General features: G+C 41.7%; 2 protein-coding genes across 2 annotated transcripts; one reads left to right on the top strand and one right to left on the bottom strand.

The window, feature by feature from the left end:
- Window positions 1-226: 226 nt before the first annotated feature.
- On the bottom strand, window positions 227-4,051 carry DPPA3 (developmental pluripotency associated 3). The gene is made up of 4 exons (XM_030834457.1): window positions 3,970-4,051; window positions 1,648-1,883; window positions 1,227-1,265; window positions 227-364 (listed from the first exon to the last, which is right to left on the bottom strand). Exons 1-4 carry the CDS (start codon window positions 4,049-4,051, stop codon window positions 227-229), a joined length of 495 nt encoding a protein of 164 aa, XP_030690317.1.
- A 27,024-nt stretch (window positions 4,052-31,075) lies between these two features.
- GDF3 (growth differentiation factor 3) lies at window positions 31,076-37,057 on the top strand. Its single transcript, XM_030834439.2, has 2 exons — window positions 31,076-31,411; window positions 36,231-37,057. Exons 1-2 carry the CDS (start codon window positions 31,144-31,146, stop codon window positions 37,055-37,057), a joined length of 1,095 nt encoding a protein of 364 aa, XP_030690299.1. The 5' UTR covers window positions 31,076-31,143.
- The last annotated feature ends 23,891 nt before the right edge of the window (window positions 37,058-60,948 follow it).

The following is a 60,948-nucleotide window of genomic DNA, read 5'->3' as shown; positions in this document are numbered from 1 at the left end:
CACACAAGTTAATTTGTTTCACAAAGTGGAACTAAAATATATTCAAGTCATTCAAATGCAAGCTACATAGATTCCTTATAAGTTACTGTATTAAGGTAGAAAAGAGATGCAAGAAAAAAAGACAACACAGAACTTATAGGTTATCAAAATATTGGTACACAATCTTTCCCAAGCTTCATAATGATCCTAAAATTACCAGGACGAAAAAATAGTACAAGAATAAGGTTTATGGTTCCTTCGACTCCGTGTCATAATTACTGTAATACTTATTGTTGTAATGATTCTCGTAATTATCCTCAGAAGGATCTCTATGAAACCGGCAAAAACGACAGCTACATCTAAATCTTTGCCCTCTTGATTGAGTCTGGAAAAAAGAATGAATTGGATTAATTGGTTAATAATTTAAAATAATAAAGTACTTGTACACCAAAGAGACGTTAACAACCCTCAAATCTAATGTTGGTTATTAGAAGAGACTTTGGAATATGGAACACTAAAAAAAAGGTCAAAACCAAAAAACTTTGGGAATCGAAATGTATGGCTGCCAAAGAATACCAGATTGCCCTTTTGTAATGCTAACAGCTACTGACTGTCAGTCAATAATATATTCCTGTACAACTATAAATGGAGTATAACCTTTAAAAACGGAATCACTGTCATACACCTGTAATTTATAATACTATATATCAACTATACTTCAATTTAAAAGGAAAATTACACACACACACACGCATATATATCAATATATACCTAGTGTCAGTTCTCTGAATGCCTTAAACGTGAGACACTCAACCAGCTGCTGGACACTCTGTGCTCAGGTGTTTGCCCTCTTACTACATGGTATTGAATATCATGTTTGTGACAGCAGGTGAAAAAGTACCAGCACAACATCAAGAGTGAACCTTCATGGAAACTACAGACTTTAGGTGATAATAATGTGTCAATGTAGGTTCATCACTGTAACACCACGTAACTGGAAGATGTTGACAGCAGAGTAGGCTATGAATGTCTGGGTTCAGGAAGTGTATGTCCTTTCTGCTTAATCTTGCTGGAGACCTAAAACTGCTTGAAAATATGACTTTATATATTTTTTTAAAAAAGCACAAATATGAACTGATTGCTCCAGAGTTTCTGAGGATTGAGAAAGTCCAAGCCAATTTGCCTTTCCTCCTCCCTCCCCAAACCACATACCCACCCACTTGTATAGTAAGGGAACTTCTAGTTACCTCAACATCATTCTGCCATGGTTCTCTTTCAGAGTCAGACTTCGTGGGAAGAAAAAAATACATATATTACAAACGATCAAGGAAAATTTGGATTACTAATGCTACCCATCTAACATAAGAAGAGTCGGTGAGTCTTAAAACCCTAAGTGTTATTCACACCCCGCACTCATGAGTACAGTGGATGAGTGACCACTGCTGCTTGTTGCTATTTATATTATTTAATTTTTTGGAGGGGCCACGGTCCCCCACCGGGGATCGAACCCTTGCCCCCTGCAGTGGAAGCGGGCGCTTGGAGTCTTAACCACTGGACCACCGGGGAATCCTCCCTGCCACCCCATCACCATTTACATCTTGACTTACGTGAGTGCCCCCCAACCCCTAGAGTGGGGCAGTGCTGCCTACCCAGACCACAGAAACTCACCCGAGGAACTCCTTTGCCATAGCGTTTTTTAATGGATTGAATCAGCCGTTCCATCTTCTCTCTCCGATCGGTTAACACGGTCCTCACCCCTCTCCTATAGGGTATGTTTTCACCAAGTAACCGCCCAGTTGGTTGAGGTAGACATTCTGGTAGAATGAATGGCAATTGGATGCTAGGGTTGAGCGTCAATCTACTGAGGTCCTTTATTAACACTTCAGACATAGGTTCAGAGGCAACTGAAAAAAAGGAAAGTTTAAGATCCATTAGTGCGAAGTGCAATATCCAGAAGCCACTTATCTCTTGCTCAAACTAGGTCTGCTCTTAAGCAGCTCAACAACGGACACTGGAAGTTTCCTCAGGGTGAAGATCCCAGATACCTCGGGCATTAACTAGCATGCCGCATGCCCTGAGAGCAGCCTAAAAGTCCACTGTAATGGGAAACACTTCTCACAATAAAAAGTTGTTTTCTTTATGGGACTTCCCCGGTGGTCCAGTGGTTAAGACTCCGGGCTTCCAATGCAGGGGGCGCAGTTAGAGCCCTGGTCAGGGAACTAAAATCCCACATGCCCTGGGGTGTGGCAAAAGGGAAAAAAAAAAAGTGGTTTCGTCCCGTTATGGGTAGTTCTGAATGGCAGATGCTTTCCCATGGGGTCAAAAGGTACTCAAGTATGATCCCACGTGGGAAGACGTGGGGCAGAGACCAGGTATTGACAGTTTTTCCATTTTCATTTGTGTGATTTTTAATATAAATGCAGGGACATAAAGCACTAATGCAAGTCAAAGTGTTTCAGTGTAACAAGTTCCAGCAGTTCACCTTTATAAATTACAAACAAACCTGTTTTTTTTCCTGGAAAATGAACTACATCTATGAAATAGACAAAGAAACCCCAAATATAACAGCCTCTCCCCCAATCCCCTATCCTTAGCTAGTATGTCAAAGTGGCTGTTACCCTCACCAGTTCTACCCAGCTTTTTCATGCTGCTAGATCTTTCCACTCAAACGCAGTATTTTGAGAAATCATTCACTCTTGGGGCTTCCCCAGGGTGGGGTGGGGGGGGTTCAGTGATGAAAGCGCTGCGCTCCCAGTGCAGGGGACACTAGTTCCATCCCTGTCGGGGAACTAAGATCCCTCTGCTGCACTGCGCAGCCAACAAAACAAAAACAAAAACACCCACCCACTCTTGCCTCTTCCCATCTGAACAATCATGTAAATTTCATAAACATCTCATACAACAAGGCAGTTAGCATTAATTTTCCCTGTACGTGAGAGTATTAGATATTGAGTCAAGATCCATTCAACTTCTTGGGACTTATGCACATGGAAATAAAGATTCCACTAAGGCAGATTCAAGGAATGGGAGAAACTGGCGGTATTATATACTCTTCATAAATGTTTTTCCCTTTGACCAGGGTTCTTATCCTCAAGATTCAGGGGAGGCAGTTTAGATCTCGGAGGCAGAGGGCAGAATATAATGCCAGCGAGGACCCACCCAACTTCCTAGCTGCCCAGAGGGTGTTGGTTGGCTCCAGGTCGTCTGCGGCCACCCTACACCACCCATTCCCCGCCCGAGGTTAGGGTAATAAGATTTCATGGGAGGCCAAGCCTGGGAGGCCAAGCCTGGGAGGCCACGCCTGGGATCGTGTGTGCGGCTCCAAGGAGAGATGATTTGGGAAGAACCCTGGAAGGCAGGGAACCTAATTAGCAGTATTCCTGGAGCACGGTTTCTAAGCTCTCCGTCGTAAGTCTTACTACTACTTATTTACATTACAGAGCACACTCACTGGCTTTTACAAACTCGCCCCTTCCTTCAATTTCCTCTGAAAAGCCATTTCCCTCTTTATTAACATTCCCAAAGCGTAAATTCAGCTGGAAAGCCAAGCCCAGAAATGTTGGTGAAATTAAGAAAACCTTTAGGTCAAATCGAAGTTTAGGTTGCCTGTATTCTTTTCCCTTTACAATTCCTGATTGGAATCTATTGCTGATGGAAATACTGATCGCACAAGACGCTGTGAGCCACCGTCTAGAACTGATTGCTCTTCCCCAGAAAATGTCCTTAAAAGGTTGACAGACTCCTGAGCATAGTAAGCAAACAATGCAGCTCCACACCCCTCCCGCTTTTCTCCTCTTTTCCTGCCTTTCTTTTTTCTTTCTCTTTCTCTCTTTCTTTCTCCTCTCTTTAGAGGAGGGCCCTGCACTCCCTGGCTCTCCTCTGCTCTGAAGAGGTTTACTTAACTGCATTTCTCTGTAAAAAACTGAAGTCAGTATAACAGAAAGGAAGGCAGCCTCTTACCTTTCTGAACCCCAGGTAAGTCTGGCTTACCTGGAATTGCTTGGGAATTTTCATCGATGGACATTTGAGGAGACTCCAGGGTCCAGGTTGGGTTAACCTCAGATGAATCCATTGGGAATCTTGTCACAGCTTGAAGCTTCTCCTAGACCTTTGGGTTCCAGTGGAAGGTGATGCCTTAGACTCAAATTGCTACAAAGTAGCCTGGGAGAACTATAGGGCTAAGAAAGAGGGAGAAAAATCCAAGCTAACACTGTGGTGAGAGAAGAATCCAACGTAAAAGTCTAGGTCGTGTTTCCTCTTAAAAACTACAGATAAGCCAATCAGCCAGCCTGTTTTAATGTAAATGACTAACGAGTAAAAGGATAAGGCAAGTTGGTGGGCGTCGTCCAATTAGTGGACTAATAGGATAATTCTTCATCTGCTCTGTATTAAAATAATCATGCCCTCTGTCAAGTAGGCTGGAAATTTTATAAAGAGCCTCTGTGGTTGTGTCTTCCCGAGGTTGCCTTAAAAATCCTTCTTTTCCCCCCAACTCTACTTCGGGAGATGGCTACTGGTTTGTGAACTGGGCTTTAAGTGTTCTAGTACAGGGAGGAGAGGGCAGTTTCCCTCCAACTGCAAATTAACTCCCAATTAAGTTAATGGCAGGTTTCCTTAGTTTTCTTTGCCTGACTCATCTTAAACCTTTGGATGCTAGTAAGGCAAAGGAGAGGAGAAGTAAAGGATCCGTTATAAACTGTTTAAAACTTGGTATTTTATGAATGTGTATTTTGGATCTAATTTTAGTTTGTTTTCTAGACTATCAATTTCATTGCCTTTAAGATTGGTGAGCAACTGACATTAACTACATCTATAAATTGCTACCCCCCACCCCTCCTCCACCCCCCAAAATAAACTTGTATTGAATTCTGGCAAAGAGCCCTAACATTAACTGCTGAGGGTGGGAGAGAAGGTCCTCAGCAGCCCCACTCTTCTTTTTTACTGTCTCCTATTCAATGTGCAACCTCCCCATCTCCCCCGTAGCTGGAAACTATGAAGAAATACCAAAAGCAATCTTGTTTGTTTGTCGTAAAGAGCAAAAGTTGAAGTGTGGATCAATAACTACTTTTGTAGGGCATGAGGGGTAGCTGTAGATGCGTGTCAGGTCACAACACTTTATTTAAGGGGTTGTCAAAGGTGTGCCCTGAAGACGGGCAGCATCAGCGGCACCTGGTAACTTGTTAGATATGATTAGAAATGGTTGAACTCCAACCCAGACCTAGTGAATTAAAGACTGGGGCCCAGCAGTCCTTGTCTTAACAAGGCGTCGCCACCCCCCAGTGATTCCACCTGTGCTCAGAACGGTAGCAGCAACTCTTTCTGGCACTCCTGACTGCAAGTTCTACTCCTTTGGTTCTGCTCTCGGCTGTATGCCCTTTGGGGCAGGTGACCTCTCCTACAGCAGTCTCAGAGAGCCCTTGGAGAAGTGAGGGCAAAAATCAGATTAAGAGGTGAGATTGTGAAAAGGGCCCACATAGACTCTCGCTCAAGAAATCCAGGTTTAAGAAAAAGGTGAGACACTGCTATATTTAAAATGGATAACCAACAAGGATCTACTGTATAGCGCAGGGAACTCTGCTCAATGTTATGTGGCAGCCTGGATGGGAGAGGAGTTTGGGGTTAGAATGGATACATGTATATGTATGGCTGGGTCGCTTTGCTGTGCACCTGAAACTATCACAACATTGTTAATCGGCTATACTCCAATATAAAATAAAAAGTTTAGAAAAAAGAAAAAAGGTGAGAGAACCAGAGCTCAAGGGAGGTATGGGACGTAGATGATGGTGGAGCTTCTCTTTGCTTAAACTTGACGGAAGCTGAGCATTCAGAAAACACAATCCGTGTTTTAAAATTATAACACCATTTTAGTTAACATCTTTATAGTATGATATATGAGATAAAAAGCCAAGTGGAATGAAGCAATTAGAAAAAAGACTATAAAAGAACTCATAATGAAAACTATCACTGATTTCTCCAGACATAAACTAATCATATAATACCTTTTTTTTTCTGGGAAGATATAATATTTTTTGAAACAAACAGGATGCTCTTTTAATAAAAGGAAAACTCAAGAGAGCAAAAAAACAAGACTACCTGGAATTCAGAAGTTTGAGATCAGAAACAAGAAAAGAAGGGTCTGGAGATAAAATCAAAGCTATTCCCTTAGTAGGTAAGGCAAAACCAGAAGCAGATATAAAATAGAAGAGAAAATATAAGATAATGAGAATCTAAGATCAGGAAATATGATGGCTTCAGATTCTTCAACAATACCGGATGCTGGAAGACAAGGGAGCTTCCAAATTCTGAAGGAAAATGATTTCCAACCTAGAATCCTGTATTCAACCAAATTATTGAGCAAGTGTAGAACATTTTCAATTTGTCAAAAACATCGCCACGCACATAGATTCCTTTGTCTTGTGGGAAATTAACTTGATTACAAGAACATGACCAGGTAAGCTATTCCAAAGTTTCAGAAACGGGAAACACCAACAGACCATATTTAAAAGCTCATCTCACTCAGTTTTTAAAGTGAATTTAAAATGCACAGCAAAAAACAAGGCAAAAGGAATGCAAAGTAACAGATTTAGAGTGTTAAAAACAAGACAACAGGTCCAAAATGGAATTGGTTGGGCTAATCCCCACGTCACCAAACTGCGACTATTAATTTTGGCTCTCCTGGAAATAAAATCTTGAGCCAGTCAATCAGGAGTCGCCTTATCAGCACTAGTTAGGTGATCTGCCACCCCCTAAAGGCCTGTAACTTTCTACTAACCAGCCCACTTTCTTGCCTAGTATAAGTTCCTTGTTCCCATTCTGTTTTGGCTGTAACCAAACAGCTCCGTGAAATTTCTTCCTACCTGCTAGATTGGATGCAGCCCTATTCAGATCGATTTTTGCTCAGATAAACTCAAACATTTTAACATGCCTCAGTTTATCCTTTACTGGCACGGAATCCTGGAGTCTCCAGACTCATTCATTTCTGGGAAGGGGCATTCAGAATCCACCTAGGATGGCCTGGGAGACTGCACCAGTTTTGCATCAACTTTTTTGCATCAAAAAATGTCAAGGTTGGGAGAAAGGAACAAAATGCAAGTTTAAAACTTCAGCTGAGGGACTTCCCTGGCGGTCCAGTGGTTAAGAGTCCTCGCTTCCAATGCAGGGGGTGTGGGTTCCATCCCTGGTCCAGGAAAGTAAGGTCCCACATGCCACTCAGCTGTGGCCAAAACGAAAACAAACAAAACCCCCAAAAAACTTCAACTGAATTTAGAAGTGTCTTAACGTCTCACTCACCTCTGTGAGATTGACTTTATAACCAAATTTACCCTTTAGGAATGTTAAACAGTGAAATGGCTTCATCTGCCAGAGGCTGGAGAAGGGGCAAAGTCTTTCAGACCCGAGACAGTATTGAATACTTTTAAAATTCGAATCTGCCTCTAGGATGGATACAGATGATAATCTCGGCTCCACTTTCTCTCTTATCTGTTGAGCCCACCGTTTCTCTCCAGTCGAATGATTTTTTTTTTTCCTCCCAGGCAACTGTGCCCGGCTGGTTTCAGGCGGGCCAGAGAGCCCAGGCAAAATAAACTTTTTGCCCTCAGGGAGCAGACAATAAATCGTGAATCCAAAATATAGGGTGGGGTAGTGAAATGTATTCCAAAGAGAGGTGTGGCCTAGTTAAGGGAGAGTCCAGGGCTGCGGTTTGGGAAAACTCTCCCAGACACACAGTTGATGAATTACTGCGCTCTCTCGGGCCCTGTTGGGTTCCCCACGCCGCCCCGCCCCCTGTGGCCTGCGTCCCTCCAACCTCAGGCCCACCCTGTCCCTGGGCTCTCTTTGCGCTCGCTCTCCACCCCCCCTTGTGTAGGGAAGACTGTTTCCACCAGTTTTCCAAGGCATCCGCCCTGGATCCCAGCCGCTGAGGCCCAGGGCGGGGTGCGGGCTTGCAGTGGGCACCCCGGTACTGGTGCCGCTATGGGGCCCCCATTGGCCGCAGCCCGACACACTGTGGCCCAGAACTGCCCCTCGCTTTGCCTCTGCTTGGCCCCTACCGCCCACCGGTGCCTGCCTTTCCCTGGATCCAATTTATTTCTTGAAATTATGCAGTGAAGAATCAGTACTCCCAGGGGGGTATAAATTAGGGGTTTGGGATTAAAATATACACACTACTATCTATAAAGTAGATAAGCAACAAGGACCTATTGTATAGCACAGGGAACTCTACTCAATATCTGTAATAACCTATAATGGAAGAGAATGTAAAAAAAGAATATACCTATAACTGAATCACTTTGCTGTACACCTGAAAGTAACACAACGTTGTAAATCAACTATATATTTTTAAAATAAATTTATTTAGTTAGTTTTGGCTGCCTTGGGTCTTCGTTGCTGGGAGCAGGCTTTCTCTAGTTGCAGTGAGCGGGGGCCACCCTTCACTGCAGTGCAAGGGCCTCCCAGTGAGGTGACCTCCCTCGTTGTGGAGCACGGCCTCTAGGCGCGCAGGCCTCAGTAGTTGTGTGGTTCGCCGGCTCTAGAGGGCAGGCTCAGTAGTTGTGGCGCACGGGCTTAGTTGCTTCACGTCACGTGGCTTCCCCTAGGACCAGGGCTCGAACCCGTGTCCCCCGCACTGGCAGGCAGACTCCCAACCACTGCATCACCAGGGACGTCCCTCAACTATATTTGAAAAAAAAATTTTTTTAAAGAAAAAAAAATACTCCCAGGGATAGAATCCTGCCTCTGTTATCAATTTTTTAACAGTTTAGTGGGAAACATTTAATGACTTTACAATATGACAACCAGCTGGGGTTCAGAGGGGAAGAGAGAAGTATGGGTGATCAATTTCCCAAACTTCGCAGTTTGAATGGAGGTATCTGGAAACGTGAAGTCAATTAGGCCTATCAGAAGAGAGTAGCAAATACTGTCGGCATTCCCAGGTTTGCTTAAGTATGAGATTTCCAGAGGACATGTTTTCTTTCTTTATAGGTTTCCACGGAACGTGCAGTAGGTAGTGCTGGTGGGGCACTGTCTTAAGTTTCCACTTTGCACATCAGCTCTGGAAATTCAGTCCAGAGAGCGAAGGAGTGCCTTTGCCTTTGTCCCTGTTGTTTCACTGACCTGCCTTGGCTTCTCCTTAGGAGAAAGGGAATCCAGAGACAGGATTGTGGTCTTTCTTTTGTCTGCCCCTGAAGGACCTCCAGTTCAGTGCTTTGTTCACTTATTAAAGAAGGTTTCTGATTTGAGAGAGGGGCGGGGGCTTCTAGACCATGCAGTTTATCCTGATAGTTCTTTTTTTTTTTTGCGGTACGCGGGCCTCTCACTGTTGTGGCCTCTCCCGTTGTGGACGCGCAGGCTCAGTGGACATGGCTCACGGGCCCAGCCGCTCTGCGGCACGTGGGATCTTCCCGGACCGGGGCACGAACCCGTGTCCCCTGCATCGGCAGGTGGACTCTCAACCACTGCGCCACCAGGGAAGCCCTAATAGTTCTTATTTACTTTTTCTTCTTCCACCAGCCTCTTATGGTCCTTGCAAATGCTGACAGAGGGCCTCAGGGCTGGTACCCACCAACCATCCCCTCCACCAGAAGGAGAACAGGGTGGGTAGATTAAATAACACAGTTTCCATGATGCCAGTTGTCTTTTTCCCTGCAGCTCTCTCTCTTTCCTCCATATTATCCCCATTTTATAAGCCAGCTGTATAGTTTGAATGCCTTTCTGATTTCAATTAGCTTTTATTCCATTTTATTTACTGGCCCCAGAAAGAAGCACTAGGTCTCATGGAATGCAACTGTTGTAGAATTCTAGTGTCAATAAATTGCACAGAGTTTTGTTTTTGTTTGTTTTGTTTTTGGCCACGCCACAAGGCTTATGGGATCTTATTTCCCTATTTCCCTGACCAGGGATTGAACCCAGGCCCACGGCAGTGAAAATGCTGCCTCCTAACCACCGGACTGCCAGGGAATTCACCTACTGTCAATAAATTGAAATAAAATATTAGGAATTTGAAATAGAAGATCGTTTGGAAAAGGGAAGTGAAAATAGAGCTAGGAGGTATTGCATAATAATTGGGGCTATTAACCAATGAGGACTCCGAAAACCTGGCCAGAGGTCAGAGCAGTGCCATACGCCCCTGTACAAATTGTTCAAATGACTTTCTGCCTTGGTGTCTGATTTTTAGGAAGGAAATCCAGCGACCATGCATTGTTTTTCCTCTGATCTTCTACCCCTAAAGACTGGAAAGACGTAAAATAACCTAATTTCAACATTTATGTATATATATGATTAGCAGATATTTGGTCCTGTGCAAAACGTCCATTGAGACATGTGGTCCATGCCAAATGGTCCTTGACATTTGGTCCTGTCAAAAGCGTCCATGCTTCAAACATGTACCTGGGTTCAAATAGCCCGTAAGTTTTATTTATACTTTTGGTTTACAGGATTAAAAAAAATATATATATATTATCATGTTTTATTAGTCCAATAATTTTGTGTAACTGTATTGCCATTAATAACCCTTTTTGCCTTGGTAGCCCAGCTGGCACATGGGGTTAGGTAGAAGAGTGGGGTTTCAAATCTTGCGGAAGAGTGGAATTTATATTTTATTAGCTATGAGTGCCAAGGAAGAGTCTTACGGATAGAGAAACGCACAGCGAATGGCAAGTTGAGGATGGGATCTCTCAGTGTGTGGTGCATTAATATGTCACTGGGCATTTGGTTGGATGTGTCTGGGTTATTCAATAAGGGCAGAATTTGAAAGGAGCAGTTTGGTCCAGCCACTATGTAACATAGCGGCAAAGGCATTGATGTAGACATTTTACGTGCATCTCATTAGTTCGGGAGGAGTAAGAATGGGTGTGGCTCTTCTACCACAAAGAAGTAAGGTGTAATAGCTACCATGAGAGGAATACTGGGCATCTAATTAACCCCCCCACAATTATCTCATTGCTCAGGGTTAATGGGCAGTGTTTCCCTTGAGTGGATGTCCTATGGAGGTATGATGGCAGTAGAGTGCAAGAACTGTCTGCCACTATTTGTAAAGGTTTTAGTGGGTGTGGTTCCTATACTTACCTGCCATTAGTCATGGACTACCATGCTCTTGTCTGGAACCTACTTGTTTGCTGATCCAGCCCAGCCAAACTCACGTCCATGAGACATTAGTAAGGTTTTCCCTGCCAGTAAACCAGCAACCATTAGTCAGAGAGCTACAAAAGAAAAAAGTAACCCTTCTTCTGTTGCTTGGCGGTATGACATCTTTATTTGAAAATTCTCAGCTGAATATGGCAGAAATAGTATACTCACAAAAAAGAAAAGCCAATGCTACATTGTAATTGTTTTTGTTACCATTTCCCTTCCTTTAACAGAGATAGGAGTAAAATGAACTGGTGCTGTGAAGAAGGAGAGTCTGTCAAAGTGATGAGAGTACTCTTACTTACACGATGTGTGACGGTATTTGATGTTCCAGTGCTAATACCACATTGTTCAGTGATGGTACCTTCGAGATGACACCAAAACGGTTCACTCAGTAACTCACTGTGCCCAGTGTAGTATCGGGTTATCCTGTGCCATTGATTCATGCACTAACAATGAAAAGATGAAAAGAAGGAGAGTGAAAAAAAACAAAAAGAAAAGGTAAGAAGACACAGATATAAGTGAGAAAGTACTTGCATCTGCATGAAAAAGAAATCTTGACATTAACCCTTCATTGTGCATGATGGATTTCGAGATTGCAAATGTGAATTCGAGATTCAATTACTTCTAACAAATGAACAAGTAAAAAGATGCTTGTTTCACTTTCACAATCACTGTGGCCAAAAGAAATATCTTCTTTGGGTCTGACACTCAAGTATTGATAAATGACAATGGAAAGTAACACCCATAAGTATACACCATGTTGTTGGGACTTCAATCTGTGCCTCTGGAAGCTATAAATTAAACTTTTGAGTACATTGTGACCTGCGGAAGAAAATTTAAATGACCTAATAGATTATGTTGAGAGAGTGTTTGTCTGTGGAAGGTGGGCAGAGGCAGAAGACCAGAAGCTCCAAGATTTCCACCAGAAACGCGGGATGTTTATACATCAGTACTTAATAGTGATCACAGGACAAACAACATGGTGGAAGGTTGGCATAGCAAATTTCGGGAGCTGATGGTAATACATCATACTTCAATTTGGAGATTTACTGACACGTTAAAAGATGAACAGCAAAGCAATGAACAGTTATCACCCAGGTTATTGGTGGTCACACTCCAATACTGCTACCAACTTCACAATAATACTGACAAAATCAAATTTGTGTAACTAAAATTGTTAACAGGTATAATGAATATAAAGCCAATAAACAGGTCAATATATACTTGAGAGCAATTGCTCTTCCACTTAAGAGAAATCATACCAAATTTAATGACAAGGAGGAACAAGAATAAATGTGAAATCCAAAATGCATCATGAATTATAATAAAAATAATGTAAGTAAAATTTTAACAAAGTTAAATATTTGTATTATTTAACAAATCATGGACCAAATGTCTCAATGGATGTTTTGGAAAGGACCAAACGTCCTGCGAGGTTATATACATATATTAGTATAAACACATATTTTGTTTGCTCTGACAGACGAGAGGGCCTAAAAAACATTACTCCCCTCCGCCAGTACAAATGATCATGCTTTGCACCTGGATCTTTGTTTATAGTGCCCTTTTCCAGTAAAATGAAGCAGAGCTCCTCTGGGAAATGCCTGATTCTAGGACTGGGGCAGGGAATGTACAGGATAAATTCAGAGCACTTTGTAGGGCCAGAAAGTAAGGAAGTGTTAAAAAAAAAAATCCGTAACACACACATCACTAGAGGTATGTAAAAGGAGTACAGGACCCAACTGAAAGAGGTGCAACAATCTGAGCACCAATAAATAAGTAGTATTGGATTGCAAAATAAATATCATTTCCCATTCCTTGGTGGTTCAGTGGTTAGGACTCTGTGCTTTCACTGCTGAGGGTGCGGGTTCAATCCCTGGCTGGGGAACTAAGGTCCTGCATGCCATGTGGCAAGGCCAAATAAATAAATAAATACATACACAAATAAATAATTTTAAAAATTAAAAAAAGTGGTTAAAAAAAGTAGAATAAATATCAAAGTATAAAATAAATATCCATGAGTCTATAAAGATATAAATCAATGATTGAGTAAATTCATAAACGGAGGAGAAGAGACAAACCTCCCATGCAGAAGATTTCCAAATAATTTATGTAGATTCTTCTCCATCAAGGAGGAGGAAACTTAAGTCCATACTCCTTATGTTTGGGCTGCACATAGTGACAGCATTTCAAAGTGCATAGTATGGGAAGCAGGAAAAAGGGAGTAACTTTCTAGTGAGAAACTTAACAAACACTACCTCAGCCAGGTGATCAAGGCGAGCATCAACAGTGATCAATCTTGATGGTATGTACACTTTTTAAAATTTTATATATTTTAAAATTTTATTTATTTATTTATTTTGGCTGAGTTGGGTCTTCGTTGCTGCACGCAGGCTTTCTCTAGTTGTGGCAAGCAGGGGCTACTCTTTGTTGCAGTGCGCGGGCTTCTCATTGTGGTGGCTTCTCTTGCTGTGGAGCACAGGCTCTAGGCACATGGGCTTCAGTAGTTGTGGCACGCAGGCTTCAGTAGTTGTGGCTTGGGAGCTCTAGAGCACAGGCTCAGTAGTTGTGGTGCACGGGCTTAGTTGTTCAGCAGCATGTGGGATCTTAGTTCCCTGACCAGGGATTGAACCTGCATCCCCTGTCCTGGAAGGCAGATTCTTAACCACTGGACCACCAGGGAAGTCCCAGTGGTATGTACCTTTGATATGATATGATGAAAATGACACTTTACTTCTGTTGGCTTCCTTTCAATAACCTGTAACCCTTGTCTCATTACGAGAAAAACGAAGACAAATGCCAATAATGCAGTATCCAACAAAATACCTCCACAGGACTCCTCAAAATTGTCAAGGTCGTTAAAAAGAAGAAAAGTCTGAGAAGTTGCCATGGCCAAGAGAAGCCAAAGGAAACATGACAACTCTGTGTAACATGATGTCCTTCATGGGATCCTGCAACAGAAAAAAAAGACATAGGTTAAAAACTAAGGGAATCTAAATAAACTGTGACTTTATTTAATAATAATGTACTGATATTGGTCTATTAATATTAATGTATCAGACTAAGTTAAGATAATAGTAGGGGAAATTTGATGTGGGGCATATGCAAATTCTGTATTATCCTCTCAATTTTTCTGTAACTCTAAAGCAGTTCTAAAAAATAAAGTCTAAGGACTTCGCTGGCAGTCCAGTGGTTAAGACTCCACACTTCCACTGCAGGGGGCGTAGGTTCGATCCCTGGTTGGAGAACTAACATCCCACATGCCGCGTGGTGTGGCCAAAATAAAATAAAATAAATAAATAAATAAAGTCTATTTAAAAGGTTGGAATAGGGCTTCCCTGGTGGCGCAGTGGTTGAGAGTCCGCCTGCCGATGCAGGGGACACGGGTTTGTGCCCCAGTTCGGGAAGATCCCGCATGCCGCGGAGCGACTGGGCCCGTGAGCCATGGCCACTGAGCCTGCGTGTCCGGAGCCTGTGCTCCGCAACGGGAGAGGCCACAACAGTGAGAGGCCCCCGTACCATCAAAAAAAAAAAGAAAAGTTTGGAATAAAAGCCACAAAAAAATTAAATAAAGGAAGATAAGCTCATATGTAAATAACAGATAAGGAGTGGTGTCAGACTAAAATATAAATCATCGTTGCTTCATATACAGTTTTTTCCTAACATAATGTTTTTTTTGTTTTTTTACATCTTTATTGGAGTATAATTGCTTTACAATGGTGTGTTAGTTTCTGCTTTATAACAAAGTGAATCAGTTATATATATACATATGTTCCCATATCTCTTCCCTCTTGTGTCTCCTTCCCTCCCACCCTACCTATCCCACCCCTCCAGGCAGTCACAAAGCACTGAGCTGATCTCCCTGTGCTATGCGGCTGCTTCCCACTAGCTATCTATTTTACATTTGGTAGTGTCTATATGTCCATGCCACTCTCTGGCTTTGTCACAGCTTACCCTTCCCCCTCCCCATATCCTCAAGTCCATTCTCTAGTAGGTCTGTGTCTTTATTCCTGTCTTACCCCTAGGTTCTTCATGACATTTTTTTTTCTTAAATTCCATATATATGTCTTAGCATACAGTATTTGTTTTTCTCTTTCTGACTTACTTCACTCTGTATGACAGACTCTAGGTCTATCCACCTCATTACAAATAGCTCAGTTTCGTTTCTTTTTATGGCTGAGTAATATTCCATTGTATAAATGTGCCACATCTTCTTTATCCATTCATCTGATGATGGACACTTAGGTTGTTTCCATCTCCGGGCTATTAACATAATGTTTTGCACCACTGAGTAAAAGCATCCAGTAGCAAAGTATGTAATGCCTATTCCCTCCAGGTTCCAGCTCTTGGTAGTTTGACTTTTGCATTTTATCCTCTATATAAAGTCAGCAGCTTCAGCCCTCTCTAAGTTCTCTTTCATCAAGCTGCTTTTACCTTTGTTAGGAATTTTATATATTTTTCTAATAGTGCTAGTATGTTTGTATTAGAATTGTTAGTGTTGTGTGGAGTCAAATAGATTTCGAGTGCGTTTCCCTCTTAGCCTCTTAGCCTTGTAGTCCTCATAATTGTGTGTGTGTCTGTCTCAGGAATATTTGACCCTGTTCAAAAAGCCTTTCTTAAGACATTGGCTTCCACAACACCACATTTTTCAGGTTTCTCTTTTACCCAAAGGAAAGTCAGTTTTTCCTTGTATTTTGTTCTGTTAAAAGATAAACTAGTGGGAGGTACAAACTATTGGGTACAAGATAGGCTCAAGGGTGTATTATACAACATGAGGAATATAGCCAATATTTTGTAATAACTGTAAATGGAAAGTAACTTTTAAAAATTGTACAAAAATTTTTTAAAACTGAAATATTTGCTTTTGTCAGATTTTAATAGTCTCTGTCTCATAATAAATGAGTTTGGTCCTTTCACATTTATTGTGAAAAAAAGTAAACTAAATATTAAAAATTGTAAGAGTTTATTTAGTTTAGGAGGAATAACTCAGGAGCTTGAGTTGAACATACACACACTACTATATATAATATAGACAACTGGGACTTCCCCGGCAGTCCAATGGTTAAGACTCTGCCTTCCGATGCAGGGGGCGCAGGTTTGATCCCTGGTTGGGGAACTAAGATCCCGCATGCCTGCCATGTGGTATGGCCAAAAAAAAAAAAAAGAAAAAAGAAAAAATTCAACAGTCCAGAGAGGACACCCTTGAAAAAATATGTACAAAAGCTACTGTGTGCTATTACACAGATCCTGGCCACATAAGGTCAGTCCACTTAAAACTCTTGAAAGCCCCCCAGTTGTCCACAGATTAAAATCTAAATTTCCATACAATTTACAAGGCCTTTCATGTTCTAGCCTATATTTTACTTTTCCACCTTATCATTCTCTCAGGGTTTTGCTTATGCTTTGCTCTATTCTCAACCTCATCCCAATTCCTGTGTGCCTACAGGCCCCACGAGAGGGAGCATGTGCCCCCCTCTCCCTCTAGACCCAACCCTCCCCCAACTCCTATGATGGTAACAGCAAATATTAAGGATGTGTCAGACCGAGCATTTTACCTTCATTATGCCAGTTAATCCGAACAACCCTATGGGGTAGGTACCTTCATTTTTTTCTTTTACAGGTAGGGAAATTAAGGCACAGAGCTTAAAAGTAACTTGCACAGAGCTACATGGGCAACTGTGGTGGAGCCCTGGTAGGAGCCAGGGAGTCTGTCTTCAAAGTCCACCTTTTAGTCACTCCTGTGGTCTTCACTGAAATGTCATTTTTCCAGGGAGCAGCCCTGATCCCTTAGTTCTAGGTGAAATGTCTTTCACATTGCTGCCTCAGGATTTGGGCTTACCCTATCACATTGTCATTGTTGGTTTTCTTATCAGTCACCTGACCAGAATGTAAACTCCGTGAAAGAAAGGGGAACCTCTGTTGTTCAAGAGTGTCATTAGTGTGGTAGCATTTACTTTGTCTTGCCTGGGACCCACATTAGGAAATACACCTAGTAACATGTCCAGATAAATATTAATAGCTAAAAAGTTTCAGGAAGCAATTATTAGCTATTGCACAATGCATTCTGGTATTTTCAACACAGTTGGGGTTTTTTTTTTTTTGTTTTTTTAAATGCTCCTGGAGACACACAATTTACTTCACGCTTCATTAATGAGTCAAGACAAAGCTTGAAAAGCACCAACCAAGTGCATTCCCTGGAGCAAAGTTGGTGCATCCTAATATCTGCTTAATCATTCATTCATTCTTAAGTCACATGGGCATGTATATTTCATACTCATATATAAAAAGTCAGCGTATTCAAAATAATGAGTACATTAGTTTTCAAGTTTTTTTGATTTTTGTTCTTTTTTCCTCTCCCCTAAAACTTGTAAATTCTCCCTCTAATTTTGAAACAGCAAAGATAAACTTGGTGTTCCTAAATCCCAAAAGAGGTCAAAGAAGTTAATCCTAAAAGTAAAGGTCATGAGCAACATCTTTTCTATTGTCTTCTGACCCTCTAGGCAAGAACACTTTTAAGAATTTGTTATCTAAGAATGCAAGGCTTAAGAAACACTGTTATGCAAGGTGATAAAAATGACACTGCCAATCCTTTTCAACTGCAAATTTATAGCCTTGGAGGGATGGAGAACTAGTGCTTGTTTTCTTTCCTGAAGCCCAGATATTAAGGGCAGTCTTTTAGATAAGATAGACGATTTAGACATTTAAGCATTAATATTTTATTTTCGTTGCCTTTGGAGAAAACAAAAAGATTCATAAATCTATTATCCAGAAAAGAAGTTGTTCATGAACATTTACTTAAATTTTAAACTGCCAAACAAGAACATGTTTCTTAATCATAATTTACAAAATATTAAGTATAAGTTTTTATAAGTAATATTATTTTCTTTCACCTAATTTTAATTTACAAAGTTATTCAACTCTGTTTAAAAAATTTTTATAATTAGATTTACCCTTTCTAAATATATAATTGACTATTGCTGTGTGCTTATATTTATTCCTAGATTAGTTTTTTTTCTTATTTAATTTAATTAATTTATTTATTGGCCGTGCCAGGCAGCATGTGGGATCTTAGTTCCCTGACCAGAGATTGAAACCGTGCCCCCTTGCAGTGGAAGAGCGGAGTCTTAACCACTGGACTGCCAGGGAAGTCCCCCTAGATTAGTTTTTACGAATGCCTAATACTTTGAGGTAGGCTATTCTGAGTATGGAAATCTGAGTATATAATTTATAGATTAAAGGTCAATTTCCTTGATAAGATTAAGAAGTCTTAATTCTTCAAATCCATTTTAATTATGAAAGAGAAACATTGATAACACCAAGTATTCTAAGTCAGTGGCTGTCAGACTCTTTGAATAAAAAAAACTTCAAAAAAAAAAAAAAACAAAAACAAAAACAAAAAACAAAAAAAAAAACAAAAAAAACTTCATCTCCCATTTCCCTCCCCCAAAAAAATTCCAAATATTTTTTCCCAGTAAAAACATTAATGAAAAAATACCACCACTTATGCTCACTATCATTTTATAAAGTATAAAAGAAAGACATGGGGGGCTTCCCTGGTGGCGCAGTGGTTGAGAGTCCGCCTGCCGATGCAGGGGACACGGGTTCGTGCCCCGGTCCGGGAAGATCCCACATGCCGCGGAGCGGCTGGGCCCGTGAGCCATGGCCGCTGAGCCTGCGCGTCCGGAGCCTGTGCTCCGCAACGGGAGAGGCCACACAGTGAGAGGCCCGCGTACCTCAAAAAAAAAAAAAAAAAGAAAGACATGGGGACTTTCCTTGTGGCGCAGTAGTTGAGAATCTGCCTGCCAATGCGGGGGACATGGGTTCGAGCCCTGGTCTGGGAAGATCCCACATGCCGCGGAGCAACTAAGCCCGTGCACCACAACCATTGAGCCTGCGCTCTAGAGCCCATGAGCCACATGGGCTACTGAATCCCGCGCGCCTAGAGCCCGCTGTTCTCCACAAACAAGAGAAACCACCGCAGTGAGAAGCCCGCACACCGCAATGAAGAGTAGCCCCCACTCGCCGCAACTAGAGAAAGCCCACGCGCAACAACAAAGACCCAACGCAGCCAAAATAAATAAATAAATTTATTTAAAAAAAATAAAGATGTTCTCAAATTAAGTTATAGGTCAGATCAGAAAAGACAGTTGGTAGTCATATGACAAATATTTACATATGAACATATGCATATGTGTTTATATACATAAGTGTACTAGACCAATCTTCTCCTGTTGACTATTGATTAAAAATTTGGCCATATTGTAAAAAACCTTAAAATGTGCATAATCTTTGACCCAACAGTTCCGTTCCTAACAATTTTTCTATAGAAGTACTCAGATAAGTGCCCAAAGGTATATCCGTTTCTTTATTCAACAAATAATATTTACTTATTATATTTATTGCGTACTGACTGTCTTACACCAATAGAATGTAAGTTTGAGGTCAGGATGGTTTTTTTTTAAGTATTATTATTTATTTATGTATTTATTTATTTATACATTTATTTATTTATGTATTTATTTATTTTGACTGCGTTGGGTCTTCGTTGCTGCGCGCGGGTTTCTCTAGTTGCGGCGAGCGGGGGCCGCTCCTCCTTGTGGTGCACGGGCCTCTCATAACGATGGCTTGTCTTTGTTGCAGAGCACAGGCTCTAGGCATGTGGGCTTCAAAAGTTGTGGCAAGTGGGGGCTCAGTCGTTGTGGCTTGTGAGCTCTAGAGCACAGGCTCAGTAGTTGTGGCGCATGGGCTTAGTTGCTCCACAGCATGTGTGATCCTCCCGGATCAGGGCTCGAACCCGTGTCCCCTGCATCGGCAGGCAGACTCCCAACCACTGTGCCAGCAGGGAAGTCCCAAGGTCAGGGGTTTTTATATGTTCACTTATATATTTCAAATGCTTAAGACAATGCCTGCACAAATATTTGTTCAACAGATGAATGAAATTATTAGCATGTTGGGAGATACATGCTATGGACAAAATAGAACAGGGTAAAGGAGACTGCAAGTCGTGGGAGACAGGAACAAGTTAGAAATTAAAATAGAATGATAGAATGTTAGGGAGAAGCTCTAAGGAGAGGGTGAGGAAGGTGTAAAAACTTGAAGGAGGTGAGGATATCTAGCGAGAATTTCCCCAGCAGAGGGAACAGTAAGCACGTGAAGGATTGGAGTAGCAGCAAAACCAGTCTGGTTGGAGCAGAGTGAACGAGTGGCAAAATTAGTAGCTGATGTAACTGATATGATCTCCTTGACAATGACTTTTCCTCTGAGTGAGACAGAGCGCCAGGGAAGGGTTTTGAGCAAATGAGTGAATGAGTTAACTGATCTTCTTAAAGCATTGTTGGGACTTCCCTGGTGGTCCGGTGGAAAGACTCCGCACTTTCACTGCAGGGGGTGTGCGGGCTTGATCCCTGATGGGGGAAGTTCCCGCATGCTACACAGCTTAAAAAAAAAAAAAGGAATTGGACTGATGTGTTGAGAACAGATGGGTGGGGATAAGGATGGGCCAAGGCTGGAAGCAGAGATCATTTTAAAGGTTATGGCATAATTCAGGTGAGAAATAATAGTGTCTCAGATTAGGGTGGTAGCAGTGAAGGACAGATTCTGAATATATTTTATAGATAGAACCAACAGAATTTCCTGATGACTTGAATATGAGGTAGAAGGGAAAGACAGGAGTCAAGGATAATTCCAAGGCTTCAGCCTGAAGAACTGGAAGAACAGGGTTGGCATTAGCTGAGGTAGACAAGCCTGCAGGTAGTGATGCAGGATAAGGTATGTAGATGAGAAATTCTATTTTGGACAATATAAACTTTTATTTTTTAATATAAATTTATTTATTTATTTTTGGCTGCATTTGGAGCATGGCCTCTAGGCACGTGGGCTTCAGTAGTTGTGGCACGTGGGCTCAGTAGTTGTGGCTCGCAGGCTCCAGAGCGCAGGCTCAGTAGTTGTGGTGCACGGGCTTAGTTGCTCTGTGGCATGTGGGATCCTACCGGACTAGGGCTCGAACCTGTGTGCCCTGCATTGGCAGGCAGATTCGGAACCACTGCGCCACCAGGGAAGTCCCCTCAATTAAAATTTTTTTTTTTGCGATACACAGGCCTCTCACTGTTGTGGCCCCTCCCGCTGCGGAGCACAGGCTCAGCGGCCATGGCTCACGGGCACAGCCGCTCTGCGGCATGTGGGATCTTCCCGGACCGGGGCACGAACCCGTGTCCCCTGCATCGGCAGGCGGACTCTCAACCACTGCGCCACCAGGAAAGCCCCTCAATTTAAATTTTAACAGATGAATAATCCAAGTGAAAAATGGGCAAAAATATTTCTAAAAGAAGTTTAAATAGCCATGAAGCATATGATAAATTGTGAATTATGTTAAAAGTACAGTATATTAAGTAAAAACAATTATGCATTTCTCCCTAATGGATTAGGAAAAACAAAAATGATACTGGTGAAACATCATTTTGTGTGGTGGGGAAAAATGGTACTTAGTGTAGTGTTAGAGAGCTCTGCAATGAGTGCTGTATTATTTGAGAATATTGACGTGTCATATTACAAAATAAAGACAAACAACTGATAAGAGTCTTAAGCACAGTATAGGGGAGGAAAAGTTTTCCCTGAAACTCTTATGGTCTCTGGCTGTGTCTTAAAGTTAAACTGACAAAGACAGATTAACAGGAGAAAAGCATACAAATTTATAAATCAATGTTTCATGTGAGGGGACTCCCTGGCGGTCCAGTAGTTAGAGCTCTGCACTTCTGCTGCAGGGAACACGGGTTGGATGCCTGGATGGGGGATCCCTGCATGCCTCACAAGGAGACCAAAAAAAAAAAAAAAGTTTCATGTGACACGGGAGTCTTCAAAAGGAAATGAAGACCCAAAGAAACAGTTAGACCTGAGTATTTTTATGCTAAGTTTGAGGGCAGTCCTGTAGAAATAAGATAATTTAAGGAGTATGAGGTCAACGTAGGAAACTGGGGGAATTTAACAAGGCCTGTTAGGATTCTTCTGGGTGTTCCTTTGTCATCAGAGATAAGGATGCCCCTCTCCTCTGGGTCTAGAGAGGGCATTTCTAACATGAGGGTCTTATGACCTATTTCAGGGAAGAAGGGTGGGGAAAGGTCAGAGTGACCTTCCTGCTTCTGCCCTTTGCTCTTTTTTTTTTGGCCGTGGCATACGGCTAGTGGAATCTTAGTTCCCCAACCAGGGATTGAACCTTAGCCCTCAGCAGTGAAAGCACAGAGTCCTAACCAGTGGGCTGCCAAGGAATTCCCTCGAAGAACCTTTTAGATTATATGTCAAAATATTAGCCTTATACAGGATTTATAAAACAACTTCAAGTATTCCCATGAAAATCCCACTTCTAGGCATTTACACTAAAGTCAAACATATGAAATGATGTGTAAAAGGTGGTTTACTCCAGCATTGTTCATAATTGTGAAAATTGCTTAAAAAAAAAAACCCAAAATCTAAACGTCAGCTGATAATTACTACCTTATTTAGGGCTGCTGGTCCTGGAAAAAGAAAAAACTTCAAACTAAAGGAATCGCAATGAATGGAGAGAACAATGCTAAGGACAGAGCTGACTGTAGCTCTGTCGGAAAGAACTTGAGTGGTGTGGATACCGACTGTGCTGCAGAGAGGTCTTGCTGCTGATAACAAATGGTGGTAGCTGATAAAACACAAAAAGTTGTCTTTAATAATTGACACACATACACACACAAAACCCCTTGAAACTGGTGATAAAATTTGGTAAATTCTGATAGAGTTTCACAACTGTTTGACTTTGGGTTATGTTGTAGTAACATGATATCTTTCTGTGGTATTACTTGTCAACTTTTCCCAGACGGGCAAATAGATAAAGTGATTTTAGACGATTTGATGGGTAGCACCTAAGACAGTAAAATTCATGAAAATCAACAGAGATTTTATTTGTTTGTTTACATCCAGAACCAAAGCACTTAATTACTTACCACTTGGACCATATGGTCTGACGTGTGTATTTGTGGAAAGCAAGTCTGTCTGGTGTAACCAAGAACCCCTATTACTCTCTGAAGGTGGATTTAAGAATGTGGCTTTGGAGGCTAAAACTAGTAGGCTGAATAGCTACCCCCCCCATAGATGTCCATATCCTAAACCCCCAAACCTGTGAATATGTTACCTTGTATGCCAAAGGGACCTTATCAATTCAATTAAGTTAAGGATCTTGAGATGGGAAGATTATCCTCTATTGAGGTGATGTAATCACAAAAGTAATTACAAGTGATAAAGGAGATCAGAGTCAGAGCTATGAGGATGTTACTCTGCTGGCTTTGAAAATGGAAAAAGAGGTCACTAGCCAAGGAACGTAGACAGACACTAGACGCTAGAAAAGGCAAGGAAACAGATTCTCCCCTAGAGCCTCCAGAAAGAACACAGCTCTAAGCTATACCTTGATTTTAACCCGTTAAAACCTGTTTCAGACTTCTAACCTCCAGAACTGTAAGATAATAATTTGTGTTGCTTTAAGACGCTAAATCTGTGGTAATTTTTTTTTTCTCGTTTTGCGGTACGCGGGCCTCTCACTGTTGTGGACTCTCCCGTTGCGGAGCACAGGCTCCGGACGCACAGGCTCAGCGGCCATGACTCACGGGCCCAGCCGCTCCGCGGCATGTGGGATCTTCCCAGACCGGGGCATGCACCCGTGTCCCCTGCATTGGTAGGGGGACTCTCAACCACTGTGCCACCAGGGAAGCCTTTGTGGTAATTTTTTATAGCAGCAATAAGAAACTAATACCCTGAGTCAAAAGAAAACAATTTAGAATAGTGCTTCTCAACCTGTCTATGGTGAGGGTTTAGCTCGTTGTTTTAATCTCCAATCATGGACAAAAATACTTACAAGATAAAATTGAAAGATTACTAGAAATTAAAATTTAAAAACATACAAAATCAAGCCCCACTGAAAAATAATGGATTCATCTGGCATAACATTACTTTGTCAAATTGCTCTAAACATTCCTTAATATTTACTCTTGTTTTCTGCACTGGTGTCCTCAAGTAACAATCTGCAGATAGGCGTAGGTTTACAGCCCACACCTGGAGTAGATGTTGGATCAGGAGGCTTTAATATTGAGTAGTGTGCATTTGAGGTGACACTGCCTAGAGATCGCAGCAGAACATCTAGACCTCAATTTGTGATCGTCACACAGGAGGTGCGAAACCCTGCACTAGGAGTTTCTGATTACCTGATTCTGACCATTACTGAAAATGTTTCTTTTTCTTTTATTTATTTATTAATTATTTGACCACGCCAGGTGGCATGCAAGATGTCAGTTCCCTGACCAGGGATCGAACCAATGCCCCCTGCATTGGGAGTGCAGAGTCTTAACCACTGGACTGCCAGGGAAGGCCTTCCTTTTTCTTTTTTAAAGAAAAAATGTATTTGCTATAGTCCAAAATAATGTGAACAACAGAAACGTACATTTCTAAGAAAAGATACAAATGGCTTAAAAAAATATCAACCTTAGTAATTAAAGAAGTCCAGGGAATTCCCTGGTGGTCCGGTGGTAAGGGCTCCACGCTTCCACTGCAGGGGGCAAGTGTTCGATCCCTGGTCAGTGAACTAAGATGCCACATGCCATGCAGCACAGCCAAAAAAAAAAAAAAGAATAAAGAAAAAAAAAAGTCCAAATGAAGTTATAAAGGATATATCAGTTACATCTCATAAGTTAAAGAAGGAAAGAGAATATCCAAGCCCAGCCAGAGTTATTAAAACTAAACTCTCGGGCTTCCCTGGTGGCACAGTGGTTGGGAGTCCGCCTGCCGATCCAGGGGACACAGGTTCGTGCCCCGGTCTGGGAAGATCCCACATGCCGCGGAGCGGCTGGGCCCGTGAGCCATGGCCGCTGAGCCTGTGCTCCGCAATGGAAGAGGCCGTGACAGTGAGAGGCCCACGTACTGCAAAAAAAAAAAAGAAAGAAAAAAAAGAAAACTAAACTCTCGTTCACTAGTTCTGGGAGTATAAATTGATAAATTATCTAAAACAGTTTATCCCAAAGAATTAAGGCCCTTAACAGTTTTTATGTACATTGAATTGATAATTAGACATAACTTAGTAAGAACATAATATGAAATGCAGATAGAATTTAATTTGTCATGTCATGAAATGCAGTTAAAGGCATAATTAGTGTCTAAAGATTAAAAGAAACATTCCTAAATGAGTGAAAAATGGTATATTAATACAAAGTGATATTATTGCATACTCATTAGGGTGATTCTCAGGGATTTTATTCATTTTTGTTTTCTTTTGGTAATGAGAGAAAATTCTCAAGCTGTTAAATGCCAAGAATGAGGTGTTAATAGGATGTAAGATATGCTACAGGGACTCCCCTAGCAGTCCAGTGGTTGGGACTCTGAGCTTCCACTGCAGGAGTCACAGTTTCCGTCCCTGGTCTGGGAACTAGGACCCCACAGTCTGCGCGGCCAAAGCAAACAAACACACAAAGCATGCTACAAATATTAACTCTGTGGACCTTTCGAATTTTTCTCCTGATGTCCCCTAACTACTCCTACTCAGACTATATAGTTCTTGCTAATTGCCCACCCACCAAAAATAATTATAAATAAATAAATAAATAATATACTTAATAGTAAAATACATCTAAGGAAGTGAAAAATCTCTAATTTTTTTCTTGATGTCTACCTCAATTTAAAAAATTTTCTTTCCACGGCTTCCCTGGTGGCACAGTGGTTAAGAGTCTGCCAGGGGATGCAGGTTCGAGCCCTGGTCCGGGAAGATCCCACATGCTGCGGAGTGGCTGGGCCCGTGAGCCATGGCCGCTGAGCCTGCGCGTCCGGAGCCTGTGCTCCGCAGCGGGAGAGGCCACAACAGTGAGAGGCCCGCGTACCGCAAATAAAAAAAAAACCAAAAACTTTTCTTTCTGAAAATTTATTTTTAGTGTGCTGGCTTTGCAGGTGCCCTCAGCAAATTTATACTCTATTTATTTGGGTAAAATCCCTCATTGCTGCGCCATTCCTCTCTTCTCTAAAGACTACTAAGAGAGTTGTGCGTGGTCACCAGGGTGTGGGTTATAATTAGTATGAGAAATCTCAATGAAGTTTCCTTAATTCTTGAAGAGTCTTCTCAACTTTTCTATGTCCACACTAACGCTATGGCTTGCTATCATGTTTAGAGAGGATGGAGGATGTGTCCACAATTCAGCTGAGTTAGAAAAGGTTAAAAGACAAAAAACAAGACAAAACAAAAAACCCCAGGTTTTTTTATTACAAGAAAAGGAGCTCATATATGTACAAATATCAGTAGGAGGGTGTGAGTGAGGTAGAGCATCACGGTTGGAGAAACTTCATTATTTCTTTGAAGTTCTCCTTAGTTCTTAAACTGTTTCCCCAGTTCTTTACCTATGGGACTTTGTTTTGCCACTTCTATGTCCCTAATACTTACAACAGTTTTTTTAGACACTCAGTAGATATTTGTTCAGTGACTGCCAGCAGCATCCAATTCACTTTGTGCTTTGGTGGTCAAGACTATGTTGTTTAAGTAACTTTTTGCTGATAATAAAATTCAAAAAACATTTGTTACAAAAATTTGAAAAATACAGAAATTTACCAAAAAAAATTACTAAGAAATAGCAATTGTTAATGTATTGATATCCATCTTTCCAAATATTTTTCTGTACACACTTTTATAAAATTGGATTATTTTCTATATATTTCTTTCTTTTTTTTTTTTTTTTTTTTTTTGCTTACATTACTGAGGATAAGTTTTTCTTTTTTTATGTCTTTTTTGGCCACGCCACATGGCTTGTGGGATCTTAGTTCCCCAACCAGGGATTGAACTCGGGCCCTCAGTAGTAAGAGTGTGGAGTCCTAACCACTGGACCGTCAGGGAATTCCTAAGGATGAGTTTTTCGTGGATTAGTTTTCACGCTATTATGTATACTTTTACAACATTATGTATGGCTGAGTAATAATAAAACTTATGAATGTTCCGCAGCGCGTTTACTGTTGTACAGTTAGGTTGTTTGTAAGTTTTCTCTATAGTAAATAACACTAAAATGAATACATTTGTAATTTTTTGTCCACTCTCATTACTTAATTCACTCAACAAATATTTATCAAGTACCCATCCTCTGTCCCTGCCCTTTTGTAGTTTATATTCTAGTGGTTAAGAATAATATTCTAGGGCAGTTCCCTGGCGGTCCAGCGGTTAGGATGCGGTGTGTTCAGTGCTGTGGGCCCAGGTTTGATCCCTGATCGAGGAACTAAGATGCTGCATGGCACAGCCAAAAAAAAAAAAGAAGAATATTCTAAAAGTGGAATTTCTGAGCAAAGTACATGAGCATTTTTTAAAATTTATTTTTAAAAATTTTGGTAAAATGCACATAATATAAAATTTATTGTTTAATCATTCTTAAGTGTATGGTCCAGTGGCAGTAGGTACATCCACATGGTGCTACCATAACCACCAGCCATTTCCAGAACTGTTTTCATCTTGCAAAACAAAAACTCTATATCATTAAACCGTAACTCTCCATTCCCCATTCTCTCCTCCCCCAATCCCTGTAACCACCATTCTGCTTTTGTCACTATGAATTTGACTACTCTACGTACCTCATATGAGAAGGACACAATAGTTTTAAAACTTTTAATATATTTGCAAACTTTTATTCTAGGTATGTTATATTAATGTATATATATACATTAATATATATTATATATATATAATATATATTAATGTATCAGAGCTGAGTGTAATACTTGTTTCCTTGCTTCCTCATGTTTTTTCACTTTTCTAATTGGATAGACAGACAATGTATTGCTTTAATTTGCTTCTTTTTTTGAATTTTATTTAATTAATTTTTTTATACAGCAGGTCCTTATTAGTTGTCTATTTTATACATATTAGTGTATATACGTCAATCCCAATTTTAGTTTGCTTCTTTTGTTTATAAAGTCTCTTTTTTTTTTTTTTTTAGATTGAAGTATAGTTGCATTAGTTTCTGGTGTACAGCAAATGATTCAGTTGTATATATATATATATATATATATATACATTTGTATATTCTTTTTAATATTCTTTTCCATTATAGGTTATTACAAGATATTGACTATAGTTCCCTGTGCTATACAGTAGGACTTTGTTGTTTATCTGTTTTATATATAGTAGTTTGTATCTGCTAATCCCAAACTCCCCTTCCCCTCTTTGGTAACCATAAGTTTCTTTTCTATTTTCTGTGTCTGAGTCTGTTTTTGTTTTTTTGTTTTTTGTTTTTTTTTTGTTTTTGGCCACACTGCATGGCTGGTGTTGCCCAGCCCAGTATTGAACCCGTGCCCCTGCGTTGGACGGGTAGAGTCCTAACCACTGGACTGAGAGGGAATCCCATGTTTCCGTTTTGTAAATAAGTTCATTTGTACCATATTTTAGATTCCACATGTAAGTGATATCGTATGATATTTGTCTTTGTGTGGTTTACTTCACTTAGTATGATAATCTCTAGGTCCATCCAAATTGCTTAATTTGCTTCTTTTTACGATTGAAGTTGAATATTTTTTATGCTTATGATCACAGCAATTCTGTTGAACTGATATATTTCTCATTTTATTGATTAGAAAACCAAAGGCCAGAGAAACAATTTTTCTAGGACCTCCCTGCCAGTAAGTGATAGAGCTGAGATTTTAATCCAAGTCCATGACTTCAGAACTGGTTCTATAATATTTAGCCATACTGTCTTGCTTTTGATTTTCTAATTAGGGCTGAAAGTCCAGAATTACAATGGTTTTTTTTTGTTTGTTTTGTGTGTGTTTTATTTTTTAATTAAAAATATTTTTATATTATACAATTTTGAAAGGTTACTTTCCATTTACAGTTATTACAAAATATTGGCTATATTCCCCGTGTTGTACAATACATCCTTGAGCCAGTCTTATACCCAGTAGTTTATACCTCCCACTCTCCCACCCCTATATTGACCCTCCCCACTCCCCTAGAATTATAGTGTTTTGTTTGTAGAACCCTTAAAGAAGGTCAAATTTAATGCTGTAATTTTATAGGGAAAGAAAGTGAGACCCTTCATGATATCTCAGGCCATTCATCTTCTATTTAATAAATGGCCATGCTTGTATTCAAGGAATGATTTAAATGAACTCAGACTCTTGCATCTTCCCATACAGAGGAGAGTGCTAACTTCATTAACTTGAGATGTCTGTGGGGTTTTTTTTCTTTCTTTCTTTCTTTTTTTTTTTTTGGCCGTGCCACATGGCATGCGGGATCTTAGTTCCCCAACCACAGATCGAACCCACACCCCCCTGCAGTGGAAGCCTGGAGTCTTAACCACTGGACTGCCAGGGAAGTCCCTGTTTTTCTTTAATTAACAATAATCTTTTGGGTTTCCCTGGTGGCGCAGTGCTTAAAAATCCGCCTGCCAATGCAGGGGACACGGGTTCGAGCCCTGGTCCAGGAAGATCCCACGTGCTGCAGAGCAACTAAGCCCGTGAGCCACAACTACTGAGCCTGCGCTCCAGAGCCCACGTGCCACAACTACTGAAGTCCATGTGCCTAGAGCCCACAGTCCGCAGCAAGAGAAGCCACCGCAATAAGCCTGCGTACTGCAACTGAGTAGCCCCCCCCCAAAAAAAAAGAGTAGCCCTCGCTCACTGCAACTAGAGAAAAGCCCGCTCACAGCAACAAAGACCCAATGCAGCCAAAAAAAAAAAAAAAATAGGTGGGAGAGAAACTGAACAAGATTCAGAGAGCCTGATGTAAAGGGTTTGAGTTTATGAATGGTTATAATTTCAGGGCAATGATTTGTGACCCCAAATCATTCATGACACTAGAAACCGTCCCCCTTCCCACCACTCTCAATTTAAAAGGTTCAAATGATAAATTTTCATAAAACAGTTGCTTACTGTTTATAAAAATGAAAGGCAATCAAATATATATCTATATATACTCTTTCCATCTACTTTCCATCCAATACTGCAGTAATAAAATTTATCAAGATAAAAAAATAGGTGGTATAAAATAATGTAAAATGATAAACTGTCTGTTCTCAAAAAGCTTGAAAATTATTTGGGTGACCAACAAGCTAATTCTTCTATAGCATTTGAAAAATCTCGTAATGGTTTGGCCAAAACAAAACATAGAACCAAAACAGAAATTGATGTATGCTGCCTTGTTTAGACTGCTCAATAACCTACTTGCCTTTACATGTGTAGTTCCTTCAGCCCTGAATGTCTTACTGAAAAATGTCTGCTAAGCTTTGAAGTTTTCTCCACTGTGAACACTTTGTGCGTGCTTACCTTCCGGCAGGCTCTGTGCCGAGCACTTTTAACACATCATCTTATCAGATTTCTATGGCAAATTAGAAGGCAGGTTTTTCTTTTCAGTTGAGGAAACAAAATTTAGGAAGGCTAAGTGACACGTCCAATGTCACAGAGCTAATAAGTACGGGAACAGAAATTACCCAGTCAGTCTGATTTCTGACTTTGAATCAGGAAGGTCAAAGTTAGTGGAACAAAATTCAGTCCTAGAGCTGAAAACAGATGGGGAGTGTAGATCAACCTCCCCAGGAGGGGTTTTCCCTCCCCGGTTTGGTTTTCCACCTGGCTGTGGATATAGTTTAGTAGAAATCTACCTGTGTATTTGTCTAATCAGACTATGAATGACAAGACTTTCAATTACTAATAGTATGTTCCTAGCACCCATCTCAGCGCGTTGCACATAATAAATGCTTAATAAGTGTTTGTTAAAAAAATAAATGTGTGTCTGCTTTCCACTCAGTCTACTGCTGACAAATCTCAGGTTGTTGTAGAGTTAGGTCCCCGCGTGGGTAATCTTTCTTTTGTGAATTGTTTTCTGGGAGAGCAGAACTGGGGAAGAGAAAAAAAAAATCTGTGCTTTTGTATCCAATTGCCTTTGAGGAGCTGGGAAGAGAGCAATTCACACCTGATTATCTTACCTCAGATAAATTAGCAGCACCTGAATTGCTGGGCAGTCAGGCGCTAGAGCTCTGCAGCCCCACTAGCCAGCTTCACCTCAGCTCAGGGGCCATGCTTCCTTCGCTGCCAGGCTTGGCTCTAGGCCTCCTGTTAATCCTGGCCTTGGGCCAGACATTCCAATTCCAAGAACGTGTCTTTCTCCAGTCTCTGGGCTTAGACAAAGAGCCTTCACCCAAGAAGTTCCAACCTGTGCCCTCCATCTTGAAGAGAATTTTCCAGGATCAAGAGGCAGCAGCAACCACTGGCGTCTCTCAAGACTTGTGCTACGTGAAGGAGCTGGGTGTCAGTGGGAACATACTCCGACTTCTCCCAGATCAAGGTGAGGACATTGGAGTCTTTCCTAGAGATGAATCTGGTGTGAAGAAAGGAATAAAGGGGAAGTAACAATTACCGAGGGGTTCATGGACGGCCACGTACTGGTAATTTACACATTTTATCTTATTTAATCCCAACCACTGTCCCGAGAGGAAGGCAGGTATTCTTATCAAGTTTTTAACAATAAGGAAATTGAGGCTCAGACAGTAGATAACCTGTAACCTATTCGAGATCATACAGCTAGTATGTGAACAAAGCCAGGATTCGAGATGGTTTTTTCTGAATCAACAGCTTTGAGCTACAATTTAGGTGGAGGTGTGAGGGTGGAATTAGGGCTCAGTCTCCCACTCCTGAGCCCCAAATTTACTCATCCTGGTCCTCTGGGCTCAGTTTGCCCGGGACTTTTGCTTCCTGCTCCGTACCTTCCCATTACTTTTGATGGGTAGAAAAGGCTATTCTTGATTTGTAAATACAAGGCGATAATACATGCCATCGTCATACCCTTCAGTTAAATCAGTAATTTGCCAAACTGACCACCCACCAAAAATTATGCAGATCAACTGTTACAAGTTGATTCTCCAGCCTAGTTCCTGCCCCTCACGCCCCGACCCGATTCTTTTCTTTTTAATGTCTTTTAAAAATTTATTTATTTATTTATTTACTTTTGGCTGCATTGGGTCTTCGTTGCTGCGCGCGGGCTTTCTCTAGTTGTGGCGAGCGGGGGCTACTCTTCATTGTAGCGCACAGGCTTCTCATTGCGGTGGCTTCTCTTGTTGCAGAGCAGGGGCTCTAGGCGCATGGGCTTCAGAAGTTGTGGCACGTGGGCTCAGTAGTTGCGGCTCGTGGGCTCTAGGGCACAGGCTCAGTAGTTGTGGTGCACGGGCTTAGTTGCTCCGTGTCATGTGGGGTCTTTCTGGACCAGGGCTTGAACCCGTGTCCCCTGCATTGGCAGGCGGATTTTCAACCACTGTGCCACCAGGGAAGTGCCCCCCACCCGATTCTTATTCAAAGTCAGAGATGGGTGTTGTAATCTGCATTTCTATATAGCCTCCCAGGTGGTTGAGGTGGGAGGAATTGAGAGCCCTGGCTGGTTAGTTTTACAGCAACTGGAAATAAGATTTGAGTCCAAGAAGCATTTATTGGATGCCTACTAAGTGCCGGCAACTGTGTAAGACCATGAGAGTACAGAGATGAATGATAAAGTCAGCTTTTTAAGAGTTTATAGAAGACACATCAACAAACAGATGACTTCCATACATTGTGCTAAGTGTCACATTAGATGCCTTGGGGGTGGGGCTTCAGGGACAATTCCTGGAGGAAGGTTAAGAGGTGAGGGGAGCTGGGGTGAAGGGTTTTCCAAGGAGAGAGTAGGAAATAGCTGAGGCTACTTCCTTCCCTTCACCATGGAAAAAAAACTTTTAATTTTTGTGATGATCAAAATTCTATCTAATGGTACAGGAAAAGGACACGATCTCATTATCACTCTTCCCTAATGCTCCCCCTAGAGAAAACCACCATTAATAGTTGATGTATATTCTTCCAGACTTTTCTTCTTTGCATATATATAATATAAACTTGTAATTTTTTTATAAATGGGATCATACTATACATTCCTCCAGTATTATGAACATTTTGTTCAAGTCAGAACATATAGTCAACTTATCCCTGTTTTAATGGTTATATGATATTCCATTGTATAGACATGCTACAATTTATGTAACTGATGTCCTGTTGATGAACATAAACATATTATAATAGTGCAGCTTTATATCCATTTACGTGTGTGTGCGTGCGCGCACTTTTTCTATTATTTCCCTGGATAAATTCTTAGAAGGGGATTGTTGTATCAAAGGGTAGGCACATTTATACTGTTCTGTTTTTTTTTTTACATTTATACTTTTGATGTACAGCAAATATCCTTTAAAATTTATACTCCACGTTGAGTGTATGAGAATTCTCACTTACTTTGACGGTAGTCTCTTTAAAATGGAAACTTATTGAAGTAAAATGTACATTCAGAAAAGTGCATAAATTGTACAGAACAGCTCAGTGAAGTTTTGCAGAATAACTAGCACCCAGATCAAGACACAGTACGTGACCAGCACCCCAGAGGATCCTTCATGCCCCCTTCTGTTAATCACTACTTCTGTACAAGGGTAACTGCTATCCTGACATCGAACATTACGTATTAGTTTTGCCTGTTTTTGAACTTCATGTAAGTGGAACTGTGGAATGTATCCATTTTCGTGTCTGGCTTCTTTCATTCAACATTACACTTGTGAGATTTATCCATGTTGTGTGTATTTGTAGTTCATTTTCATTGCTGTCTAGGATTTCATTCTGTTAGTATATGACAGTGTACTTATCCGTGCTGCACTGGGTGGCCATTAGGTAACAACACTCTTTTAGCTTTTAATTTTTGTGAATCTGGTAGCAAAACATGACCTCGTTGTTTTAATATGTTTCTTTAATAAGGTGGAACGATGCCCTTTCAAATGGATAATGAATCATTTATTTGCTTATTTGTTTAAGACTTAGAATATAGTCTTTTATTTTCTTCCAGCTTTATTGAGATATAATTGACATACAGCACTGTATAAGACTAAGGTGTACAGCACAATGATTTGATTTACGTATACCACAAAACAATTATCTCAATAAGTATAGTGAGGGAAGTCCCTGGTGGCCCAGTGGTTAGGACTTGGCGCTTTCACTGCCATGGCTTAAGTTCGACCCCTGATTGGGGAACTAAAATCCCAGAAGCCGCGCTGTGCAGCCAAAACAACAACAACAACAAATCCAATAAGTATAGCGAACATCCACTGTCTCAGATAGATACAAAGTTACAGAAACAGAAAAAAACTTTTTTCCTTGTGCTAGAAACTTAGAATTTACTTTTTTATACACGACATACAGCAGTATTGACTATATTTATCATGTTTATTATCTTAAAATGTGAATCATTCATTTTTATTTTTCAAATAATTGTATTATTATTTGAAAATTTATACATTAAAATTTCAAATTTAAACATTAAATTTATACATTAAATAATGTATACATTATTTACACCTTATGACCCTTTTCCTGTTGAGGATTCTTTTCCGTAATGATTTGTGAGGCTCTTAATCATTTGTAAAACTCTTTATATACATATTACAAGTATTCTTGGTTGTTCTTTCAGCTTTTAATTTTGTACATGACGTCTTTTGAATATAGAAGCTTTTAATTTTCATGTTTTCAAATCTGTTCATCTTTTCCTCTCTGTCTTTTGGGGTTTTTTTCACGCCTAAGGAATGTGATTTAGTGATATGAGTAAAAAGTGAGACTAATACGTTAGAATTAAAGCTGTGAACAGGAGAGATCAACTGTTCACAGAGGTTGAGAAGGATAAGCCCTGTGAAAACATCCCTGCGTTTGCTAGTTAGTCAACACTTAAAGATGTTTATTTCAGTGGACCAGTAAGGGTAAGAGAGTTGGACAATAACAAGAATATATGGTAAGCAGTAGAGACAGCAAACATAGACTAATCTTTTTAAGAAGATGGTCAATAAAAAGAAACGGAGAGATGATATAGTAGACTTGAACAGGAACCTGGGTAATTTTAAATGCTTTTTAATTTTGTTGTTTTTTAAATGAGCTTGAAGAGGCATTGTGGTGGAATGGTTAGGATACCTGGGTTTCCATTGTCATTTCTCCACAAGCTGAATGAGCTTAGAAAATCTCTTAGGGTAGAGCCACCCTACCAAACAAGATGGTGGCATCAGGTCAAAGAAGTTATTTGTGGAGAGAAATTGAAGAGGCAAAACAAACAAACAAAAAAAGGGTAAATGTATCCTCTATTGGGCCTTTTCCTAGAGGAGTAGGTGATGTATGAAAATCTAAGCAGAGAAGTTAGCTTTGCAAACAGGCGGAGTTCAGCACAATTTCAAAAGCTACAGAGAAGGGGGTCCATGTGGAGAAATTGAAGAATCACATTGCATCTCAATTTCCAGTGAAGTGGGAGGAGTATTCAAAAGTATAAGACTAGAGGGCTTCCCTGGTGGCACAGTGGTTGAGAGTCCGCCTGCCGATGCAGGGGACACGAGTTCGTGCCCCCGTCCGGGAAGATCCCACATGCCGCGGAGAGGCTGGGCCCGTGAGCCATGGCCGCTGAGCCTGCGCGTCCGGAGCCTGTGCTCCGCGACGGGAGAGGCCACAACAGTGAGAGGCCCGCGTACCGCAAAAAAAAAAAAAAAAAAAAAAAAAAAATTAGAATTTTAAAAGAAACCAATTAAATACTGAAATACATTTATAGAAATATTTAAAAAATGAATGTGTGTATAGTAATGCATATGATATTTTATTCATGCAACAAATAACAAGATCTAAAGAAGGGACTATACCATCAATTCAAAGTAGTTCGAGCATAAATGTTATTTTAAGCTATTTGCAACAACTTAATATATGAACATACCTATGATTTTTATTGGTAACAGTGTCATAGATGCTTACAATATTATTGGGATTTGTCGCCTATATTCATAATTTAAAGAATGCTAAATGTCACTTAGAGTTTAGTGAAGATAAAGATGTGATTCTTTTTCCCATCCAAGATTATAGACCTTCTAAATTCTATTCAGGGTCCCTTGGGGACCTGCAATATGAAGATAAGAACCTCTGGCCATAAATGAGGAGTGAGAGAAACAAATCCTCCCAAATGGCTGAGTTTAAGTATAGCTGAGAATTTCCTGCCCTTGTTTTGTATATGTGGATATACATATAACATTTGACATTTACATCACACAGGTGGAGGTGACTCACATCTCTCTGTCCCCATCTAGGTTTCTTTCTTTACTCCGAGAGCCTTTCCCAAGCCTCCTCCCACCTACAGAAGCTCCTCTCCTTTAACCTGTCTGCGATTAAAGATGAGGAACAGTTAACAATGGCCCAGCTGGGCCTGGACTTGGGGCCCAACACTTACTATAACCTGGGGCCAGAACTGGAATTGGCTCTGTCCCTGGTTCAGGGGCCACACGGGCGGGGCCAGGCCACCCCAAAGACAGGTAAAATGTTTACACTGCAGTCAGTACCATGGCCTCAAGGTGTCCTTCACTTCAATCTGTTGGATGTGGCTAAGAGGAATAATTACCCCCGGAAGAACTTAGGTTTGTTCCTGGAGATACTGGTCAAAGGAGGCAGAGCCTCTGGGGTGAATTTTCAGCTTGAGGACACCTGCGCCAGACTGAGACGTTCTCTTCACGCTTCCCTGTTGGTGGTCACCCTCAACCCTGAGCAGTGCCACCCTCCTACCCGCAAAAGGAGAGCAGCCATCCCTGCCTCTAAGGCTTCTTGCAAGAACCTCTGCCATCGTCACCAGCTGTTCATCAACTTCCGGGACCTGGGCTGGCACAAGTGGATCATTGCCCCCAAGGGTTTCATGGCAAATTACTGCCACGGAGATTGTCCTTTCTCACTGACCACCTCCCTCAACAGCTCCAATTATGCTTTCATGCAAGCGCTGATGCACGCCATTGACCCAGCAGTTCCCCAGGCTGTCTGCATTCCCACCAAGCTGTCCCCCATCTCCATGCTCTATCAGGACAACGATGACAACGTCATTCTACGGCATTACGAAAACATGGTAGTTGATGAGTGCGGGTGTGGCTAGCCTCTCAGCAATAGAACAGAAGGGGTGTTCTTGGGGTAAATGTTCTAATAAAACTATCTGGCTTATGACCTTTGGATCTGAATTGTCAGTATATTTATGTTTACAGTTTGTCTTCTTGGAAAATCCATCCTGATTAATGATGTCCCGAGTTACACTTACACACACACACACACACACACACACACACACACACACAGCGTTAATCTTAGTTAATTTTCTGCATTACGCTCATGGGAGTATATTAGATTCTAGATAGAAGGAAACAGTCATTTATTGATCTTCTATTATAGGCAGGCATTATTCTATGTGCTCCTTATAAATATATTCCACTGGTCTTTGAGGTAAACATTATTATTTATGTTTCATAGATAAAGAAGGTGAGATTTAGAGCAGCTAAATATCCAATTATTCTAAAGTCATCTACTTTGTGAATTCCCTGGTGGTCCAGTGGTTAGGACTCAGCACTTTCACCACCGAGGCCCGGGTTCAATCCATAGTTGGGGAACTAAGATCCCACAAGCAGCGCGGCACAACCCCAGAAAAATAAATAGAATAAAATTTAAAAAAATAAAATAAAATCAACTTACTCTGCCAGACCTCATATGCTATGCTAACAGTGTTACTTAAAATATATATATACATATATATATATATGTATGTATATATATATAGGGACTTCCCTGGTGGTAAGACTCCACACTCCCAATGCAGGGGGCCTGGGTTCGATCCGTGGTCAGGGAACTAGATCCAGCATGCCGCAACTAAAGATCCCGTGCACCCAAATAAATAAATAAAATTAAAAAAATATATATATAATAATGCAGAAAAATATATCAAAAGAGTACTTGAAATCTATATTGATATCTATATTTCCTTCTGGTCTTTTATGAATATTATATATCCTATAGCTAAGATCAGAGCATACGTATAATTTTGTATCTTCTTGTATTTACTTATAGAAATTGTTTTCAAATCACCAACATCTACATAGTTAATTTAATGACTGTATTATATACAATTATTTAGATACATATTTTACGTAAAAGAATGTTTATCATTGGACATTGTGTTATTTGCAATTTTCATGGTGGAATAGTGTTATGACTCTGTTCACAAATCATTCTCCACATTTTGTCCCCATCTCCATAGAAAAATTTCAGACGTGAAATTACAGGGTTAAAAGTATAAGTTGACTCTTCTATAATTAATAGAAGATATATATTAAATAAAATATATTGATCTTAAAACAAATATGCATATATTATGGGGTAAAATGCAAAATTCACATGGACTTCAAATGTAAAACTCTAGAGTTGGTAGGATACTTCGGGTTATATCAGGAAGTATGAAGTCACTTCTCTTGTTTGGAGAATTAAAGAGGAAAAGTCTGTGAATCACTGGTTTATTTAGTCGTTTCTTTTCTTTTTTTTTTTTTTAAGTTTTTACTTCCCTTCAATGATGATAATAGCTACTCGGCTTTTTAAAATTATTAATTAATTTATTTATTTTGGCTGCGTTGGGTTTTCGTTTCTGTGCGAGGGCTTTCTCTAGTTGGGGCAAGCGGGGGCCATTCTTCATCGCGGTGCGCGGGCCTCTCGCTATCTCGGCCTCTCTTGTTGCGGAGCACAGGCTCCAGACGCGCAGGCTCAGTAGTTGTGGCTCACGGGCCTAGTTGCTCCGTGGCATGTGGGATCTTCCCAGACCAGGGCTTGAACCTGTGTCCCCTGCATTAGCAGGCAGATTCTCAACCACTGTGCCACCAGGGAAGCCCTAGTCGTTTCTTTAATTCCAATTGTCACTACCTTAAATCAACCTCACCATTCTCATCTGTATTATTGCTATCATTTTTAACCTGATCTTTTGTTTTTATTTAAAAATTTTAAAATGTAGATTATTATAATTTAACTATATTATGTATATATGCAAAAATGCCTGCATAACCCTCCCAGTCCCTTTTCCCATCCTCCTAATGAAACCACCATCCTGAGTTTGGTGTCCGCCTTTCCCATTAATTTCTTTATAATTTTACTACATATATTTGGATCCATAGACATTATAAAGTGTTGCTTCACAAATATGTAAACTTTATAGAAACAATATTGCAGTGTATTTTTCTAACGCTTTTTTTTTTTTTTTTTTTTTTTTTTTTTTGCGGTACGTGGGCCTCTCACTGCTGTGGCCTCGCCTGTTGCAGAGCACAGGCTCCGGACTCGCAGGCTCAGCGGCCATGGCTCACGGGCCCAGCCGCTCCGCGGCATGTGGGATCCTCCCAGACCAGGGCACGAGCCCATGTCCCCTGCATCGGCCGGCGGACTCTCAACCACTGCGCCACCAGAGAAGCCCTGTAACCCTTTATTTCTCTTAATTTATTATTTCAGAAATTCTTATAGGTTGATACAGGTATGAATATAACTGATTTTTTCCATAGCTGGATAGTAATCCATTACATGCATATTACACAACTGGTTTACCCATTATGCTGTTATTGGACACTAAGGACATTCACACAGACTGTTAACAATCATTTGTGTAGAGTGAATACAAAATCTCTTGGCAATCTATTTGTCTAGGACTTCGGTGTAGGGCAGCCGTGAATATACACAATTTGTAAGGACAACGGAGAAGAAGCTACAGAGATTGTAACAACGAGATTGTAACAACTCTAAATGCACCTCTTGAACACAAACAAAAGTGATCTTTATTTATTTATTAAAAAAACTTTATTGGAATATAATTGCTTTACAATGGTGTGTTAGTTTCTGCTTTATAACAAAGTGAATCAGTTATACATATACACATGTTCCCATTTCTCTTCCCTCCTGCGTCTCCCTCCCTCCCACCGTCCCTATCCCACCCCTCTAGCTGGTCACAAACCACCTAGCTGATCTCCCTGTGCTACGCGGAGGCTTCCTACTAGCTATCCACTTTACGTTTGGTAGTGTATGTATGTCCATGCCACTCTCTCACCTCGTCACATCCAACCCCTCCCCCTCCCCATATCCTCAAGTCCATGCTCTAGTAGGTCTGTGTCTTTATTCCCGTCTTATCCCTAGGTTCTTCATGACCTTTTTTTTTTTTCTTAGATTCCATATATATGTGTTAGCATACGGTATTTGTTTTCCTCTTTCTGACTTACTTCACTCTGTATGACAGACTCTAGGTCCATCCACCTCACCACAAATAACCAAAAATGGACAGAAGACATAAATAGACATTTCTCCAAAGAAGATATACAGATTGCCAACAAACACATGAAAGAATGCTCAACATCATTAATCATTAGAGAAATGCAAATCAAAACTACAATGAGATATCATCTCACACCGGTCAGAATGGCCATCATCAAAAAATCTAGAAACAATAAGTGCTGGAGAGGGTGTGGAGAAAAGGGAATCCTCTGCACTGTTGGTGGGAATGTAAATTGATACAGTCACTGTGGAGAACACTATGGAGTTCCCTTAAAAAACTGCAAATAGAACTACCATACGACCCAGCAATCCCACTACTGGGCATATACCCTGAGAAAAGCATAATTCAAAAAGAGTCATGTACCAAAATGTTCATTGCAGCTCTATTTACAATAGCCAGGACATGGAAGCAACCTAAGTGTCTATCAACAGATGAATGCATAAAGAAGATGTGGCACATATATACAATGGAATATTACTTAGCCATAAAAAGTGATCTTTAAAACGCACTCAGCATGCTTCCCTGGTGGCGCAGTGGTTCGGAGTCCGCCTGCCGATGCAGGGGACATGGGTTCATGCCTTGGTCCGGGAAGATCCCACATGCCGCGGAGCGGCTGGGCCCGTGAGCCATGGCTGCTGAGCCTGTGTGTCCGGAGCCTGTGCTCCACAACAGGAGAGGCCACAAGAGTGAGAGGCCCGTGTACCGCAAAAAAATAAATAAATAAAAAAAATAAATGCACTCAGGGACTTCCCTGGCACTCCAGTGGTTAAGACTCAGTGCGCCCCCTGCAGGGGGCATGGGTTCGATCCCTAGTCAAGGAATTAAGATCCTGCATAAGCGCAGCGCTGCCCCCCAAAAAAACGCACTCAGCTTGTCAAGCGTGTCGTTGGAATGAGAAACACTGTTCTGATGGTATCAGTGAGAAGATGACTTTGGACAAACCATCATTCAGAACGAGTTAGTAGAACAACCGAGACAAAGCCAACAGTAGGAACCAACATGTTTACAAAGCACTTTCAGATTATATTTGTTTAAGAGCTAAGAAATTGATGGAACAGAAGAAAGATCAATCAATGGTTGTTTTGCTTTGCCACTGCGGTCCCAGCCGTATCCTCTGTTTTGAGGGGCCGGGAGTTTTGGATGCACCCTCAGACTTGAACAAGGACGTCTGATTAGCATAAGCAAAAGTCATAAAAACTTCACATGTGAACCAGTTATCAGTGTGTGAGTGTACGATAAGATGCCAAGGGAAGAGGGCCAGCCGGCATACTGGGTTTCCTTAAAAGTAAAAGGGCACAAGTAGTCATCCGAATGTGTATTAGGAAATCAGAGGAAGGGAGTTAGTTGAAGTCTAAATGGCAAGGTTCATGAACCTCCAGATCCAGACACTAGAGGAATTCTAGTCATCTCAGACCATGCCGCTCCTATGAATATTCTGCAGGAAGGAATCCAACAACATGCTTGGTTGAATTCTGGCTCTTTTATTTGTAATACTCCACATGCCAGGCCTATTTTCTTGATCATATTGATTGGGGTGATCCCATTACAAATCATCCTGTTGGGCAGATTATTTCTGAAGTAAATTATCTCTAGTTTTACTTTTATTATTTATTGAGTGTCTATTATATGCCAATTACTGTACTAGGTCTTGGGAAATAAAGATAGATGGTCACTTTCACCACAGTGCTTAAAATCTAGCTTATTTGGCTATAAATTATTCAAATATCTATAAGTGAAAAATTAGCATACACCCCAATATGTGAATATTTAATTATTCAAATCATAATAATTAACGACTATGTTACTATATTGAATATTAAGTGAAAATTAGCATATACTGCAATATATGAATACATGATTGTTCAAATTATATTAATTAACTACTATATTAGTATATGGTACTTTAAAAGTTTTAAACAGAAGTTCTAATGCTTTCTTCCCTCATCTCAGTGTCTCAGGGATAGAAGTTCTAATATTTTCTTTCCCCCACCCAGATGTTTCAAGGTGTATGTCCCCCAGGCTGCATGCACGTCACCTTCGATGCTACTTTTTTTTGGACCGTGCCTCGGCTTTCAGGGTCTCAGTTCCCCAGCCAGGGATTGAACCCGGGTCACGGCAATGAAAGCCTGACTCCTAACCACTAGGCCACCAGGGAACTCTCTACTTTTTGTTTTTTTTTTTGACTGAGTACGACATTGACTATGATAATCCTGTTCTGACATTAGCCTGGTAATGATCAACCTTTCTTTCATGACCTTTCTTACCTTAAAACTTGAGTTCTTTGGGTTAATTACTGAAATTGCAAGAATGTATCACCAACCTGACTGACCACAATTCCTGAGGCTGCTTTGCTAAATTTACTTCTGAATTGAACTGAACTGTTACTGAAAGATTTCCTGAGTTGAAGAAATAGATTTTGATTTGTGGGGGCGGGTGGTGTCTGTGTTTAATACCTTCATGTTATTTTTTTAAATTGTTAAAAAGATAGTGGCTACTTCCTTCCGCTAGTAGTTCTGCTGCTGGCAGGTTTATTCATTCCTGAGTTAATCAGGTCATCTCCTGAGGTCACACAGGAACCTAGAGAGAAACATGCATTCCTGGCCTCCTGGCTTTGTTGCCACATTACCCTACTTCGTTTTAGAATCTTAAAGGTCCAGTTAGATCAGTCTGTAAATAGGCCTGTGCCAGTGAGTCAAGCTGTACACTGTGATTTGGGCAGAACGGCACAAAATAGAAATAAATTAGACACAACATGTATAGCACGTGTATTTCAGGACATTTCAAGACTCATGATCTTTAATGGCAGGCCCGTCCATGTGCCACAGGCCGGTTTGGTTTGAAATTTCACCATCAATTTAATTCATTTCAACTTGACATTTATTGAATGCCTTGAAAGGTGGAAAGAAGGGCACAGATTCTGCCTTAGGGTAGTTTGTCATCATATGATGTTCCAGCTAGATTGCTAAAACCTAATTAGAATAGGCTCCATCTTGCTCTGACCTGTTTTAACTAACTCACTTTGACTTGCTTTTCAGATGACCTGTTTGGTTTCTGCTTAGTTTTATCATTGCACCTAGTATTTTTCTCTTTTGAACACTCCCCTTTACACTCCCCTCTTTGTAAGCATTCCTCATCCCAAAGAGAAGGTAATAACCTGGAGAATCACAGAAGCCCATCACGAGACCACCTGATGCCAGCCTTGACGGTCTTCAGATGATCTCTGGATGGAAAAGAATGCAGACCCTGCACATACCCTGATCTTTATCAACCACTCTGCGCCTTGAACCGTTACTCCTCACTGCCCGCTCCGAGGAAACACACAGTCTTGAGGGCATTAAGCCCACAGTGGCTCCCTTTGCCTGGCAAAGCAATAAAGCTATTTTTTTCTGCTTCACCCAAAACTCTGTCTCTGGGATTCAATTTGATCCCAGTATACAGAGTCCGGGTTTAGGCAACAAATTCGGTGGCTCGTATGGGGGAAAAACTCAGGGATGGCCCCACTGGGGTCCCTTGGCTCGATCGGAAGCTCTGAGGTTCGTGCCGGCCTCTTATACAGAGCGGAAGGTTGGAGGACTCCTTAAAAGGTCAGATCGCCTGGGACCTGGTGTTTGGAAAGGTCGAGCCCGGGTTACACCCAGCCCACCATGCTGGCAGTCAGAACTACAGGGCGGAGTGGAGGGAGAAATGAAGGCGACCTTTGCCTCAAGGACACTCCTTTCTTCCTCCTCCCCACGCCAGCCTGAACCTCCTACTCCGAGGAATTATTTGGGGGAAGGAGGAAAACAGCATTTGGAACGCTGTAACACCTTGGCCAGCATTAGGGTAAGTCCCCCAGCTTGCACGCCGAGGCCCCTTTGGCCTTGTCTGTTTGGGGAACTCCTGGTTCCCACTGGGGGGATTCCCCATTTTAGGAATTCCCATTTGGAAGGTGCTTCTGGGACTAAAGTCACGGGCTTAGTGGGACTTGGAAGCCAATTTGAGCTTTGTGCTGTTTGGTTTTGTTGTTCTGGTTTGAGGCTCCCGTTTGCTGGTGAGGATTCTGATTTGCTTTTGGTCTGTGCCCGCATGAATGTTTTTCTGATCGAATATGGGAAGCACTTCTTTGATTCCATCCAACAGCCCCCTGGGGAAAATTCTGGCAGGCTGGTGGACCTATAGTTATAAACCTATGACTAAAAAAAGAATCATATTTGATTGTAATGCTGTTTGGCCAATGTACATTCTTGAAAGGGAGTAGAGGTGGCCTTTGTATAGTAGCCTAAATTTTTGTATCATTCTCCAGCTAGAATTGTTTCGTCACAGGAATGGAAGGCAAGGGAGATCCTGTATGTTCAAGCATTTATGCAATTACATAATAAAGAAAGTGAGGGAATTCCCTGGCAGTCCAGTGATTAGGATTCTGCACTTCCACTGCAGGGGGCACAGGTTCTATTCCTGGTTGGGGAAATAAGATTCCACATGCCACGAGGCACGGAAAAAAGAAATACAAACAAACAAAAAGTGAGTAGCCATGGGCTTCCCTGGTGGCGCAATGGTTGAGAGTCCGCCTGCTGATGCAGGGGACGCGGGTTCGTGTCCCGGTCCGGGAAGATCCCACGTGCCGCGGAGCGGCTGGGCCCGTGAGCTATGGCCGCTGAGCCTGCGTGTCCGGAGCCTGTGCTCCGCAATGGGAGAGGCCACAACAGTGAGAGGCCCGTACTAACAAAAAGAAAAAAAAAAAAAAGTGAGCAGCCAGGTAGTAGACTGATGGTACAAAGAGAAAAGAAAAGTTCTCTTCCTCCAATGGTGGAGGATTCCAGGATTCCAAATGAAAAGTTGGACGACATTTTACAACGCTGGCTCTTATGAATCCATTGTAGCCCTAATTTTGCCCAGCACCACCTGCTCCTCCCTTGTTGATGGAGGCCTCCCGGGGCACCTCCACCACCACCTCCATCACTGCAAGCACCACTTAGTAACCTATCTGTGCCCATCTGTAACGGGGAAGAGCAAAATCTATTTCTTTTACCTTTGCTTTTTGTTGCTTTTGTTATTATAATCACTAAAAGGATGCTGTCTATAGCTGTAACATACATAATAGCCTGCCACAGGGAACCCTGCCCCTCTGCCTGAATGTTAAATAAACTAAAGTGCCTTGGAGATTGGTTCAAGATGGCAGAGTAGAAGGACCTGCGCTCATTCCCTCTTGCGAGAGCACCGGAATCACAACTAACTGCTGAACAATCATCGACAGGAAGACACTGGAACTCACCAAAAAAGATACCCCACATCCAAAGACAAAGGAGAAGCCGCAATGAGATGGTAGGAGGAGCACAATCACAATAAAATCAAATCCCATAAGGGCTGGGTGGGTGACTCACAGACTGGAGGACACTTACACCACAGAAGTCCATCCACTGGAGTGAAGGTTCTGAGTCCCACGTCAGGCTTCCCAACCTGGGGGTCTGGCAACGGGAGGAGGAATTCCTAGAGGATCAGACTTTGAAGGCTAGCGGGATTTGATTGCAGGACTTTGACAGGACTGGGGGAAACAGAGACTCCACCCTTGGAGGGCACACACAGAGTAGTGTGCGCATTGGGACCCAGGGGAAGGAGCAGTGACCCCATAGGAGACTGAACCAGACCTACCTGGTAATGCTTGAGGGTCTCCTGCGGAGATGGATGGTGGCTGTGGGTCACCATGGTGACAAGGACACTGGCAGCAGAAGTTCTGGGAAGTACTCCTTGGTGTGAGCCCTCCCAGAGTCCGCTATTAGCCCCACCAAAGAGACTGGTAGGCTCCAGCACTGGGTCGCCTCGGGCCAAACAACCAACAGGGAGGGAACCCATCCCCACCCATCAGCAGACAAGGGGATTAAAGTTTTACTGAGCTCTGCCCAACAGAGCAACACCCAGCTCTACCCACCACCAGTCCCTCCCATCAGGAAGATTGCACAAGCCTCTTAGATAGCTTCGTCCACCAGAGGGCAGACAGAAGAAGCAAGAAGAACTATAATTCTGCAGCCTGTGGAAGGAAAACCGCATTTACAGAAAGATAGACAAAATAAAAAGGCAGAGGACTTTGTACAAGATGAAGGAACAAGATAAAACCCCAGAAAAACAACTAAATGAAATGGAGATAGGCAACCTTCCAGAGAAAGCATTCAGAATAATGATAGTGAAGATGATCCAGGACCTCAGAAAAAGAATGGAGGCAAAGATTGAGAAGATGCAAGAAATGTTTAGCAAAGACCTAGAAGAATTAAAGAACAAACAAACAGAGATGAGCAATACAATAACTGAAATGAAAAATACACTAGAAGGAATCAATAGCAGAATAACTGAGGCAGAGAATAGATAAGTGACCTGGAAGACAGAATGGTGGAATTCACTGCTGTGGAACAAAATAAAGAAAAAAGAATGAAAAGAACTGAAGACAGCCTAAGAGACCTCTGGGACAACATTAAACACAACAACATTCGCATTATAGGGGTCCCAGAAGAAGAGAGAGAGAAAGGACCCAAGAAAATACTTGAAGAGATTATAGTCAAAAAGTTCCCTAACATGGGAAAGGAAATAGCCACCCAAGTCCAGGAAGCACAGAGTCCCAGGCAGGATAAACCCAAAGAGAAACACGCTGAGACACATAGTAATCAAACTGACAAAAATTAAAGACAAATTATTGAAAGCAAAAGGGAAAAATGACAAATAACAAACAAAGGAACTCCCATAAGGTTAACAGCTGATTTCTCAGCAGCACTCTAAAAGCCAGAAGTGAGTGGCACGGTATATTTAAAGTGATGAAAGGGAAGAACCTACAACCAAGATTATCCTACCTGGCAAGGATCTCATTCCAATTCGAAAGAGAAATCAAAAGCTTTACAGACAAGCAAAAGCTAAGAGAATTCAGCACCACTAAACCAGCTCTACAACAAATGCTAAAGGAACTTCTCTAAGTGGGAAACACAAGACAAGAAAAGGACCTATAAAAAACAAACCCAAAACAATTAAGATAATGGTAATAGGAACATATATATTGATAATTACCTTAAACGTGAATGGATTAAATGCCCCAACCAAAAGACACAGGCTCGCTAAATGGATACGAAAACAATACTCATATATATGCTGTCTACAAGAGACCCACTTCAGACCTAGGGACACATATAGACTGAAAGTGAGGGGATGGAAAAAGATATTCCATGCAAATGGAAATGAAAAGAAAGCTGGAGTAGCAATACTCATATCAGATAAAATAGAGTTTAAAATAAAGAATGTTACAAGAGACAAGGAAGGACACTACATAATGATCAAGGGATCAATCCAAGAAGACATAACAATTATAAATATATATGTACCCAACATAGGAGCATCTCAATACATAAGGCAACTGCTAATAGCTATAAAAGAGGAAATTGACAGTAACACAATGATAGTGGGGGACTTTGACACCTCACTTACACCAGTGGACAGATCATCCAAAATGAAAATAAATAAGGAAACACAAGCTTTAAATGACACAATAGACCAGATAGATTTAATTGATATTGTAGGACATTCCATCCAAAAACAGCAGATTACACTTTCTTCTCAAGTGCACATGGAACATTCTCCAAGAGAGATCACATCTTAGGTCACAAATCAAGCCTCAGTAAATTTAAGAAAATTGAAATCATATCAAGAATCTTTTCCAACCACAACATTATGAGATTAGAAATCAGTTACAGAGAAAAAACGTAAAAAACACAAACACATGGAGGCTAAATAATACGTTATTAAATAACCAAGAGATCACTGAAGAAATCAAAGAGGAAATCAGAAAATACCTAGAGACAAATTACAATGAAAGCACAACGATCCAAAACCTATGGGATGCAGCAAAAGCAGTTCTAAGAGAGTTTATAGCAATACAAGCCTACTTCAAGAAACAAGAAAAATCTCAAATAAACAATCTAAGCTTACACCTAAAGGAATTAGAGAAGGAAGAACAAAGAAAACCCAAAGTTAGTAGAAGGAAAGAACTCATAAAGATCAGAGCAGAAATAAATGAAATAGAAACAAAGAAAACAATAGCAAAGATCAATAAAACTAAAAGCTGGTTCTTTGAGAAGATAAACAAAATTGATAAACCTTTAGCCAGACTCATCAAGAAAAAGAGGGAGCGGACTCAAATCAATAAAGTTAGAAATGAAAAAGGAGAAGTTACAACAGACACCGCAGAAATACAAAGCATCCTAAGAGACTACTACAAGCAACTCTATGCCAATAAAATGGACAACCTGGAAGAAATGGACAAATTGTTAGAAAGGTATAACCTTCCAAGACTGAACCAGGAAGAAATAGAAAATATGAACAGACCAATCACAAGTAATGAAATTGAAACGGTGATTAAAATTCTTCCAACAGGGCTTCCCTGGTGGCGCAGTGGTTAAGAATCCGCCTGCCAATGCAGGGGACACGGGTTTGAACCCTGGTCCAGGAAGATCCCACATGCCGCAGAGCATCGAAGCCTGTGCGCCACAACTACTGAGCCTGCACTCGAGAGCCCGCGAGCCACAGCTACTGAAGCCTGCGTACCTAGAGCCCGTGCTCCGCAACAAGAGAAGCCACCGCAATGAGAAGCCCGCTCACTGCAATGAAGAGTAACCCCCGCTTGCCACAACTAGAGAAAGCCGCGCACAGCAACAAAGACCCAACACAGCCATAAATAAATAAATAAATAACAACTTAAACCCGCCTCTGGCCTATCCAGCTCCCCCACTGGCTGAACAGGCTGCATTGGCAGTTGTTCCAACTGCCCCCACCATGCCGTCAACATATTCACTCCTTTCACGGCTTCCTGTTTCCCCTACCCATGGGGAGAGAATAGAATTTTCTCTGTTAACCCCTGGGGCACAGGGATCTGGTTTAGTATCACCATCTAAGACCCAACAGGGCACCGAATTTGAACCGGGAGCCACTTCCGCAACAGTGCAATTTCCCTTGTGCCGAGGAGGCCTTAATGCAAATGGCCAGCCCGCTGGGTTCCTGTGGATGTGCAATCCATTCTCTACTTTGGATTTGCTTAACTGGAAAAACCATAACCCTGCTTACCAAGAGGACCCCCTCCGTGTGACTGAACTCTTCCCCTCCATATTTGCCACTCACCATCCCACTTGGGCGGACATTCACACTCTTATGAGTATAATGCTTACTGAGGATGAAAGGAGGATGGTCATTGACAAGGCTAGAGAGGAAGCACACCAGCTCCACCTAGTGGATCCAAATGGAACTCCAGAAGCAAATCTGTCAGTCCCTATCGCTAAGCCTAACTGGGATCCTAATAGTGGGGGCATGCCACTTCTAGAACATTATAGGAGGTGTGTCTTAGTGGGTCTTCAAAAGGGGGTACCTAGACAAAAGAGGTTAAGCAAGATTCCGGAGATAAAACAAAAACCAAATGAGGATGCAGCAGAGCTCCTAGAAAGGATTTATCAAGCTTATATGTGCTACACGGATGCAGACCCTGAGGCCCCTGAGAATGTAAGGATGATAAATATGACTTTCATTGGGCAAAGTGCCCCAGATATAAAGAAAAAATTACCGAAGTTAGATGGTGCATTTGGAATGAACCCTTCTCAATTAGTAGATGTTGCTTTTAAATTATTCAACAACAGGGAACAACGACAGAAGCAAGAAGATGAAAAATTGAAGGCAGCTTCTCTGGCAGCAGCACTGAATTCCCGGAAGGCGAGCAACCTAAAGGAAGGGAAACCACCATTGAAGAAGGAACAATGTGCTTATTACAAGGAGGAAGAGCATTGGAAAAGAGATTGACCTAGGCTAAAGAAAAAGAAAGAAAATAATAAAAAAGGAGACAGGAGCTGCTCATATGGTAGAAAGAGAGGAACACTGACATTGAATGAAGAGGCCCGAAGACTCCCTTGGACTTGAGGGGTCCAATTCTAAAATCCCCACAAGAGCCCTGGGTAACGTTGACAGTGGGGAACAAGTTGATTGACTTTCTAATAGATATGGATGCCACGTATTCTGGAAGGACCTTGGAAAAAGAAATGTCCTAAATTAAAGACGGAATGCACCAAAAAACAGAGGGACCCTCCGGTGGAGGTTATGGTCACCAGGAAGGAAAGTTCTGAAGAAGAATATAGTGATTGATGGGACCCGGGGCTTCTCGCCATGCTGGTGGCTTCAGTGGCTATAGCCCCACAGGAGCCCCGGGTACAATTAACAGGGGAGAATCAACTAACAGATTTTTGGGCAGATACTGGAGCAAACTACTCGGTTCTAAATTGTAAACTGGCCTCTTTGAGCAAGTCCACAGTGTCAGTAGTGGGACGTTTCAGGACAAACTCAGCAACGTCCTCTGCTCCAGCCCCTGGAGTGCAAAATAGGACAAGAGAAATTGAAACATAATTTCCTGTACGTATGGGACTGTCTAATCCCTCTTTTAGGAAGAGACTTGGGCAGAGTAAATGTGCAAATAACATTTTCACCTGAGAAACAACTTCTGCCTTTAGAAGTGCCACTGGAAAATGCCCTAAGACTCCAAGAGTCGCTCGAACAGCCAGGAGAGAAAGCAGCTGAGCCTATTCCAGAAAGGATCCAGGAAGAAGTGAGTAAGGCTGTCTGGGCTAATGGGGCGCCCAGACGGGCCGGATTCACTGCCCCGATTCCTATCATTGTAAAGACAGGAATGACTTGTCCAAGGAAAAAACAATATCCTCTTAAAAAGGAAACTATACAGGGACTTTCCTGGTGGTCTAGTGGTTAAGACTCCACGCTCGCAATGCAGGGGATATGGGTTCAATCCCTGATTGGGGAACAAAGATCCCCCATGGTATGGACAAAAAAAAAAAAAAAAAAGGGAAACTATATAAGGAATCCAGCCAGTTCTAGACTGGTTTTTGAAGTACGGACTAATTAGACCTTGCAGATCTCCTTATAACACTCCTATTTTGCCAGTTTAAAAAGCCTCACAAGGGCTTCCCTGGTGGCGCAGTGGTTGAGAGTCTGCCTGCCGATGCAGGGGACACGGGTCCGTGCCCCGGTCCGGGAAGATCCCACGTGCCGCGGAGCGGCTGGGCCCGTGAGCCATGGCCACTGAGCCTGCGTGTCCGGAGCCTGTGCTCTGCGGCGGGAGAGGCCACGACAGTGAGAGGCGCGCATACCGCAAAAAAAAAAAAAAAAAAAAAAAAGAGTATGTAGATAGACTAGATCAGTTTTTTTTGGTGTGATTATTTACTCAATTTCTTTGTCCTAAACATTGGTCTTGAAAGTGTGGCTCTCCACCTAGAGGTACTAGCCAAAATTACAAAGCAAGCCCTTAATGACAGCCAACAGAGCTTGACTTTGTTAAACACTGAGGACTCATTAATGGGAAAAGCTGTGCTTCAGAACCAGATGGCCCTGGATATCTTGACTGTCTCACAGCGGGAAACTTGTGCCTTAATTCATACTGAATGTTGTATAATACTTTTGTACCCGATGAGTCAGGAAACATAACAACGCTTCTTAATGACGTGAAATCTCCCATCCAGACAGTAGATAATTCAGATGCTTATGCCTGTGAAGTTGCTTCCCGAGTCTCCAATTGGTTTTCAAACTTGTTTTCCTGGATCCCACAGGGCCATGCAATCTATCTTCTCAGGAGTTTTCCAGTTCTTACTTTGTTTTGTTGGTTGCAATGGGAATATATGTTCTAGCTAGAATCATGACTTGTTGCCTGTCGTATTTCTGCAAAACTACCACCAGGGCTCTTGTCAAACCGCCTGGCAGTTGGCATGAGAATGTTCATTCCTTCCATAAGAAAAACCCCTTCTTGCTGTCCCCACCCTCCCCCCCACCCCCGCCGCCGCCCCTCCCCCGCCCAGCTTCAGCAAGAAACGGCCAGATGAGATTGATGCCCACTTGCCTTTTTCCATTGAAATGGAAGGAATAAATTAACAGTGGGGTTTTTATTCCAGCTAAATTGATAAGAACTAGTTAAAATAGCTTCCATCAAGCTCTGATCTGTTTTAACCTCACTTCGACTTGCTTTTCAGATGACAGTTTTTGTTGTTGTTTCTGCTTCGTTGTATCATTGCACCTGGTATTTTTCTCTTTTGAACACTCCCCTTTACATTCCCCTCTCTGTAAGCATTCTTCATCCCGAGAGAAGGTCACAGCTTAATAACCTCGAAAACCACAGAAGCCCATCACGAGACCACCTGATGCCGCTTTGATGGTCTTCAGATGATCTCTGGATGGAAAAATACGTAGGGCCTGCATGTACTCTTTCCTTATCTACCACTCTGCTCCTCGAACCATTACTATAAGACTCCTCACTGCCCCCTCCAATGGGGACACACAGTCTCGAGGGCATTAGCCCGCTGTGGCCCCCTTTGCGTGGCGAAGCAATAAAGCTGTTGTTTTCTGCTTCACCCAGAACTCTGTCTCTGAGATTCAATTCAGTGCCGGTGTACAGAGGCCAGGTTTCGGCACCAATGACACATCCCCAAATCAGGTCAGGCCTAAATTTTCTTTTAAAATAAGAAAATACGGCATAAATATCAGGACATCAAGTGTTGTTCATGGGTTATTTCTTTAGCACTTTATTTTCTACTCAAGACAATATCAAGCACTTCAACTATTATCACAAAGTTTCTTTCTTTTTTTTGACCACACCATGCGGCATGTGGAATGTGGGATCTTAGTTCCTTGACCAGGAATTGAACCCGTGCTCCCTGCATTAGAAGCATGGAGTCTTAACTAGCGGGACACGAGGGAAGTCCCCTTTTAAAAGATTTTTTTATTGAAGTACAGTTGATTTACAATGTTGTGTTAATTTCGGCTGTACAGCAAAGTGACTGAGTTATACATATACATATTCTTTTTTCACAAAGGTTTCTGTACTCTGCTTGTGAGTGGAGCAGTCAGAGTGCATGTCTGAGATCTGAATCTGTTAATTTTTGAGGAGTGTTTGACTGAAAATAGGCATTTGCTTCCGTTTAAAAGGCTGGGGAAAGAAAAGAGCTAGGATCTGTTGCTTTTATCACCTTTTCTGGGCAGAATTGATTGGCAATGATTACATGCAATCATAAATACATTCCCTAATTTTAAGTGGGCTTTAAAAGCAGATAGTCCGCTCTCACTCTTGTTTGTTTGTTTAACCGTTGCTTGACAACGTTAAACAGCAAGCTGGTATGACGATTTTGGACAAAAATGTATCACAAAATTTGTAACCATAACCTTTGCTGTGTCCCGATAATGTAAATTTATCTTATTGAGAAAGATGCACACAGATCTTAGAGAAAACTATTTAAGGACTCCCCTGGTGGCGCAGTGGTTGAGAGTCCGCCTGCCGATTCAGGGGACACGGGTTCGTGCTCCCGGTCCGGGAAGATCCCACATGCCGCGGAGCGGCTGGGCCCGTGAGCCATGGCCGCTGAGCCTGCGCATCCGGAGCCCGTGCTCCGCAACGGGAGAGGCCACAGCAGTGAGAGGCCCGCGTACCGCAAAAAAAAAAAAGTTTTTAAGAATGATTGTTTTAGCCACAATCTATTATTTTTGTCCTTAAACCCTGTCCTTCAACAATAATAATAAAATCAATAGCTATTTTGAAAGGAAGACTATAGCTACCACAGGTATAAACAATGCAAATGGAATATGAGAGGAGGATTGAATCCCTCTAAATTATGGAAGTGGGGCTGCATTGATATCGGTAGTCAGAGATAGTAGGACATTTATGGATGAAGAGGGGGCTTGCAGTTAGGGAATTTTAGTTCAGAGGAGAAGGTAGAGCAAAGGAAGAAACAGATGGCAGAGACTGAGAAGGACTTGAAGAGTCTTAGAAAATTATGTGCTGGCGGTTGGCTCTGCTAATTGTATTGCTTTTCTGCCCTCTGTTGCTAAAAACAGGGAAGAGCAAATTTATTAAACCATGTATGGTTCCTTATATCTAGAGGATCAAGGGTCTTATTGAGAACCTGGTAAAACATATAGATTCTCCCCCAGAAAATAATACGCGTGAACACACAATATTTTGCATATAACTTCAGTTGCTTCATAGAATCCTTGCCGTCAAACTGTGGGATTGTGAAGAACACTTTTCTCTTGAGCCAGGTATTTTTCCCCTTTGTTGGTCTCTGTTTAGGATCCTGTGTGTATGAGTACACATGAACTCTTTTGTAACATTCAGTTCCTTGTAAGGGACCTATTTCTCACATTGTCAATTTCTTTCCATCCTCATATCTCTATGGTGGGTCTGTTGTTATAAATGCCCCTTCAACTACTGAGACCCAGTTTTGTTCATGTCAATTCCTTGTGCTAATGAATTCTCTCTAGCCCCAGGCAAGACAATCCCCTGACTTTCCTTGGAACACTTTTGCTTTGGTTTGGTTTGCTTTACTTCAGTTAACTTTTTTATTATGTCTTAAAATAAATGGAGATATAATTCACATACCATACAATTCACCATTTTAAAACATAAAATTCAGTGGTTTTAAAAATTATATTCACAAGATGTACAATCATCACCACTATCTAGCTCCAAAACGTTTTTATTGCCCCCCAAATAAACCCCATATCCATTATCAGACACCCTCCAAGTCTTCTCCCCCAGCCCACTCCCCATTCTCTGGCAATGCTAATTTACTTTCTATCTCTATGGATTTGCCTATTTTGGAAATTTCATAAAAATGGAATCATACACTCTGTGGCCTTTTATGACTGAGTTCTTTCACTGAGGATAATGCCTTCAAATTTCATCTGTGTTTTAGCGTGTATCAGTACTTCATCCTTTTTATAGCTGAATACCATCCCATTGTGTGGACATCCGACAACTTGTTTATCTGTTTATCAGTTGATGGACATTTGAGTTGTTTCCACTTTTGTCTATTATGAATAATGCTACTATGAACATTCACGTACAAGCTTTTGTGGGAATATATGTTTTCAATTCTCTTAGAATTGCCAAATCATATGGTTGCTCTATGTTTAATGTTTTGAGGAGCTATCAAACTGTTTTCCATAGTGGCTGCAACATTTTATATTACTAACAGCAATGCATGAGAATTCCAATTTTTCCATATCCCCACCAATACATTTTTTTTTCTTTTTTGGCCGTGCCATGCTGCTTGTGGGATCTTAGTTCCCCCATCAGGGATGGGACCCACAGCCTAGGTAGTGAAAGCTCGGAGTTCTAACTACTGGACCGCCAGGGAATTCCCCCCACCAATACTTTTAATTTTCAATTGTTGGTTTTTTAAAAAAAATTTTAATTTATTATTATTGTTTTGTTTTGTTTTTGTTTGGGTTTTTTTTGCGGTACGCGGGCCTCTCACCGTTGTGGTCTCTCCCGTTGCGGAGCACAGGCTCCGGATGCGCAGGCTCAGCGGCCATGGCTCACGGGGCCCAGCCACTCCGCGGCATGTGGGATCCTCCCGGACTGGGGCACGAACCCGCGTCCCGTACATCGGCAGGTGGACTCTCAACCACTGCGCCACCAGGGAAGCCCTCAATTTTTTTTTTTTTATTATAGCCATCCTAGCAGTTAGGAAGTTGTATCTCATTGTGGTTTTGACTTATAGTTTCCTAATGATTAATGATGTTGAGCATCTTTTCATGTGCTTATTGGTTATCTGTATATCTTCTTTGGAGAAATGCCTATCAAATCCTTTACCCATTTTAATTGGGTTATTTGTCTGTTTATTGTTTTTTTTTAATTTGTTTATATTTGGCTGCGTTGGGTCTTCGTTGCTGCGCAGGCTTTCTCTAGTTGAGGCGAGTGGGGGCTACTCTTCGTTGCGGTGTGCGGGCTCCTCATTGCAGTGGCTTCTCTTGTTGCGGAGCTCGGGCTCTAGGCGCGTGGGCTTCAGTAGTTGTGGCACGCAGGCTCAGTAGTTGTGGTTCGTGGGCTCTAGAGCGCAAGCTCAGTAGTTGTGGCGGAGGGACTTAGTTGTTCCGCGGCATGTGGGATCTTTCCAGACCAAGGATTGAACCTGTGTCCCCTCCTGGCAGGAGGATTCTTAACCACTGCACCACCAGGGAAGCCCCTGTTTGTTTATTGTTGAGTTGTAATAGTTTTTTATATAATTGGGACGCTAGCCCTTATCAGATATATAGCTTGCAAATATTTTCTCCCATTCTGTGAGCTGTCTTTTCACTTTCTAGATAGTGTTTTTTTGTAGCACAAAAGTTTTTAATTTTGATGGAATCCAATGTATCAATTTTTTGTTATTATTGTTTGTGCTTTAAGTATCATATTTAAGAAACTGTTGTCTAATTCAAAGTCATGAAGATTTACACCTATGTTTTCTTCTACGAGTTTGAATGGTCTTGGCATCCTTCTTAAAAATCAGCTGACCACATATTCGTTGTGGGAGCCACTATTAAAACAACAACAACAGAAAATAAGTCTTGGTGAGTTTATGGAGAAATTGGAGCTCTTGCATGGCTCAGCTGATATGGAAAACTGTATGGACTTTCCTCAAAAAATTTAAAATAGAATTATCATATGGTCCAGTAATCTGACTTCCGGATATATGTGCAAAAGAATTGTAAGCAGGCATGGGATTGAAAGTGACTTTTGCACACCCATGTTCATAGGAACACTATTCACAATAGCCAAAAGGCAAAAGCAACCAACTTGTCCATCAACGGATGAATGGATAAACAAAATGTACTAAATACATACAATGGGATATTATTCAGCCTTAAAAAGGAAGGAAATCCTGTCACACATTACAACTTGAATGAAACTTGAGGACATTATGCTAAGTGAAGTAAGCTAGTCACAAAATGACAAATACTGTATGATTCCACTTACATGTGATATCTAAAATAATCAAATTCATAGAAACAGAAAGTAGAATGATGGTTGCTCAGAGCTGAGGGAGAAGAAAATAATGAGTTGTGGTTTTCAGAGTTTCAGTTTTGCAAGATGAAAAAGTTCTGTGGCACAACAACGTGAGTATACTTAACACTAGTGGACTGTATACTTGGAATGTAATCACAGTATACTTGAAAATGGTTAAGATGGTATAAAGGAAAAACACTTCTGTGTTTCAATGTTTCATACTGAACACTTCCGTGACCCGATGTGTAGAGGTTTTCCCACACCAGGCAATACTCTAGTTCTCTGTAGACACCAGCGCGGTGTCCTACAATTCAGTTCAGTTCTGACATTGTCTACCTGAAGTCAACATCAGATCCTACGGGTTAAGTTCCTGTCTGTCACAGGCCCAGGGGTAAGTCCAGGTAAGTTGGAGATATAAGAAATGTAGCCAGTACTCAATGCATGAATCACTCAGTTTTACTGCACACAATTAGCACATAACACAGGTTAGTCAAAGTAAAGAAAACAGAGAAGGGCGTAACAAGCCACTCCAAGGACAAGTCCAGAAGGAGGCATCTCAGCACAAGCATCATCATCGGTCTGGCAACTAGTCCAACTAGTCCTGTGGCAACTAGTCCTGTGCTTCTGCTCCAACAGAGCCTCCGCCCGCATCCTGAACAGCTGGATCAGCTCTCAGCAGCGTGGAGTCGGGGCCTCCAGTGAAGGGCCTTCAAGTCACTCGGCTCAGTGATCTCTTTTTTTTTTTTTTTTTTTTTTTGCGGTACGCGGGCCTTTCACTGTTGTGGCCTCTCCCGTTGTGGAGCACAGGCTCCGGACGCGCAGGCTCAGCGACCATCTCTCACGGGCCCAGCCGCTCCGCAGCATGTGGGATCCTCCCGGACCGGGGCACGAACCCGTGTCCCCTGCATCGGCAGGCGGACTCTCAACCACTGCGCCACCAGGGAAGCCCTCAGTGGTCTCTTTTTAAGGAGCAACAGTTATGCCCAGGGGAGGGGTCTTGTCTCCATCAGTTTCTCCTTCTGTTCCAGTGACATAAATTACCCGACAAATTTCTTATGTAAAGTAACAGTTCATCACTCTAAGACAGTCCTATAGTGGACGTTTCAAAACAACTAAGGTTACATTGGCCACGGTGAGTCGATTTTGAACAACGTAACATAGTTTAATGTAGCGTAATTCCTACGTTTCACACTTGATAAGCAGGAATCATAACATGAAAGAAATCACATCATAATGGTCCTACAAGACTGCCCCTTTCCCCCACCTCAGATGCCAATAGCAAGTCCAGGCTGTTACCTCAGGTTCTCACCAACTGGCTATAAATCCAAGGTTCTGAGCACCTGCCCCTTGTGTTTGATTAATTTGCTAGAGTGGCTCACAGAACTGAGGAAACCGGAGAGATTATCAGTTTATTACAAAGGATATTAAAGGATGCAAATGAATAGGCAGATGAAGAGGTACATAGGGTGAAGCCTGCAAGGGTCCTGACCACAGCAGCTTCTGTCCGGATGGAGTTTGGTGTGTGCCACCCTCCCGGCACGTGGACGCGTTTTTGTCCATAACCCAGAAGCTCTCTGAACCCAATCCTTTTGGGTTTCTATGGAGGCTTCATCACATAGGCATAATTGATTAAGTCACTGGCCATTGGTTACAGGTTCAATCTCCAGCTCCTCTCCCCTCCCTGGAGAGGGAGTGATGGGGTAGGGCTGAAAGTTCCAAACTTCTGATCACGTGCTTTCTTCCCCTGGCATCCAGCCCACGATATTAGATTACCTAGTGGCCTTCCCAAAGCTCCCTTATCAACGCAATAAAGAACAGCTTTATGGCTCTCACCTCTTGGATCATTCCAAGGGTTTTAGAATCTCTGTGCCAGGAACAGGGAGAAAGACCACACGTATATTTCTTATCATAAATCAAAATATTACAATACCTACCCCCTTAGAACTTGGGTTCCTTACAGCAAAACAATCATCCAAATCAAAAACTATGGTCAGGGACTTCCCTGGTGGCACAGTGGTTAAGAATCCGCCTGCCAATGCAGGGGACACGGGTTCGAGCCCTGGTCCGGGAAGATCCCACATGCTGCGGAGCAACTAAGCCCGTGCACCACAACTACTGAGCCTGCGCTCTAGAGCCTTCGAGCCACAGCTACTGAGCCACGTGCCACAACTACTGAAGCCCGTGCGCCTTGAGCCCGTGCTCCGCAACAAGAGAAGCCACTGCAACGAGAAGCTCGCGCACCGCAACGAAGAGTAGCCCCCTCTCACTGCAACTAGAGAAAAGCCTGCGCGCAGCAACGAAGACCCAACGCAGCCAAAAATTAATTAATTAATTAAAATAAAATTAAAAAAAACTACGGGCACATTATCAAAGTTCCATTTTGTCATTAATAATTAGTCCAGTCCATTATCGTATCATATGAAAATGTCTCTCAGGCAGAGGCCGCTTAGGTTTGCAGGCCTCCACTGGAGATCTTGTCAGGATCCCCAAAGCAGGAGTGATCTCAGGAAACTTGCAGCTTCACCCTTTCAGATATCTGGCATAATTGAGCTAAGAGACACTATTAGCTCTTGCTCTGAGCCTTTTCTGAGGTGTTTATTAATATTGCATTTTCCTTATTATATAACCCAGGTATTCATTCCTTTTCCTTCAGCGACCATTTCTCCTCTTCAGATAGTAAATTGTCCGTTATGTACTTTTATGCCTCAATTAAAAATTAAAAAAAAATAAATACAATCAATTGACTGTAGATGTATGGGTTTATTTCTGTGTAGAGGTCTTGCACATGCTTCAAAGTATAAAAAGAGAAGGGGATTCCCTGACTATCCAGTGGTTAGGACTCAGTGCTTTCACTGCCATGACCTGGGTTCAATCCCTGGTCAGGGAACTAAGATCCCACAAGCCACATGGCACAGCCGGAAAAAAAAATAAAAATAAAAAGAATAGCTGAATGCTTTCCCCTGTTAAAAAAGAAACTGTAAGTCCCAAATGTAGTCATGTGTGCTAAGCCCATATCATCAGACCAAGACTTGAGAGCTATCTAATCTAAATGCAGTTTCAGCTTTGCCCAGGAATGTAAACGTAACAGGTCAGTCTGGAAGTTCCTTGTCAGAGCCAGTGAAGTAATCTGCCTAATAGACACTTTTGTCCCCCAAAGGAAGGTAACCTTGCCAGAAATAACCCTTTTTGTTTGTTTATGATTTCTTTGTCCCACCCCCTCCCTGCTTTTAAAAATCTTTCCTTTGCTGTAGCTCTTTGGAGCTCCTTTTTATTGACTGGCCAGACGGGATGCTGTCCAATTTTGAATCTTTTAATAAAGCCAATGAGCTCTTCAAATTGATCAGGAACAAGGCAAGGATATTCACTCGTACCTTCTCTCTCTTTTTCTGGCCGTGCAGTGCACGGCTTGTGGGATCCTAGCTCACCAGCCAGGGATTGAACGTGAGCCCCCTGCAGTGGAAGTGTGGAGTCCTAACCACTGGACCACCAGGGAAGTCCCTTACCTTCTCTATTGAACATTTTATTGGTGTCCTTAGCCATTCCGAGAAGGCAAAAAGAAGAAATAAAAAGACACACATGTTGGAAAAGAAGTAAGATTGTCTTTATTAACAGACAACATAATCCTTGGAAAAGCCTAAGAAATCTACAAAAAAGAATTAGAAATAAGTGAAGTTAGCAAGTTCACAGGTTAGTTATGTAGGGGAGCAAAATTTGCCACCCTAAAATGTCTCTGGCATGTGGATTATTTCAGGCTGAAAACAATCAAGGCCCAAAAGACTCAAGGAGAAACTTTGACCTTCCCCCTTCGCTGCCTAAAGAATTTAGATAAAGGGCCAGTTCCCAGAACAGAGCTGTCACCAGAGAGCTCTGCAAAGACTATGGGCTGAGT

The sequence above is a fragment of the Globicephala melas genome, chromosome 10 (genome assembly GCF_963455315.2).
Source record: "Globicephala melas chromosome 10, mGloMel1.2, whole genome shotgun sequence".
NCBI classification, from domain to species: Eukaryota; Metazoa; Chordata; class Mammalia; order Artiodactyla; family Delphinidae; genus Globicephala; species Globicephala melas.
The sequence above is the reverse complement of the archived record's forward strand: the minus strand, read 5'-3'. Positions and strand labels throughout refer to the sequence as shown.

Coding starts and splice junctions, on each gene's coding strand:
- GDF3 (XM_030834439.2), top strand. CDS start 31,144: ATGCTTCCTTCGCTGCCAGGCTTGGCTCTAGGCCTCCTGTTAATCCTG. Junction 31,412..36,230: donor CCGACTTCTCCCAGATCAAG/GTGAGGACATTG, acceptor GTCCCCATCTAG/GTTTCTTTCTTTACTCCGAG.
- DPPA3 (XM_030834457.1), bottom strand. CDS start 4,051: ATGGATTCATCTGAGGTTAACCCAACCTGGACCCTGGAGTCTCCTCAA. Junction 1,884..3,969: donor AAATTCCCAAGCAATTCCAG/GTAAGCCAGACT, acceptor CCTTTTTTTCAG/TTGCCTCTGAACCTATGTCT. Junction 1,266..1,647: donor ATGGCAAAGGAGTTCCTCGG/GTGAGTTTCTGT, acceptor CTTCCCACGAAG/TCTGACTCTGAAAGAGAACC.